This window comes from Vigna umbellata, chromosome 9, assembly GCF_029865625.1.
Source record: "Vigna umbellata cultivar VRB3 chromosome 9, Vumbellata_1.0, whole genome shotgun sequence".
Lineage (NCBI taxonomy): Eukaryota > Viridiplantae > Streptophyta > Magnoliopsida > Fabales > Fabaceae > Vigna > Vigna umbellata.
Window position 1 is genome coordinate 24,347,825 of NC_142173.1, and position 72,089 is coordinate 24,419,913.

At 34.7% G+C, this 72,089-nt stretch overlaps 2 protein-coding genes and 1 long non-coding RNA gene across 7 annotated transcripts; 1 reads left to right on the plus strand and 2 right to left on the minus strand.

The window, feature by feature from the left end:
* Nucleotides 1-34,234: 34,234 nt before the first annotated feature.
* LOC148192995 (protein IWS1 homolog 1-like) lies at nt 34,235-35,906 on the minus strand. The gene is made up of 6 exons (XM_088099333.1): nt 35,868-35,906; nt 35,549-35,769; nt 35,162-35,285; nt 35,016-35,072; nt 34,794-34,904; nt 34,235-34,261 (listed from the first exon to the last, which is right to left on the minus strand). Exons 1-6 carry the CDS (start codon nt 35,904-35,906, stop codon nt 34,235-34,237), a joined length of 579 nt encoding a protein of 192 aa, XP_087955459.1.
* Nucleotides 35,907-36,573: 667 nt separating this feature from the next.
* Nucleotides 36,574-39,505, plus strand: LOC148192996 (uncharacterized). 5 transcript variants are annotated; one of them, XR_015782259.1, is made up of 5 exons: nt 36,574-36,897; nt 37,111-37,146; nt 37,279-37,633; nt 37,922-39,103; nt 39,271-39,505. It is a non-coding gene; the product is annotated as an uncharacterized LOC148192996 (long non-coding RNA). The 5 variants fall into 5 exon arrangements; XR_015782257.1 differs by having other exon boundaries at nt 37,922-38,057; nt 38,182-39,505; XR_015782258.1 differs by having other exon boundaries at nt 37,279-37,470; nt 37,543-37,633; nt 37,922-39,505.
* Nucleotides 39,506-52,573: 13,068 nt separating this feature from the next.
* On the minus strand, nt 52,574-54,674 carry LOC148192997 (anthocyanidin 3-O-glucosyltransferase 5-like). The gene has a single exon (XM_088099740.1). It carries the CDS (start codon nt 54,353-54,355, stop codon nt 52,913-52,915), a length of 1,443 nt encoding a protein of 480 aa, XP_087955866.1. The 5' UTR covers nt 54,356-54,674; the 3' UTR covers nt 52,574-52,912.
* Between the last annotated feature and the right edge of the window lie 17,415 nt (nt 54,675-72,089).

Here is a 72,089-nt window from a genome sequence, read left to right on the forward strand (position 1 = left end):
TAGGGAACGTTCCAAGTGAACTCCTAGAGTCTAATGCTCGGTGAGGAACGTTCTTGTAACTCTCACCTTACCATTTTTCGACTTAGGGAACGTTCCAAGTGAACTCCTAGAATCAAATGCTCAGTGAGGAACGTTGTTGTAACTCTCACCTTAACATTTTTCGACCTAGGGAACGTTCTAAGTGAACTCCTAGAATTTAACGCTCGGTGAGGAACGTTCTTGTAACTCTCACTTTAACATTTTTTGACCTAAGGAACGTTCTTGTAACTCTCACTTTAACATTTTTCGACCTAGGGAACGTTCTAAGTGAACTCCTAGAGTCTAACGCTCGGTGAGGAACGTTCTTGTAACTTTCACCTTAACATTTTTCAACCTAGAGAACATTCTAAGTGAACTCATAGAGTCTAACGCTCCGCGAGAAACGTTCTCAACTCATTAGGAACAAAAATGATTGGAAGAGCGGGAAGCATAAAGAATGAGTAAGAAAATGCAAAATATTGTATATTCATTCAAAAACGTTCGGTACAAGAGTTAAAGGGCAAATAACCATAGGTGTCCTATACAAAAAAGCTAAAAAACTATTAAAGATAAGAATTTTTCCCCTCAGCCTCGTCAATGACTTCAATTAACACTGGTTGAGGCTCGGCGGAGGGGGCGATTGGGGCAACGGCCTCGGGAGCAGGAGTAAGGGGCACAAGTTTACCCTTAACTATGATGATTGTCTGGTTAAAACACAGGACGTGTTCATTAATAACTTCTTCGCCTAAGAACTTGTTTTCTTCATCAAGCCTCTACACCTTTCCCCTCAAAGAGACCCGCTCGGTGAGAAGATTATCCCTCTTGGTGACCAGCTCTTTATTTTTCTTAGCTGAACGCTGAAGATCAAGCTTCAGGTCGTCATTGGATCGTTGCAATTGACGAGTGGTTGTCCGAGCCTCAGCAAGCAAAGTTTTGGCCTTCGCTTTCTCATTAGCAGCGACTTTCTCGACCTTTGCGACCCGAATGGTGAACTCTTCGTTCGACTTAATTTCACGTCAAGCCTCACTTGGAGAGCTTGCAGTTCGGCGGAGGCATCAACCTTCTTCATAGCCTATATTGGAGGCCTCCTCTTCGGTCATTCCCTTGAAAAGTTCCTTTTCCTCAGGGAAAAGGTTGAATTAAATGCGTTGGGCCACCCACAGATTTGGGTCGAGCGACCCAGAGAGTGGAGGAGCTTCAGGAAGAGCCCTTTTATTGCGCTTGGAGGACACCGAGGGCTCCTGAGCAGCCTTTCTTTTACTCTTCTTCTTTTGTGTCTGGGCATAAGAGATGATGATAACCTCAGGGGCTTTCCAAGCAGAAGCAGCATCATCTGGTCGAGCAATGGCAGCAAGCTGGACCTCAAGGTTAATAGGGGGAGTTTGCACAACCACATGCTTGGGAGTAATGGGAAGACGAGAGCAACACCCCTCTCCGTATTTCTTCAGTTTCTCTTACTTGCGGGCCATCATGCAGGCAATGGTGTTGCTCCTTCCTTGATCCATGACGGCTAGATAATGTACTGAACAAAAAGAAAGTTAGATAAGTTACAAATGACTTCTCAGTATAAGGTCTCAAAAGTAACTTACCGAAAACTCTAGTTGAAGATTTTTGGAACCCAAGTAGCCTATGAGCGTACATAAGGAGAACTTGAGGGGTAGCTGACTTAGTTGGCTGACCACTTCCAACTCTTCGAGTGTCATGGAGGACTTGGGTCAAGAAATAAGTTTCTTGGGACTATCGATCCAGTAAAAAGGAAATTTAGGCCGACCATCTGGAAAGTAAAATTGCGAACGATTGGCCTTAAGAAAAACAACCTTGAGAAAGTTTCCCTTAAAATCTTTGTAGGATGTGTTAAACATCGTGAAAATTTGTCTCTCATATATCGAGGTGAGGGAAACCCAACGCTTGTTAGGGGTGGTGTCACCCATAAAAAGTAGAGAAACGAAGCGGGAGTGGGAATTAGGGCGGCGCAGACGACCAAAAATGCTTGCATGAAAGCCCAACCGTTCGGATGAAGTTGGGTGGGGACAACGTTGAGTTTGCGTAGGACGCCCATTTGAAAGCACGAGAAGGGGAAAAGAACCTACAGATCGCGGAATAAGATTGAATAGACATGAGAGAAGTCTGAGGCGTACCCTTCCCGGCCGTGGCACGCCCGCTCAGTCAGTTGGCAGACTACCAGTTCGAAGCAATCCGCGTCGCTGGCCGCTTTCATCAAGCGAACCCTACTGGCCAGCTCTTTTATCGAGCGACCAGTAACAAAGGAGAAAGTATAAAGCTTAACCTCGTGAGGTGCTAAGTCATAACCAGCGACGACAGGCCGAGCTTTGCACCTTCCATCCCACTCACCGATAAAATCAACATTGATCCCTACGTCCTCATCTTCATTGTCCTCGAAAAGAGCAAAGGAGTTTTCGGCAGCCGGTGGGTCAGCCTGGTTGTTGGCGGGAGGACTTCTCTCATCGGTGAGACTCAAAGTGGAAGAGTTAGCAAAGGAAGGAGACTCAATAGCATTGTCAGCATACCCCTGAACATCATCCCGGTTGACCCAGAGCTCGTTGAAGAAGACATTGCTCCAATTTAAAGTCCTGAAAAATGTAAAATGAAACTTATGAGAGAGAGAGTTCCTTTGCATTACAAAACTTAAGAGCACGAAAAAGAGAATGAGAGGCTCCGTAGGGTCTGCCCTGTCTTTGCACTAAAACCTAGGTCAGCCCACAAATGGGCATTTTCCAATTCTGCCCAAAAATGGACACAAACCCTAAATCTATCCAAAAATACTTAAAAAACGAATTTACAATCTAATTTAATCTAAAATGCTGATGTGACGAGTGGAGAATGACGTGACAACTCCCTTGAATGACGTGACAGCTTCATTGATCGCCCAAATTAATACTCCACTAATTCCCCTATAATTAATAATGGCAATAATTAGCCTTAGATAATTCAAATTAATTAAAATAAGAATTTCTGGTCAAATTAAGAACAATTAGTAAAAATGGAGAAATAATGGACATTCAAGAATAATTCCCTAATTAAATCAAGTACAATAAGCTAAGTGAAGTCAAGAAAATATTGACTCATCAACACTGATGCGATGTTGCCGGTAGAAGTGGCGAAACCAACGCTCAAGACGAGATTGGAAGACACTACCAGAAACACTTCAATTACCGAAGGATTTATACCGAGAGCCTTTTGACCGTCGGTATAGGCATGACTTAATGAAATTAGGAATTGGGACTTTCGTCCTCCATTCTCCCAAAATCCCTTTTCACGAAAGTAAGCTTCCCCCTTTCTCTTGTTCACTGCTCCACCCCCCTCTCCCCTCACCGTAATTTGTCTACCTCTCTCGTTCAAAGTTCGAAAGCACCATTGCCATTGTTTCCCACTCGTCCATTACGGTTTTGCCATCGCCATTGACTATTCTCGAGCTCCTCTGCATTCTCCAAAAGCGTGTGTGGTTGAAGGACGGAGGCATTGATGTGACGACTTTCATTGTGGACGATGCTTCTCTTATGGTTTGTTCACGACGATCCTTTGGCGGCGTGAGAAAGTGCGTTGCTAGGTCAATGGGTGGTGTCGCAGCGTGAGCAGAGCTTCGAGTTGGCGAGGGAGGCTAATTTAGGGGTTGCGTGATGATTTGGCTTTGTGCGTGAGAAGGGCTTCGCGAGAGAGGCTATCGGAGGTGATAATACACCTAGGGTTGTCCGTGCCTAGAGGTAAGTTTTTGCTTCAAATTATGTACCTTGTGGTGGCTGCCCTGTTTGTTAATATTAATTTTTTTCCTTATCTGGTGTTTTAATATTTCTGAACTAGAATTGTTGTATGAGTCCGGAACGAGTGGGTATAATAATATTGATTGAATAGTCGTACAATAATGAAAATAAGTGGGAGTGTTTTGATCAATTCTTGTTTAGGTGTTAACTAAAAAAAATTGGGTTGGAAAGTAAACTCAAGAAGATAATGTTATGTTCGGTGGAAATGAAATTAAGTTGTTGATGTTTTGTGTTGATATGAGAGGGTTGTGGAGTTTTGGAAAGGATATATGTGTTGGATGCTCTGTTCAGTTAATAAATCTGATATAGAGAAATAAAGATTAGGAATTCTTGTTGTATGGAATTAATGTATTGGATTGAAAGGGATAGTTTTTGTAAATGTTTCTGGCTAGTCTGGGTTGCCACGATGAGGACCACTTGCAATTGAAGTTGCTCTGCTCCGAACATAGGAAGTGTGAGTTTTGAAAATATCTCCGAATTAGAGAAGATTTTGATGAGTTGGAAAAATGATGAAACCTTTATTGAAATTTATGGGAATGAAAGGTGAATATGCAAAATAGGTAGCACGGTATGTGTGTGGAGGATTGAGTGGAGTGTCAAGCAAAGAGTGAAGGAGCAAGAATGCTTTATGCAGTGGTTGCTGTTGAAAAATGAAGGGTACAAGTCCATACTAGTGTGAATATTTGTCAAACCCACTCACTTTCCTATGTACTTTTGGAAGGAGTTTACACCATTTTCTAGGTAATTTTAAGTTCATATAAGCAGGTACAAAATAATTTCTTCTGAGATATTGCTTCCTTTAAAATTAGGTAAGTTCATTGTGGTTTGAATTCTAAGTCTTGGCATCTCCATTGCAGACTTATAGTTGCAGTAAAACTTTCTCTTAAATTTGTTGTTATATTAGATTGTAAATATTGAATACATTTAGTAAATAAATAAGGAAAATTATTATCATGGAGAACAACTCTACGTGAGAAAAATTCAATAATAGAATAATTTTTGTAATTTAAATTATGTATAAATTTTGAAAACTGATTTTAACTATTTTTTTCTATAGATATTAATAAGAAAAAGTGTCAGGTGTAAGAAAAATTGTGCCAATTATTACCTCACATAAGTTATTATAGAAGTGAGTGATTCATGTGCTCTTTTATATATCACACCTTATATTTGATGAACTTTGTATCTTTATACAAGTGCTTCTCATTCTTTTGTATATTCAATTCTCTCTATTTAGTGTTCATTCTTGTTTTGAAGCTACTATATCAATATAATAGAAATTATATAGATATATTTAAGCACATCTTCCTGTGGAACTATATATATAATTTTGTATGAAATAATGTTATTATAGCCAAATTATAAAATTATGGAACAAAATAAGAGAGAAGTTTTTTTGTTAGAGAGAACACAGAGGTATGAGATGGGGCTGCACATAATATTCTTGATATGGTACGGTCCAATAATGAGTAAAGTGTAGATTTGGTGTTGAACCCTAACAACCTTTTTTTCTGTATTCTCTGCATCACATATCTTCTGAACACGAGAGAGGTTATTAGTGAGTGTACCATCACTAATACACCCAATTGCTGCAACTTTTTAAACCATAAACATTTTCAATACATTCAACTCGCCTTTGTAGCATTCATTGGCTCTGTCATTTCATTCTATTTCAACTTTTGTTTTGTTTTCTCTGTTGTGTTTTGCTCAAACAAAAGTTCCCTTCTAAACATCAATTCGGATTCAAACACATAGGTTGTGTCTCACCATAATTTCTTATTCTTTTTCATTTGATTTCTGAACTTCAAAACATTATGTAAACACCACATTTCTCAATGTGAAGAGTGTAGAAAATAATTGAATATTAACATATTTGGTGCTATGAATTTGACTACTAAAAACCTTAAAATCTCAAGTAAAGATGTAAAAAATTGGAAATTGTAGTAAAGTAGCCTAAGAATATGTAAATATGAAATCCTAACAAGTTTAAAATATGAAATTTGAGGTAAAAAACAACTGAAATTGGAAAAAATACCTAAAACTCGAAATATGACTACCTAAAACTACCAACTAGAATAGGCTAAAATGCTGGACATGTAAACTTAAGTAGACTATTAATTAGAACTATCAAGAAAATATGTACACAAAAACCAATGTAAAACTAATCTCAAATCTTGAAAACTTGCTCTTTATAGGTTGTAGAACAGAGTTGTGCTACTGCAGCATATATTTTCTGTTGTTTTGGTCTTAATGAGGCTAGACAATAAAAGAGGGGCAGTAGTAAGTGAAGATTATGGAATGTGTCAATGAGACCGTAGGTTTCATTTAGTGTTTGTTGAATGAGATAGCCTAAGTATTGTGTAATGCAAATTAAGTGAACATGTTTGCATATGTGTAGCTATGCTAAATGATTGGTGAAACTGAATTAGAAACTCAAGAATCACAAAATGACTATCACACCAATTTTGACAGCAAAGGTAATTTAAAATGGAGTGTGAAAACACTTATGACAACACTTAAAAGGTACTTTTCTTATTTCTCATGCATGGAATGATACTTATACCATCTGATCATTTATAATATGACACTAAATGACTCTTAAAACACTAAAATGCTTAAAATATCACTGAAATCAGAAAAGGACTAATTGAACCTAAAAGATTGCAAATAAGCTTCTAACAACTATTGAAATTATGCATATGAATGTGAGAATTGGATTTCTTGAATTGTGAATGTGGTCAGGAAGTTTTAATACACTAAAATATGGTATTAAGTAATGTTAACATTCTAACAAGTCTAAACTAGTGAAATGAAGCTAGGAAACTTGTCAAAAGCAAAGAATCACCTCAAACTCAAAGTTTGAGTATGTAGAACATAAAAAATTATACTAAAAGAGTGAGAAAGTGGCAATTCACCTAAAGTAGACTAACAATAACTAATGTTAATATCCTAACAACTCTAAAGTAGTGAAATGACACTAGGAAGAAATGACACTAGGAAACTACCCAAAAGCAAACAAGTACCTACAACTCAAATTTTGAGTATTAGAACCTAAAAAAGTCTACTAAAAAGGTGAGAAATTTGCAATTTACCTAAAGTAGACTAATTTTAACTAATGCTAATATCCTAATAAGTCTAAATTAGTCAAGTGAAGGTAGGAAACTACTCAAAAGCAAACAAGTACCTAAAACTCAAAGTTTGAGTAGTTTCAACCTAAAAAGTTGACTTAAAGGGTGACAAATTTCCAATTCACCTAAAGTACAGTAATTTTAAGTAATGTTAACATTATAACAAGTTTAAAGTAGTGAAATGATGGTAGGAAAGTGGTCATAAGCAAAGAATTCCCTAAAACTCAAAATCACACTACTTTAAACCTTAAAAAGTGTAGTAAAAAGTACCTAATTGAGTAAGCAAATAACAATGGTACTAATTTTAATTTTTCATTCTCTTATTGTATCATTCCCTAACATTGCTTTTAATGTTTGAATAGGAAGAATTTTCTACGAGACTTTCACGGGTTAGATCCGAACATGGGTCAGCTCCTACACCGGATGATGCGACTAATGAGGACGACGACATCCGTAGGACACAGTGCTGGGTCGATGTCGTTGGTGGGAAAAAAAGGGACAAGTGTACGGTGCAGGACAACTAGCTGCAAACTATACAACATCAAGAGGAGGTACTTTGAAGCACCAACCATCTTCTTCCACCACTACTGCTGAAGAGACCATCGATCACTTGACACAGCTACTACAACAACGTGACCAGGAAAATAATGAATTGAGAGAAAATTACAGTGACTTGAGAACAAAGTTTACAAACTTCAAGTCCCTGGTCATGAGAGCACTTCCTGCTTCAGACATTCATTCCACTGTCCCTCAACAGCCCACATCAGTCCAGTCCACACCAGTCCAGCCATCTATAGAGCAACAAGATGATGAAGATCATTCTGATGATGACTATATAGATTTTTAGTTTTATTTTGTTAATGAACATAGTTGTTAAAACATTTTTTATGTTACATTAGGATTCTGTTACATTACATTTGCTAGATGAACATGTTGTTTTATGTTTCATGTTTCATTTTGAAATACAAGTTCTTAAATTTCAACAATACAAATGATGTTATTATATTGTTTACTTCATTAATGATTGGATGATTTTGGAATGTATATTATGGAGGTTTGCTGTGATTTGAAAATGTTATACAGGTTTGTCTGTGATGTGAACATGTTATGTAGGTTTGTGTGGTTTGATCATAAATACAAATATCACTTACTTAAGCTTGGTTTCTATCGAAGGCTTTAGCGAGGGCTTTTGCCCTTCGGTAATTACTGAAGGGCTTGCCCTTGGGTAATTACTGAAGGGCAAAAGCCCTCGGTAAATGTTACCGACAAGAGATTTACCGATGTTTGACCGTCGATAAACCGTCGGTAAAAGGTAATTACCGAGGGCTTATGGCTATTTCCGAGGGATAATGGCCTTCGGTAATGCCCTTGTTTTTTGTAGTGAGACATGTAGGTGAATAATGATGACTTAAGGGTGGATTTGGACACCCTTGAGGAAAGAAGAGAAATAGTTGTTGTCCGAGCGGAAGCTCAAAAAAGGCTTGTCGTTCGTCGCTACAACACCAAGATAAAATCAAGGCAGTTTGTTGAAGGAGATCTAGTTTGGCGAAAGACGGGAGATGCTCGAAGAAACCGGACGGATGGTAAGCTGACTGCAAATTAGGAAGGCCCTTTTAGGGTTGTGGAGAACTTAAAGAACAAAGCTTACCATTTGGAATACCCGACAAGCAAAGCCATTCACAACACTTGGAATGTGTCACACCTCAAATTTTATTTCAGTTTAAAGTTTATGATGTAATGCACAATTCAACTATTAATAATATCAGTTATTTCCATCCAAATTTTGTGCAAGTTATATGAAAAAGTCCGACCTAGGGAACGTTCCAAGTGAACTCCTAGAGTCTAACGCTCGGTGAGGAACGTTCTTGTAACTCTCACCTTTACATTTTTCGACCTAGGAAACGTTCCAAGTGAACTCCTAGAGTCTAACGCTCGGTGAGGAACGTTCTTGTAACTCTCACCTTACCATTTTTCGACTTAGGGAACGTTCCAAGTGAACTCCTAGAATCTAATTCAGTGAGGAACGTTCTTGTAACTCTCACCTTAACATTTTTCGACCTAGGGAACGTTCTAAGTGAACTCCTAGAATCTAACGCTCGGTGAGGAACGTTCTTGTAACTCTCACTTTAACATTTTTCGACCTAAGGAACGTTCTAAGTGAACTCCTAGAGTCTAACGCTCGGTGAGGAACGTTCTTGTAACTCTCACCTTAACATTTTTCAACCTAGAGAACATTCTAAGTGAACTCGTAGAGTCTAACGCTCCGCGAGAAACGTTCTCAACTCGTTAGGAACAAAAATGATTGGAAGAATGGGAAGCATAAAGAATGAGTAAGAAAATGCAAAATATTGTATATTCATTCAAAAACGTTCGGTACAAGAGTTAAAGGGCAAATAACCATAGGTGTCCTATACAAAAAAGCTGATAAAAACTATTAAAGATAAGAATTTTTCCCCTCAACCTCGTCAATGACTTCAATTAACACTGGTTGAGGCTCGGCGGAGGGGGCGATTCGGGTAACGACCTCCGGAGCAGGAGTAAGGGGCACAAGTTTACCCTTAACTATGATGATTGTCTGGTTAAAACACAGGACGTGTTCATTAATAACTTCTTCGCCTAAGAACTTGTTTTCTTCATCAAGCCTCTACACCTTTCCCCTCAAAGAGACCCGCTCGATGAGAAGATTATCCCTCTTGGTGACCAGCTCTTTATTTTTCTCAGCCGAACGCTGAAGATCAAGCTTCAGGTCGTCATTGGATCGTTGCAATTGAGTAGTGGTTGTCCGAGCCTCAGTAAGCAAAGTTTTGGCCTTCGCTTTCTCATTAGCAGTGACTTTCTCGACCTCTGCGACCCGAATGGTGAACTCTTCGTTCGACTTAATTTTCACGTCAAGCCTCACTTGGAGAGCTTGCAGTTCGGCGGAGGCATCAACCTTCTTCATATCAGCAGCATAGGCCATGCACCTAGTGGACCGAGCGGCAAACTCATAGCCCATATTGGAGGCCTCCTCTTCGGTCATTCCCTTGAAAAGTTCCTTTTCCTCAAGGAAAAGGTTGAATTAAATGCGTTGGGCCACCCACAGATTTGGGTCGAGCGACCCAGAGAGTGGAGGACCTTCAGTAAGAGCCCTTTTACTGCGCTTGGAGGACACCGAGGACTCCTGAGCAGCCTTTCTTTTATTTTTCTTCTTTTGTGTCTGAGTAGAAGAGATGAGGATAACCTCAGGGGCTTTCCAAGCAGAAGCAGCATCATTTGGTCGAGCAATGGCAGCAAGCTGGACCTCAAGGTTAACAGAGGGAGTTTGCACAACCATAGGCTTGGGAGTAATGGGAAGACGAGAGGAACACCCCTCTCCGTATTTCTTCAGTTCCTCTTACTTGCGGGCCATCATGCAGGCAAAGGTGTTACTCCTTCCTTGATCCATGACGACTAGATAATGTACTGAACAAAAAGAAAGTTAGATAAGTTACAAATGACTTCTCAGTATAAGGTCTCAAAAGTAACTTACCAAAAACTCTAGTATGAAGATTTTTGGAACCCAAGTAGCCTATGAGCGTACAGAAGGAGAACTTGAAGGGTAGGTGACTTAGTTGGCTGACCACTTCCAACTCTTCGAGCGTCATGGAGGACTTGGGCCAAGGAATAAGTTTCTTGGGACTATGATCCAGTAAAAAGGAAATTTAGGCCGACCATCGAAAAGTAAAATTGTGAACGATTGGCCTTAAGAAAAACAACCTTGAGAAAGTTTCCCTTAAAATCTTTGTAGGATGTGTTAAACATCGTGAAAATTTGTCTCTCATATATCGAGGTGAGGGAAACCCAACGCTTGTTAGGGGTGGTGTCACCCATAAAAAGTAGAGAAACGAAGCAAGAGTGGGAACTAGGGCGGCGCAGACGACCAAAAATGCTTGCATGAAAGCCCAACCGTTCGGATGAAGTTGGGTGGGGACAACGTTGAGTTTGCGTAGGACGCCCATTTGAAAGCACGAGAAGGGGAAAAGAACCTACAGATCGCGGAATAAGATTGAATAAACATGAGAGAAGTCTGAGGCGTACCCTTCCCGGCCGTGGCATGCCCGCTCAGTCAGTTGGCAGACTACCAGTTCGAAGCAATCCGCGTCGCTGGCCGCTTTCATCAAGCGAACCCTACTGGCCAGCTCTTTTATCGAGCGACCAGTAACAAAGGAGAAAGTATAAAGCTTAACCTCGTGAGGTGCTAAGTCATAACCAGCGACGACAGGCCGAGCTTTGCACCTTCCATCCCACTCACTGATAAAATCAACATTGATCCCTACGTCCTCATCTTCATTGTCCTCGAGAAGAGCAAAGGAGTTTTCGGCAGCCGGTGGGTCAGCCTGGTTGTTGGCGGGAGGACTTCTCTCATCGGTGAGACTCAAAGTGGAAGAGTTAGCAAAGGAAGGAGACTTAATAGCATTGTCAGCATACCCCTGAACATCCATCCCGGTTGACCCAGAGCTCGTTGGAGAAGACATTGTTTACCTGGAGGTCAAAGAAGGCTTGGAGTTTTTGAAGAGGATTTGGGAAGACAGAGAGGACGGGCGAGAATCGGAGAGCCTGAGGGTAAAAGTGAAAATAAGGGGCTACCCCATTGCTATTTATAAGCGGTAAAAGAGTTTTCATTGGGGCCATATGGAACGTTGAAAGGGAAGAAATATGACGGCTGAAATGTTCTGACGTTTCAGTTTCTATTTTTTCCCGGTCTTTTACGGTCGTGACGCTTCGACTTTTGTCTTCTCCCTCCCTTTCGAAGATTCTGGATGGGTGCATGTTGTCACGTGAACTGGAGCCACTTTTGGTAATGTTTAAGAGTAAAGGCATTACCCGAACGATAGAACGGAATAAACCCTACGCAATACCTAAGGTTTTGTTAGGGCTTGGGGGGCCTATGTTACTATAGGGTTAGACTCGACCGGTCGGGCATGGCTGCGTGCTGGGTACCGGACGATCGGGTTGCGTAAAAGGACTTCGTAGCCGTTCGGTCACAACAACAGTTGGGTATAGTTAAATCGCAATCAATACGGTAACTGCTATTGATGACTGATTAAGACTGACATTAATGACCATTAAAAGGTAAATTAATTGATCAAATTCTTGTAAACTCTGTAAATAATAAAGATTTAATTTCGAGGTAAGCCCCACTTTTTCCATAATTGAATTACTTTATATCTCCGGAGAAAAATTCTGACTAGAGAGTCGGGGTGTCTTCTACAGATCACCTCGCTCGAACTGATTGATCACGAAGGATACAGGAAGTGCACGTTCGTCCAAGACAAGAATACCGCACAGAAGTATTCTCATCTCAGCTGAAATATATATATATATATATATATATATATATATATATATATATATATATATATATATATATATATATATATATTCAATTGGGTATAATATTATTTAAATAAAGTCAGTTTTGTTTTCTTTTTAAATTAATATTAACGTCAAATATGGTGTAAGTGTACTAGTTTTTCTTTTTTTTTACTGGTTTATATTCATTATTTTAAAGTTTAATTGCTTATTTGACTTTTATATTTAGCGGGTTTTTTTTCTGTTTAATATCTGCTTTTAAAAATGCTCTATTTTTTTCTAAAGTAGTATAAATTGTATCAATCGCGTCCCTTTCGTTAAATGTACAGAAACATACGCGCCTATGAAATTAGTATGGTTTGTATTTTTTCTCTATTTTTCCTGCAATGTCCCAACTTTTTTTCTCACTTCTACATCTTTTTTATATCACACTGTCATTTACTTCTATACTATTAAGTAATTCAGTTTTTTTAGGTAACTAGTCTAAGTTGTTTCTTCTTCTTTTTCATGTCCGTTAAAATATTTTAATTATATTTTCAATTATTTTTATCGTTTTTCTTTTTTTTTTCATAGACCTTTATTAGCATGTTATACAATCCACGTCAAATATCTTCATTATATTACTTAGTTTTAAAAAAATCTAAAAACGATAATAGGGATTATTGATTCTTTTAAAAGATGTTATTTAAAATTTAAATTATTTTTTAGATCATGCAGGTGATAAATGCTAACCAAGACAAAAAAAAAAGTTATGAATTACGTAATTAACTGAGAACACAAAAAATATTTCATAATTAATTAAAATTTAAAACATTTAATAAAATATATTAAATACTGAATTAATATATTTAATGCATTGTTCAGTTTTTAATACATTAATATCAAGTAAATGAGATATTATAGAAAAGAGTTAATGGTGGTGATTACATACTATTAGATTATTTAAAAAACGAACTTTCTTATCTTTTCTATTCTGTTTATTCACTGTTTAAATAAACTTCTTAATCCAATTTCGTGATATTACATGTCAGATAAATTTAAATATTCTACACAAAAATTTGACATTGATATTAAAATTGCTATTTATTTTTATAAATTTTACAGTTAACTTAAATGTTAATGTTTAAAATATTGTCCTTTGTAAGATAAAATGTTAAAAAGAAAGTTGTTTAAAGATGTAAGTTGCAGAAGCAAATTCACCTTAGATATTCTAATGAAAGACTTTATCGTAGAACATCGTTTAATTTTTTTAAAATTAACATTTATAAGCCACTATATTAAAAATGACTTAGCAATATTAAATAAAAAATAAATTAAAAAATTTAAATTACTTTTCTTTATCCTTTGTCATTTTTATAATGGAATGATAAAAATACTAATGTAGCAAGTAGATAAAATCTGTGAATATTTAGTATCTATAAATAATAAATAATAGATATTTTAATATTTATTTGTAAAAAAGTTTGATGTAAATATTATATTATTTGTTTTGTATCCGTTGATGAAAAAAATTAAAAATAAAATAAAATTTAGATTTTATTAGATTAAATTTAATTATAATTAAAACTAATATATTTTTAATTTAAATTATATTAAATTTAATATTTTTTTGCAACTTTTTTAAATTGTATTTTAAAATTCTATAACAAAATTTGAATATGCATAAACATGAATATTGGTATGTCTTTTAAAATTTTATAGATAATTTTAATTCGCTATCCAATTATTAACAAAATAATTAACAAGTTGGATTTTTCTTCAAATCAAATAGTTGTAAGTATTATCACATTCGACCCGAAAACTAAAATAAAACATACTAAGGATGTAACATTAGTTAGGGAAAAAACGTTTTTAAGAAGGAAAAAGATTGAGTTTAACTCTTTATAAATTTTTTTACAATTTAATTCATACATACAAAATATTTCATAAAGATATAAAAGAAAAATAAAAAGCCAGGACATTGCAAGAAAAACGTTTCTAGCTACATGTGATTAATATAATTTATATCACTTTAGAAGAAAATAGAACATTTTTAAAAACATGTACTAGACAAAAAAAAATACTGTCTGAATGTAGAGAAGAAGTAAGCAATTAGACCTTCTTTTAATTATCTTCTTTCCTTCCTACGCTCCTATTGTCCCCCTTCTTCTCTAAACTGTTCAATCCCTGTACTGAATTCTATTTCCTCTACAGATTCTCGATGCCAACTTCATGGTAAACGCAACCAATAAAAAAACCAAACATAGTAGCAACGGATTCAAGAAAGAGGAAGAAGGGGTTTGAATGGAAATGTAAGGGGAAAGTAGAGCTGGGTGTTGGAACAAAGTGGTGGCCGCGACAAATAGAAAAGGTTAGTCTAGTCCTTGATCTCACATAAATATGGCTATGAAGAGGGAGATCCAGCCACTGTCGATCGATTTCATTCCAATGACAGTGCAATGGCGCCGGTGGTGGTGCTTAGGCTTGGAGGTGAAGTCACGGTGGTTGTTGGTGGTGATTTAGTGTTTCACGTTTGAAACATTGTGAATGGTAGGTTTAGGTGCAATAACACCAACGATGTCTCTGGTCATGGGTGCAACGGTAGGCATCAATGGTGCATTAAGGTTCGCCAAAACGAGAAACCATTGTTCGTTTCGTAATTGGTGTTTGAATGTTGGGAGATTGGAGGGTTTCTAGAAATAAAGGGAAAAGAGAAGAGGCGGAAGAACAAATAATGAAAAATAAATTAATAAAACAAAACAAAAACATTAAAAAAACTTAAAAGAAAAAAGTAATATATTGACATATGGCACATTCTAAACAACTTTTATCCCAATTCAACATTATAGAGAAACTAAAGTGAATTATTGATATAAAATCAGGAAAAGTAAATATTTAGAAAGGTGATAAGCGTAAACATCATTAATTCAAATAACAAAAAACTAAGTATTATAGAAGTAAAGTGTGTACAGATAGTTAAACCTCCTAATTATGAGTTATGAGTTGGTCGTCATGTGTTTGATTGTTGTTATATACATAATATATGTTTTATTCTTTTTATTTTATCAGAACGTGTATTGTGTTATTATTTGTAAAAAATTTGTGTGCGTATGACAAAATAAATATGATAGTCTGTTTGATTTAGAGTGGTTGTTTGGAACTTGAGGGTGGTGAGTTGATGACGACGCGAGGTCCTTGATAGGTCATGAAGCTCGATGATTGGATGCAGCGAAATATGCAAGCTAAGATTGATTTGGAGTGGCTGGAATAATATGTGAATGGTGAGTGACGAACTCTTCGAGACAGGCAAGAACCTATGGAAGGGGGCTAGAGGAAGCTTCAAAATGTTTAGCCTAGTTGACTTCTGAAAAAGCGAAATTTGGAGTAATCTCTACAACAATTTCACTCATCAAAACAAGTTTTTTACACCATGAAAAGGCATTCAATTTATAGGGACGAGAATCCCTTATACAATGCCTTCATGTGTTGTACTATGTTCATAATGCACAAATCGAAAGCCACATGGAATGCCACATTTTAATTACAATTGTGTCACATGAATAAGTGAGGAAAAGACAACAATGGTGCTTGTTGGGACACTTTTGTCGGGAGACGGCTCTAGGCACTGAGCGTCTGTCATGAGAAGGAGGTGCAAGAAAGCTGTTGAAGGCTTGGTACTAGGTGCCCTGAGGTTTCAAATGAGCGGCCACTCATTGGACGACTTTTACACGTTGTTGGGCGGTCACAAAGAGCCTTGATGGGTTGACTTGATTTTACATGCTCTTTGTTGATTGGTGTTGACTTCCTTATTGATCCTTGTTTAGTTATTTTCCTTGTGATTGGTCCATTGATTGGACTCAAGTCATCATGAGTTCGATTATATCTCATCATAGGAGCAAGAAAGTTGACAATTAGAATCAATTAGAAATTATAATAGTTTAACTTATAAAATTTCCTGAAAATAATGGATTTCATGAAGGCTTCGACGAATGAACCTAGACACTCTAAATTTAGGGTTAGGTATGCCAACCATTTATTATTTGTTAAGATAGAAATCTTAGAAATTAGAAAAAAGAGACAAAAAATTGAGTGTGTCGTGAAGGAAAGGGATTGATTGTGTGAAGGTTCGTGAGAGCTCAAAAGTGTAATAGAAGGACATTATCTATTCAAGGAAAAGGATTAGTGGAAATCAAGGCAAGAGAAGTTATTCTTTTTGTTGTTTTTTTGATATTACATGCATTTATCAATGTCCATGATTATTTTCTAGTTGTTCTTATAATTGAGGGGTACATTGTTTTAGGATGTATTGTATAATGTCAAGTATGTTTCTTTTTGGGATTGTTTTGTTGCTTCTATTCTTGTCCACTTTATATGTCTTGGGGTGTGTATAGGGTGCAAAAGATTTATGATTGAATGATGGCCACGGTTTGTGATAGCCGTCACTTTTACGAAACATTTTTTTTGGGTTCTTGGTGCATGGTTGTATTTCACGTTGGTTCCTTCCTTTATTTACTATGCCAGCATCATATTTTGCAGTGTATGCTTGTTTCACTTTGTTTCCCTTCTAAGTTTGATGTTCGGTCCAAGAAAAGGGTATGAAATATATTTTCTCTATTTATGTTTCACGTCATATCTTCTTGTATTATGTGTATATGCCGTGTTTTTTTAAAAGCTACCATGACATTTTTAGTTCATTCCGAGTTGTGTAAATTTCTACCATGATATATTATGTTATGTTGAGTTATTTCAAAAGTCACCATGATGTTGAGTCTATACCTATTTATTTCAAAATCTACCATGATTTTTACAATTTATTTCAATTTTTTTTAAGATTAATGAGAATTGAATTTCTAAATCCCAGAATCAATTCCTCTTTTAAAGTCAAGGCTAGAGAATCCTAAGGATCCTCTTCTAGCCATCTTCCAAGCACACTTCATTACTCTCATTTTTCCATTTTTCCATTGTGCTCCATGATATTCTCTCTCCTTCACTAAAGACATTGACTCAAGAATCCACTTCAACTTTGTCGATAATTTAATTTATGTAGATATCCATTAGTAAGTTTGTCATTAAAATGAACAATATATTTTTGGCCAAATTTGATGACATGTGTCATAATAAACTCAAGTATTGAAGGACTTATTAAACAGGCGAGAAGGAGGAGGAGCAAGAAGGAAAAGAAGAAGAAAAGAGAAAGAGGGAAATAAATATGAAGAATACTCACAAATATATGATTATCAATAATTACAAAATGGATATATAAAGTTACGAGAAAACACTAGAAGGGGGGTTGAATAGTGTTTTCATAACCCTTTTTCATTTTCGACGGGCTAAGCATGATGTACGTAACACTCATGAGTTAGCTGAACTTTAACTATAAAAGTAATTCCATGAAGATCCTTTACAGAACTAGCTCATTATTCTCCAATAGATGTATAAGTAGTAACATATTAAGGATGTAAACGCTAACTAAAGATTTAATGCTAACTTAAGCATCTAGAAGGATTGTCTTCATCAAGAGATAATTGTTTACAGAGAGGACTAACACAATTTTTTTTATATTAGTTCACTTTTTATAGCCACATCCAGTTCTACTTTAAGTTAACTCAGAGAGTTTCATTAAATGTTCAATGAAGTACAATTGAGTGTTTTAAACCACTTCTAGTGTTCCTAGTCCTATTTGTTGATAGGGGGAGCTATGTGAAAGTTAAACCCATATATCCCATATATGTTTTTGATTATGACAACAACAAAAAATGTTTTTATAGTTTCTTGCACACATATAACAAAGCTATTGTTTATATTTGTAACTGTGCTTGAACTATATGTGATACATATTAATGGTCCTTATACATGTGATTATATCAGTATTTGTTTAACAATGACAAAACTGCAAGTTTTAACCAATTACATTACATGTATAATCGATTAAAACTCGTGTCTTTGCCTATACTTGTTTACCATGTACATTGATGAGTTTTGGATTAAAAAAGTTTTCAAATGTGTTTAAGTATTATACTTAACTGATTACACTCTTTTCTTAATCGGTTAAAATGCGCATTAATTGATTTTTTTTTTCTTATTAAGTCATAACTACCTTAACCATCATAATTTTAGATGCTATGACTTGCATTCATTGCTTAATCGATTACATGTTATGCTTAATCTGTTAAATGCGTTATATGTAATTCTGTTATAAAAGTGTTAATTGCTTAAACGATTACATTAACAACATAATCGATTAAATTGCGTCAGTACTGTCATATCTATAAATAGACGCATAGCTATTTGCATTAAACAACTTTTTGAATCATAATTTTCATATCTGATAAATTTTGTTAAGTGCTTAATTGCAGGAGCGTCTGTTCTCCAAGAATCAAGAAGAATTTCATTTGGAAAGAATTCAAATCAAGGATTCTTGAAGAGTTGTTGTACTTTAAAAGTTTGATCAATCTGTACTATGAGGTGTTCTATTGGAAGATCATAATCGTTCGGAATCATCTGTGATTATGGTTCCCTGTTGCTACTAGCCAGGAAGAGAACTTGTGAAGTTCTGGTTACTTTGAGTGTGGTATCTCAAAGGGGTTGTGGAAAGAGGATTGTTCTTTCTTTGTGTTTACCATAGTAGATTTGGAGTTAGAGAGGAGAGTACATTGAGAGGGTGTCTTTGTGTTTCTTGTTGTAGAACTCGATCTATATAGTGGAAAACTTTCAATCTCAGGATGATTGAAAGTAGACTGGATGTAGGCATTGATGCTGAACCAGTATAATCTGTGGTGTTGATCTTTCTATCCTTTCACTCTTTTTATTTCCTTACATTCTTTATTTGTTTGTATTTCAAGAAAGGTTCAAAGATTTTGAAAATGTTTTTAAAAGAACAATTTTTATTAAACAAAACCAATTCATCCCCCCTCTTGGTTGAGAAACTTGGTCAATTTGTTTCTACATTTGGCACTAGAGCTGGGAATTTGAATTTTACTCAAATTCTAATCGATTAAGTTTTCAGTGTAATCGATTATTTTGATCTTGGTGGCCTCTTGATACGCTGTCGTTGAAGATATCAAATTAATACTACTTTTCAAGGAAACTTCAGTATTGCCAAGTGAGTAGTCAAGAAAGTAGATAGGGTTAAAGTAACCCTGAGTCGTCTCTCAACGAATTCGGAATTGCTTCTCAATATTTGAATCTTAAGAATGCAATGCAATGCTCAAGAATAAAAGTGAGAAACTATGCTAATGAAATTAGTGTTTGAAGAATGTTTGAAGAACAAATAGGAAACTTAGAAACAATTATGATGAAATAGGCTAATTCCACTGTTTTTCCAAGATAGATTCATCATCGGTTATCCACAGATAATTGTTCAATTGATTATTGTTCAAGTTTCAAATTAATTAAAGTACATTCTTAATTAATTTGAGGGCGATCATGCATTTAACCAAAGTAGATTCTCAATCAAATGCAAGACCTTTCTAGATTATTCACAATGAATTCAACCAAAGAACATTCTCAATCAAATTCTATTGTGTTTAATCATGTTTATTCTAAAATTTCCTAACCAAATTAAAAGCTAATTAATCAAAGTAAATTCTCAATTAATTATAGTTGAAATTATTACCACCAACCACATTCTCAATTGCTAGTAAAAATCCGTTTAATCATATGAAAGTTTCTAAATTTAATCAAAGTAGATTCTCAACCAAACCTAGAAACCCTTAAACTCATATGATTAATATGCATGTAGATTCAAACACATTATGATGCAAAAATCATTGCTTTTAATATGATTGAGAGATAAAAGACATAGAAAGAGAGCAACTCAAATCAATAATCAAAAGAAACAATTGCATTAATTCAACTTAACCTCATAATCCATGATGAAATTACAGTAGAATAGCCCTAGAAGCTTAGCCCCCCATGAATGGAGTAGAATACATGATGAAATAAAATGAGAGGAGTGGTGGATGATGACTTCCAGTGGAGGAGTCTGAGAATGAATGAGTTATGTCTCCCTTGGGTCTCTTTATATAGGCTTGATTGGGCTTAGACTCTGAATCTTCTGTTAATAAGATCTTTTATCTTATATATAATATCTTTCAAATATTCAACAGATTTGATCAGTTTTTGAGAATATTTGATAATATCTTTTCTAGATTCAAAAAGATTTGACAAATATTATCTTTTGATTTTTATTGATATAGTTAAATAAGGTAATTATTTAACAATATCAAATAAAATATCTTATGATATATTTTCTCCAAAATATCTTTTAAAATAAACCTTCTTAAAATTACATTTGAACCCTTTTTTATTTTATTTAAAATTACACAGAAGTCCAGAATTTTCCTCTAATTGCACTTTAGCCATTTCTTTCTTTTCAAAATTGCATAGGATCCCTGAGTTGACCAGATTGGACCTACTTTGACCATTCAATTTCTTGCTTTAAATGAATAAAATTCCAACTTCAGCTGCACAAATAAACTAGAACATCCAAAATAATTTATGCAACTAAGAATCGCATTTTAAGCATCTTTAACTCTCAAACCCAATAAATTCAATTGTCACAAATTCACTTTAAATCAATCATTTAAGCACAAGAATCTCTTCAAAAATTTGAATTTTAAAACATAAATATGGGCATAAATATGCACTCATCACCTCTGTTTCTCAAAATTTTGGAGAAGGTGCTTCCACAAATAGACCTCCTATGTTTGCAGGAGAAAACTATCCTTTTTGGAAAATCAAGATGAAAATTTTCTTGGAATGAGTGGATAAAGGTGTTTGGGATGTTGTGACAAATGGTCATTATGAGCTTACAAAGATTGTTGATGGCAAAACTGTGTCAAAGTACTTATTAGAGTTGAATCTTAAAGAAAGCAAAAGGGCTCATTAAGATGTTAAAGCTAAAAATGTTATTTCATCTGCTCTAACAATTGATGAGTTTTCAGGATATCTAAATGCACAAGTGCAAAGGAGATGTGGAATGTTCTTGAAGTCACTCATGGTGGGACTGATGAAGTCAAAAGGGCCAAGAAGAACTCTCTTGTCCAAGAATATGAAATGTTCCGAATGAATTCAGGAGAAAACATCTATGATGTTCGGAAGAGGTTCACACACATTGTTAACCACCTTGTGGCTCTCGGCAAGACATTTGATAAGTAGGAGATTAGCATCAGGATTTTTAAAAGCTTGAATAAAAGTTGGCAACCAAAGGTGACTATCATTTCTGAATCCAGACATTTGACCACTATGAATATGGAAACATTGTTTGGTAAGCTTAGGGAACATGAGTTGGAATTGGGAAGAATGAGGGAAGAAGAAGGAACTGAACAGAAGCATTCCATTGCCCTCAAGATTTCTAGCAAGAACGCTCCAACAAAGCATAATACTGATGTAGATTCAAATGGAGATTTACCAGGAAAATAAGTATTGAATATGATGGTAAAGAAATTCTCCACATTTATGAAATCCAGAAACAATGTATCTGAATTTGCAAGTAATGCCAAAAGAAGCAAAAGAAGGAGCAAAGCTGCTACTCCTACTTGTTATGAATGTGGCAAAGAAGGCCATATTAAATCAGAATGCCCTATCTTGAAGCTGAAGCAGAAGAATGATGAAAGATCTTATCAAAACAGAAGGAAGAACAAGTATATGAAAGCTTACATTGCTTGGGAGGAATGTGACTTAGGATGCTCTTCTAGCGATGAAGATGATCAAAGTCTAGAGGAAGAGACAAATTTGTGTCTTATGGCTGGATTAGTAAATTCTGGAAGCAGTGAAAGAAGTTTCGATGATGAACCATTCAAGTTAGATATGATCAACTACTGGATGTCTTTCAAGAACTACACGTAGAAGCCATAAAACTCCAATACAAGGTTAATTGATTAAATAGTTAGAAAAGGGATTTTGATTACAAAATTAATAACCTTGTTGAAGAAAATGCATGCTTGAAAAATGATCTTAATGATGCTTTACAGTCAGTTGAAAGTGTTAAATCTAATGTTAAAATTGTTGAGAAAGACTGTACAGATTGTCCTTCTCATTTAGAGAAGATAGAATACTTGTCTAGCACGCTTTCTAAATTTACTCTTGGTAAATCTAATTTAGAAGTTGTTCTAGGACGTCAAAGAAGGTTAATCAATAAGCAAGGAATAGGTTACAGTGCTAAAAGTGAAAGAATTAACTCAAAGAAATTTACTGATTTATGTAAACCTTCTATTGTTACTTGTTTCTATTGTAATACTATTGGTCACACTATTAAATCCTGTTATTACAAGAAAGTTGTGTTCCAAAGGGAATGTTTCAATTGATTCCCAAGAAACCAACTATTGTTACTAACATGAAAGGTCCCAAGTTCATTTGGGTACCTACTACCAAACCATATTTTGCAGGTAAATAAACAGAACTGGTGGCAGACTACGACTAAAGGAAGGATCAAAAGAAAAATCATTACTTCTTGGGGACTACATGTGGTAACATGGTTTTAATTTTGTTTATCATACATCATTCATTATCTATGACATTCATATTGATGTGTATGATTGATCTATGCTTGGTTGTGGTGAAATTTGTTGAAAATCTATTTTTGCGAATTTTAATCGATTAAGGAACTAATATAATCGATTAAGGTTTGTCATTGTTTACTGTGTTTGACTATCTTTAAGTGATCAGTGAATTTAATCGGTTAGATAATTAAGGGAATCGATTATGATTGATTACTAGGCTTTTTAAATTTTCAAATTTTCAAATGGGCCTTCAACATGGACCAGATGATTAAAATTTTAAAGATGAGATTCTGGATAATGAAGATGAAGCTCCTGTTGGTTTATCATCTGCACCTTTTAGACCTAAATCCAAATTTGAAAAGCACATGATTAGACAAATGCATTCTCTGTCTATCCTCTACAAATCTCAATTTTGACAAGATTAACAAAGATGTTGTTGCGATCAAAGGAAAGCTATAGATTGAGGATTCATATGATGACAATGAGGAGAATGAAAAGGATAATGAGAATGAGGAGGAAAGTGTCCCAAATGAAACTGACGAAGATATTTTAATTAGGGACTTGTTCTAATTTGATACTGTTTTGGTTTATCTCCTTTGTGGATTACTGTACATTTGGCCATAAGGCCTTGTGGATAGGGGGAGCAATGTGAATGCTAAACCCAATCCCTCACGTGTTTGGTTTTTGATGATGACAACACATATATGTTACCAGGACAACAAAAAAAATGTGTCTTTATGTTTTATACATATGTTACTGAACTGATTGGTCTACATACTCATTATGGTCATACACATGTTTACATCTGTTGTATTCATTCTCATGTTGTCATATGTTAAAACCATTTGCACTGAGCAAATATGTATGAAGTAATCGATTACAGTAGTTATGTAATCAATTAAGTTCGTAAGATAGCTTATGCTTAAAACTATGGCAAACTACACAAGTTTCAATCGATTACATTAATTGTAAAATTGATTAAAACTCGTGCGTTTGCAAATACCTATTTGAAATGTGCAGTGATGTGTTTTTGAGAAGAAAAAGTTTTCAAAATTGACTAAGTGTATAACTTAACCGATTACACTGTTTACTTAATCAGTTAAGTCTGGTATACTTTGAAAATTGTTTCCAAGCTAAGTCCTAACTGTAATAACAGTCATATTTTAAAATGTTTTGACTTACTGTTAACATGCAATCGATTACATTATTTACTTAATCAGTTAAATATGTTGTAATGTAATTCTGATATAATTATGTTATAAGTGTAACCGATTACATTAGTTTTGTAATCGATTAATAGCGTTAGACATAAAGAAATCTATATATTGACGCATATCTGTTTACGCTAACAACTTTTGATGATTTAGTGAGTTCAGAAAGAGTTATTACAGACACACAAGTTCTCGAAGAATCAAGACGCAAGAGATTTGAAAATTTTGAAGGATTCTTGAAGGATAGCATTGAACGTTTGTTGGCTGATCAACCTCTACACAATTAAGGTGTATTCTTTCCTGATTAGACTTTATTTTGCAATCAAGAGATTGTAGTTTCCATGTGCGTGTTGCCAGGAAGAAGAACATGAGGTTCTTGGTACTTTGAGAAGGGTCTCAAAGGGTTACTACAGTGAAGAGGATTGTTCTTCTATAGGGTGTGTTTGTGCTATTTTAGATTGGTGAGTTAGAGAGGAGATTTACATTTGAGAGTTGGTCTCTGTAAAGCCTTATTGTAAAAACGCAAATCTTTATAGTGGAAAGTCTTTCAATCTAAGGTTGATTGAAAGAGACTAAATGTAGGGATTGAGGTCAAACTAGGATAAAAAGATTGTGTTTGTGCACTCTTTACTACATTTATTTTCATAATTTTACTGTGCACTTTAAAGATCATCTAAAGTTTCCAAAAAGATTTAAGAAGAAAGTGTTTTTATTGAATACCAATTCACTCCCTTCTTGGTAAGAGAAATGAGCCATAACTATTCTTACAAGCCTTAATCATTTGAACTTTGTTACTTTCATATTTCTGGGATGAATGAAATATTATATTTTTGTTCATATCCTATTCTGATTGCTTAAATGAATGATTGATTGATTGAAAGAATATGGTTGAATGAATCTGATAGATGAATGCAATCTATTTTATCATCATATACTTTATTGCATATTCATACTTATTTGATATTTCAAATTGCATCACAACTACTGTGTATTACTGGACTAGCTAACACTCAACAATGTTGAGAAAGTTGTGGTTTGCAGGTCTATTACAGAACTTGACAGGTTGAAATGATCATAACACTTGTTTGTAATTGATTGACAGTTATTCAACAGAGTTAATCGGTTATCTTCTTAGTGAAATCGATTAAAAATCGTGTACATGGTTTTATACTCATTTCTGCTGATTTATATATGCTAAACATGCTATAAATGTTTTCTTATTCATCTAAAACATATTTTATAGATTAAATGTTGCATACTATTCAAAATTGTTTTGAAAGTCATTACAAATGCATCATTTTTTAAAAGTGCACTTTATGTTGCAGAATCATTTATACTAATATATTCATTATGCTATTGTATGAAAAGATATCATGGATTCATTATACTCTGTTCTTCATATCTGCCGCATAACAATATTGAGTTTTTTGAAAATTGCATACGATAGCATAATTACGTCAAGCATTGTTTTACTCTGATACAAATTATTAAATTTATTACTACTTGATACATTATCTTGAACTCATTATACACTTTGATATTCATACTCTGATACATTGATTATACTGTTATATTGTGTTTATATAATCTTTTGAGCTTTGATTCTGGTATTAAATTATTGCTCAAACTGATTGAAAGTGCTACACTGCATTATGATAGGGAGTGCATCTTATTCTACAATGGTTTGTAAGAACTTCTTGATGTATCGCTTATTTCTTCGAAATGCACTTTATTTTCTTGTTACTTTTATTGCTTTTGTTTCTAATGCCCAAAGGGGAAGAAGTAACTCGAAAAATAGTTTGTGATTGTGCATCATCAAAAAAGGGGGAGATTGTTGATAGGGGGTGTTATGTGAAAGTTAAACCCATATATCCAATATATGTTTTTGATGATGACAACAATAGAAATGTTTTTATAGTTTCATGCACACATATAACAAAGCTGTTGTTTATAATTGTAATTGTGCTTGAACTATATGTTATGTTATTCACTATGCTTATACATGTGATTATATCTGTGACATGCATATTCATTGATTAAGATTGATAAAACTCTTTGCACATTACATATCTGTATGAATTAATTGATTAAAGTGTTTATGTAATTTGTTACATTAATCAGATATCAGTATTTGCTTAACATTGGCAAAACTGCAAGTTTTAACCGATTACATTATATGTATAATCGATTAAAACTCGTGCATTTGCCTATACTTGTGTACTGTGTGCATTGATGAGTTTTGGATTGAAAAAGTTTTCAAATTTTTTAAGTATTATACTTAACCGATTACACTCTTTTCTTAATCTGTTAAAATGCGCATTAATTGAAAATTGTTTTCTTATTAAGTCATAACTACCTTAACGGTCATATTGTTAAATTCTATGACTTCAATTCATTGCTTAATCGATTACATGATATGCTTAATGTGTTAAATGCGTTATATGTAATTCTGTTATAACAATGTTAATTGCTTAACTAATTACATTAATAACGTAATCGATTAAATTGCGTTAGTACTACATATCTATAAATAAACGTATAGCTCTTTGCATTAAACAACTTTTTGAATCATAACTTTCATATCTGATAAAGTTTGTTAAGTGCTTAATTGCAGAAGGGTCTGCTCTCCAAGAATCAAGAAGAATTTCGTTTGGAAAGAAATCAAATCAAGGATTCTTGAAGAGTTGTTGTACTTTCAAAGTCTGATCAATCTGCATTGTGAGGTATTCTACTGGAAGATCAAAACTGTTTGAAATCATCTGTGATTGTGGTTCCCTGTTGCTGTTGGCCAGGAAGAGAACTTGTGGAGTTCTGGTTACTTTGAATGTGGTATCTTAAAGGGGTTGCAGAAAGAGGATTGTTCTTTCTGTGTGTTTACTATAGTAGATTTGGAGTTAGAGAGGAGAGTACATTGAGAGGGTGTCTCTGTATTTCTTGTTGTAGAACTCGATCAATATAGTGGAAAACTTTCAATCTTAGGTTGATTGAAAGTAGACTAGATGTAGCATTGAGGCCGACGTAGTATAATCTGTGGTGTTGACTTTATATCCTTTCACTCTTTTTATTTCCTTACATATTTTATTTTCTTGCATTTCAAGAAAGGTTCAAAGATTTTGAAAAGGTTTTTAAAAGAAACAATTTTTATTAAGTAACCGTTCTTACTTCTCATTAGTTGAGTTTGACTCACTCCTGATTGTGTAGTATTCACCACTCCTAGTATCCCTAGACGTTTGCAATATCGCTTGTGATACATCGTTTAATTGAGTATTACCCACTCCTAGTTGTGAAGTATTCTTTACCACTTATGGTATTCCTTATCAATGAATAACCTTCCGTTACCCTAAACTAGTTGAGTATTCTCACCAGTCCTGGTTTCTCAGTCAAAAAGTAGTTGTTAATTACCCTTGACTAGATGAGTATTCACACCACTCTTGGTATCCTCATTCAACGAATATCCTCTTGTTACCCTAGACTAGATGAGTATTCCCACCACTTCTTGTATCCCTAGACGCTCCTTGTATAAACTAATACTGGCTAGTTGAGTTTCACTCACTCTTGGTTGTGCAATATTCTTCACCACTCTTGGTATCCTTGATCAGTGAATAACCTCCAGTTACCCTAGACCAGTTTGAGTATTCGTACCACTCGTGTACTAGACAATTCCATGATCACCCGATACACTGCCTAGATTTCCTTAACTCTCTAGAGCTAAGTTGCAAGTGTTTTGATTCTCTCCAGAAATATTATACAGCGTAGTCTAAACACTTGCAGGTGTTTCTCTCCTCACTCTTTTCTCTCATCTTACAAAAGTAAGGAAATAATACAATGAAGCTTAGGAGTATTGCTTGACTTTTATTTTCTCTCTTCTCTTTCCTTACAGAGGTAAGTAGATATTACAATAAGGCTTGAGAGAATTTCTCAGTGTTTCACTCGATTACTCTCTTCTTTCCTCAAGTGGATGTTTTAATGAAGCTTGAGAGTGTCTTTCTTTTCTTGATCTCTTCTCTCTTTTTTTCCTTGATTAAAGGAGTTTTGCTTTAATAGCTCGAAGAGATTTCCTTGCTCAAATGATGATGATATGTCTTCATATTCATCTCTTCTTCATCATCATCATCTTCTTCTTGTCGTCTATTTATACACCTTGAGGATATAGTCGTTATAACGATGCTTGTCTTAAGATCTGATAATATGACCGTTTGACAAAGCTTGTCTTGAGATATGATAATATGACCGTTTGACGAAGCTTGTCTTGAGATATGTTCTTTTCTGGCCATTGGTGTAGATGTCTATCATAGGATGGAGTCTTTTGTCAGAGTAGACGTGGTTTTCAAAGCTTTTATCAAAAGCATGTTTGACTTCTTATTTGAACGGCTTTTGATAAACTAATTAGTTCTTCTTTAATCTTCTTCTTTCCAACGTTCATTTTTATTCTTATAAGATGAGGTAGATGAATGTTTGTAGCAACTGTCCTGCATAAGATAGAATAGAAGTTTGTACAACATGTATGTCTTATTTCCTGTCAACTTTAATGTTTTCAAAAGCTTTCAGTGTTTGTTCAGGTTTCTATGTTTAACAATGTTTTGTTTAATGCAGTTGATATTGTTTAGTCTATAAGACACTACAAAAATATTTAATTTTAGGAGAGGTTATTTTGCGGGGGTTTTAAAAACCCCGAATGTTTCCGGCGGTTATTTAATGAAACCGCCGGTAGTCTCTTAAAATTATTATCCCGCACCTTATTTCCTTTTAATTCCCTAAATGTGCCCTAATTTTCTCCCTCCTTCCCCGCTGCCTTCATTAAAATTTTCCCCAAACCCCGTCCCCGCACCACAATCTTCCTTGCTTCTTGTTCGTGGAGCATCTCTTCCAGCTGCATTCATCAAATTTTCCCCCAAACCCTTTCCCCGCACCACAATCTTCCCCTGCTTCGTGTTCGTGGAGTGTCTTCCCCTGCTTGGGTTGAGCGTCGAGGTTGAGGTGGCAAGGTCGAGGCGGCGAGGTCGAGGCAGCGAAGTCGAGACGGAAAGGTGGAGGCGGTGGCGTCGAGGACTCTGCTGAAGGCGATTTTTATCAAACTGAAAGGCGGAGATGGCGGATTGTTTCGTCGTGGCTAAGGAGAAATGTGCTGGCTTCCCAGGGAGAATTGGTTCCCTTTAGGGTTGCGAGGATTAGGGTTGCGAAAGGGGTTTTGAGTTCCAAGGGTGTTGGGAAGCTGATTGGTTGGGGATTGGTGCCTGTGAGTGGGAGGAACATGTGGTTGATGAATCAAATGGGTCTGATTGGTGGTGATTTGGGAAAAAAATGTTTCTATCAGAGCATTCTAGCAAGGTTCATCAACAGATACCAATATACGGTGAAGTTGAGAAACAATATATTCATGATCCACTACTTTCTCAGGTAAACAAAATAGGGTTTGGGTGAAGCTAGCTAAGATTTCCATGATATAGATTACTGCAAGAAAATATTTGGTATGGGAAATGTATTTAACCCTGAAATTGACGTTGTTTTAAATTGCAAATAGATGATTGAACTTAGTTTGATAGTTGTTTAAACTGTTAGATATATTGAGATATTTTTGATCAATTTACAACTTCTGTTATTGATTTAGTTGGTTAATGTTGACAAAAACACTGCTGAAAAACAATGAGTATTCGAACTATGAAGATCAAAACCAAGCTGAACTAGGAAAGGAAAATCAGAGACCTACATTCTGCATTTAATTCCTAACATACACAAAGTACAAGAGGACTGTGGCGGCATTCTACAATCTCATCGCTCATTCGTTACCCCTTCTCATAAAAGCTGCTAATATTATATGGGCTCAAGAGAGAAGACAAGCAGAATATACACAACATGGAGCTTTAAGAGTCAGGTTGCTCTGATTTCACTCTTGCACCTGATGATGATGCACAACTTCCATTCTGAAGATGAGTAAATAATAAGTTTCAAAAGTTCAAGGCAGTAGATTGATATTTTCTAATTTGGCTGACATTCACACACCATGCTTTCGATTGAGAAATAGTACTGACAAAATTGTTCTGTGCATCGGCTCCTTAAAAGCTTCACACACAATCATTGTTTTCGTTGCAGCATCCATCAATAGGACTTGGTCAACACTTTCTTTCTTGTTTTGTAGCTGAATCCTACCATTAAGTACAACTCATGAGATTTCAAGAAGCAGGAATGAATAACAAAAATCAATTGCTTACTTTTATTGAGAGAATTGAAGTAAAAGAAGGTGTAAATTATGAGGAACCAAGTAGATTAAGGATGGTAATATTTATTAATTTGCTTATTGTCTTATATATGCAGATTGAAGCTTTGACAGCAAAAAATCAACGACTAAATGGAAAGCTGGAAAATGCTCTGGGCAAAATAGAAGTGGTATGTTACAACGTTATTATCGTAGGCTCCCTTCATCTTGACTTAAAATTATGCACCAAAAAGTATTGCTATTTGATACTTAAATTTGCTAAAAGTCTTGCTGATTCAGAATTTTGTAGTTTCATTTAGGTAAAGATGAGTAAAGGGTTAGGGAGAATGTTGTTTTTGTATTTGGTTGGAAGGTAGAAAGCAAGCATGGAAGCTAATGAAAAAGTATAGTTGGCATGATTTATATACTTATTTGTTGTTGGATGATAAGATCTGATTACTTTAGAAATTTTTTTATTAAATATATAAAAAGAAAACACTTAGTTGATGTAACGATTATGATGAAAGAAAAATTTTCAAGGAAAGAATAAATTTTAAATCCTTACCAAATTATATGCTAATAGTAACCACTTTTTTAGTGCAAAACTTAATTTGATGTGTAATATAATAAACCTCACATCCTATCATGTAGTGAGTTATTTCTTCTAAATTATTATAAGAACTAATGGGCATAATAAAAACAATAATAAATATGTTATTGAACTTCTAAAGAAACTGATATAATTAGAACATTTTTTTCCAAAATTGAGATAGATAAAAAGATAGAAGAAATACTTTTCTAATATATATCTACTTTCAAAATTACTTCCTCTATTAAGTGATAAATAAATATTTACAATATTTTCTATTCTTTTTTTTTCTACTCACAATAAACACATTAATAGAAATATAAACTTAAAAAATAATAAGTAGTGTAACTTTAGAAATAATATTAAAACTGATATCAAAGTGCCACCCATAAACTGTTCGGTAATCTTCATGTTTTAATTAAATGAAAGATGTTCTCCAATTACTGTTTCCTTTCTGTGTTTATGCAATGATGTTTATTTCTTTTCCACCATTAGACTTATGCACAATTCCAATGTGGTTTCTGGGAAAATGATGATATATGTTCAAACTGCACTTCATGTTTGCAAGGTGAGATGATAGAGCTGATAGTGGTTTTCTTTTATAATAATTAGTTAGCATTGCAATACTGTAGACTTTTACCCATAATTTCAGCAATAAGCACTTTGTTGATTATTACGATTAATGAACTCTACAATGTGGTTTGAATGGTGAAACTCTTTCTTCCAAAATCATTACAATCATGCATTGAGAATGATGTTTATGTAAATATTTTAGTTCTTTGTTCTATTATTTTTTTACTTTAATAATTTCAGGGTTCCGGCCACACACCTCCACAGTTGAAACCTGATGAATGTTTTGACATGATGGATATCTAAGATGGCTTTGCTGGAAATTAAAATTCAAGGTTATTGTCTAAACATATTTGATATTATAATATTATGATTTTTTGGATGATAATATAATATTATGGTTATTGTCTAAACATATTTGATTGTTAAGTATTATAGTCCTCGATTTCAAAAGAAAACTAATTCCAGTGTTGCTTCCCATCAATAATTGGATGAGGGAATGATCCTTCGAGTGAAACTTTGAGGATGCCGAAACAAATAACGAGAAGTTGGAGCTTTCGGTGCAAGGTTTGATTTTTCACTGGGCATTTGTTTTCTTGATTACGTACAATGTTTTAGGGTACTAAATTTTGATGCTTAATATTTGTTTATATTGTTTTAAGGTTACCTACAAGGATACTAGTGGGTCATCAAAGGAGAAAAAGAGATAATGTCAATCATAATAAAAGGGCTCACTCAACAACTCTGCTGGATTTTACACTTTAGAGCATTTTAATGGGAATTTTTAAGTAATTATGTGAGGTTCCTATTGTATCGTAGGTTTTAAAGAGGACTTTATTAGTTTATATGTTAGTTTATTAGAAGGTGTAATTAGGTATAAATGTAAATCATTATTTGAACAATTTGTTGTATTAAAACATGTTTACTATTTATTTTATAATATTCAATTTTAATTTTTCAAATTATTTGATTGATATATTAAAGAGTTTTTATCAAAATTAGAAATAATAGAAAAAAAATCTGAATTGCATATTCCCGGCGGTTTTAGGAAAACCCCGACTAATACCGGCGGTTTTGAAAAACTCCTAATAATACCGGCGGTTTTCACAAAACCCCCACTAATACCGGCGATTTTCACAGAACCCCCGCTAATATTGGCGGTTTTCACAGAACCCCCGCTAATACCGGCGGTTTGCACAAAACCCCCGCATTAAAACCGCCGGAAATTACTTAGCGACACAACTTTTCCAACGGTTTTTCTAACTGCGGGTAACGTATTTTTCGGGGGTTAAAACCGCCGGAAACGAAAAAAATAACCCCCAGTAAAATTGTAAATTTTTGTAGTGAGAGACTCCTTCTTGGTTGGTGTTTAGTTGTTATTTTCATGATTTGTTTAGATATAGGTATTGTGTCACGATTTCCCAAGATAAAAACATTATGTGAATGTCTTTCTTGTTATTGACACCTATTAATGGTATACTGAATGTCTTTCTTGTTCTTAATTTTTATTGGGATATACTGCCTCGGTTCAATAGGAACCGAGGTGAAAAGTTCTTCGAAAAAAAAATATAAAAAAAATTGTACTGCTTTAGTTACCGGTGAACCGAGGCAAAATCCTACTTCTTTTTTCCTCGGTTCACAACCGAGGCAAAAAGCCTACCCCTTTTTGTCTCGTTTGTATATGTCTCGGTTGCGGAACTGCTGCCTATAGGCGAAAATAACCGTTGTCGTTTCTCTCGACTGCACTAGTGTATGAACGTGTAGTATATCATCAATAACAAACAACAATAAAAAACAACAATAACTAATAACAAACAAGTTCAATCAAACAACAACAACAAACAAGTTCAATCAAACAACAACAACAAACAGGTTCAACAAAAAAACAAGGGTTAAATATGTTTTTAGTCCTTAAACTATTGACCATTTCTGGTTTTCGTCCCTCTTCCAAAGTAAGGTACAATTTAGTCCTCAATCTTTAAAAACTGTTCGTTTTAGTCGAAAAAACGAACGTTTTGAGGACTAAAACGAGGACTAAAAACAAAATTTTGAGGACTAAAACGAACGTTTTTCTAAAGAATGAGGACCAAATTGTACCTTACTTTGGAAGAGGGACGAAAACCAGAAACGACCAATAGTTTAGGGACTAAAAACATATTTAACCCAAAAAACAACAAGTTCAACAAATAAGTTCTTCAAAACGAAAACGAAAACTAACCTTCAAAAGGTGGGTTCGTCGAAATAAAGTGTTGTCACCAGTGAGAGAGAAAACCGAATGCGCCTATGAAGGACAAGAATACGAAAATAATTGGTCAAAACAAACGAAAATCATACCTAAAGTACTTAACTAACATGCATTTGTAACAAATGAAAGAAAAATTACATGTGATGATCGTCTTCGTTCTAGAAAAGTTTGAGCAGAGAAGAGGTACCACGCGTTAAGATAAAGTGAATGAATTTTCAATCTCCCACTCAAATTTTTATTCAATTCACTAACCTTTTAACGTCTAACGCTAGGACATTCGACGTTTTATATCCTTTTGACGTCTAATTCTAGGGAATTCGATGTCATACGTAAATACATTTCCATCTTCGTGCCAAGCATTTTCGCAAAATTTACCAGTTATAACAAATTGACGTCAAATTACAATTTTAAACGACATATAATAAATGAAATTATTTACAAAAATACGACGTCTAATAAATGCAATTATTTACAAAAATACTACCGGTCATTTTTAATGTTAGCTATTCAGTGGTTGAACGTCAAACGCGTGATGTTATACGCTGTTTTTGCACGATTCAAGGTTTAATTAATATTATATTCTTTGAGGAATGTTTTTAAATTATATATTAGATATTGAAATTCAACCTCATTTTCTTCTTATATTTCTCTTCATTTCTGATTTCATTACTATCATCTTTTCTATTATTTTATTTCTTCCACTGTATATCACGATTCTGTTTTCAAGACAAATGTTTCAATCACAAAAATCTTAATATTGATGTGTAGACGTATTTTTGAAAAATTAAAAATAATAGAAACCAAAATAAATCATTTGAATATATTTTGTCATCATTCATGTATTTAACTTTTAAAATTTGTTACAAGATCATTAATATAAAAAATATTTTTAATATGATAACAATATTAAGTGTTATTTATCCTGGGTTTTGCATCTTGAAACTGCTGCTTTTTAGATGTCTTCAACTTCTTCAATTTTTTATTTATCCGTTGCTGAATTGAAAAAGCACTCTTCACTTCCGTTCTCATTTCTGATCTTTTAAACGAAATTGTATTTTGTTTATGATATAAGGATCGACACTGCAAGTAAGAGATAAGATTTACATAAACATAACTTCTCTTGTAAAGAAAGAAACAAATAAATAAAAGAAAGAGATTAATTATGCAAAAAAAGTTAGGGCATCCAGAATTTTTCATTTTTAATAAATAGAATAAATAAATAAAAAAACATATATACATAAAGTATACGATATAGTAAAAATTAAATATTGTATTACTTACCCACTTGTAAATTAGTTCATTGGCTAGTTTTCTGTTTACATTAATTTCTTCATCGGATTGTGATAAAAACAAGACTGCCTGTTAACACAAGAAAATGTTCAAATTATGAATATAGGTTACAAATAATTGAGCGAATCTTTTAGGCTCTATGAAGAAAACAAATTACTCAAATGATTAGACAAATCATACATTTCCAATGCCACTATTCTTTAGATGTTCCCTTCTATCATGGTGCTCTAGGTCTATCTGCAACACCAAAAATGTAAAATGAGATTCTAAATAATCTTGACAAAAATAATAACCTAAAATATTATACTGCTACAAATGCAATATACATCATTCAAAATCTTCAAAATTTTTGTGCGTATAGTTAGATTTGGCAAGCTTCCATCGGGAAGTGGTTCAAGCCAATTCTTTAATACAGTTAGCAATCCATGGTCTAAAAACTCTTGTTGTTTCCTGCAAAATAATTGGCGAAAAAAATTATTAGAATTATTTCTACTCACTTCAATAAACATATTAGAAAGTACGATTTAATCGCTAAGTCTTTTTATTAGGAAACAACTCAAACCTACGTTTATAATTTTCATATTGACTGTATTTATATAAATCATAAATATTTTTGTAAAGAGAGTATTTTACACGCTCAAGGATCCGTAATAAACTATAAACTACATACTAAAAATTAAAAATTAAAAATTAAAGATTAATTAATCACATACTCTAAAAGAACGTCGTGAAAAAGACACAAGTTTTTAAGCTTATTAATGACAGGTTTTCTCTGTCTGTTAAGATCAGCATCCTCCTGAAGAGCAACATCAAACTCAATCATGATGTTCACGACTGGTAAAGTTTTTTCAGCAGGGTTTCTCTCATTTCTTTTCCTTTTTCTTCCTATTTGGAAAAGATCCTTAATTTCTTTATGCTTTTGGTCTTGTTCTGCCTAGAAATTTCATTTAACATACAAAAATGCATAAGAACAACCTTTAAAAGAAGCATTAATCCTAAAATCAACTCCAAATCAAATCAAGGATAAATTACCTCATAATTTCTCTTAGTAATCATATTCTTCATCTCCATGCGTGAATTAATGTATGAACAAAAATTTAATATGCAGCTGATTGAAGTGAAAGAATTTTTTATTGAAGTGAAACTTTTCTATGCCTCATACCTCATTATATAGGATTTTGAAACATAAAATATTTAGATAATAATATTGTAAATATCTTTAAATAATCATACTAAATCAAAATAAAATGTAAGTTTTAAGCTTAATTAATATGGTATAATAATTTTGAGAAAATATTAATATTATCAATATCACAATATTTAAATATTCATGTTTAAATAAATAAGATGATTTTAAAAACGATATTAATTTTTTTATTAATATTAAAATATTTGTGCGATAGGATAGGACAATTTTAAAAGATTAGAAAGATAAGGTAATTTTGAAAATATTATATTTGTAAATATAAGATTATATTGAAAAGATATCAATATCATGTTCTAATAGATAAATTCACTACAAAAATACTTAATTATAGTAGGGGTTTTTTTTTCCGCGGTTTTCAAAACTGCCTCTAATTTCGTGCGGTTGTAAAACATAACCGTCCCTAAATTTTAATTTCTCCTTTTAATTTTTTTTTCAATGATTTAGTGAACATAACCGTAATTACGTTTTCTATTTAAATTTTTTAACTTAATTTTTGGCGATTTTTTCGCATACATCCAGTAGACACTCACATATTTCACAAACCTTAATTTTTCCTCGTTTGCTGCGCCACTGTTTTCTTTTCTTCATCTTTTGGCTTCTCTCCTTCTTCTCCACTACTTCACATTCACGTTTCCATCTTCACAGTCCTTCGTCACTTCACAATCCCTAATTTCCTTCTCTTTTCCTGTTTCAAATCCCTAATTCAAAAAACCTAGAGCTCGTCGATCTTACGATTGGTGTTTTTGAGGAGTTTGCGAGTGAGTCGCACAAGGTGGAATCAGTCGTTGACTGAGCCACCTCCTTCTTTACGGCCTCCTCGACACTTGGTTTACCTCCTCGACGGTGTTTTAATATGTAAGCTTGTTAAGTTTTGTTAGATATTACTAACTTTAAAGATGCATACGGTGGTTTGGTGGTGTTTGCTTGGCTCATTACTTTGAATCAAAATTGTCGTTGTTAGATATTAATGATTTCTCTGTGAAGGTAATTTTTCATTGCTTCTTATTTTATTTGCTTTAGCTGGTCATTTACATATATTCTTACTTTATATGTTTTTCCCTTGAATAGTTGCAGAATAAATTTGGATATTCTTGAAAGATACCGGTGAGTTCACCTTGCTCAGTTCTCTGTCATTCTTGACATGATGAGATTGTAACTTGCTAACTTCATTTTATATTTATGTACTTTTTAGTTCATAGTGATATTTTCTTGACTTATTTGCTTCTGTTTTCGTAGTCTTTGAAGAGGTCAATATTGAAGGCAGATGAGTTGGGTGATAACTTCAGGCATTGGTGCATTGTCCTTACCAATTTTTCATTTTTGGCTCATTGTGCTAATTCATTTGAGCTTGATCCTGTAAACAGAAGTTTTGTTCCCAAAGCTTAAAGGAGCTGGCCTTGTTTGCTATGTACCTCCTTCTGGTAATAGGTAACTAAACTCAATTATGTTATTGCTATTCTTTAAGAGAAGATAGCTATGAGTTTTTGTACTTGGTGTCAGCTGCTTCTGGAAATGGAATCATGAGATTTTGTGAATCTGAAGGCATCAAGATATTAGCTTCTCAAATGAGTGCTTTGCATCGTACTGGAAAGTAAGGGACTGAGTGAAACCATTGGCAGTTAGTGTATTTTAATTTTGTGTATTAGGTTAATACACTAACACAATATGTACAACAGTTAGGATGGAATGTATTGGTAAACAAGGTTGTACTATTCATGTATCTGTGTTTGAGTTCTGTAACTGATATTAACAAGATATTGGTCCAGAATAATTAGGCACGAGTTTAAAACTAGTTCTTATTTGTAAAAACCACATTTTTAGTGTGTATATAACACATCTACTAACATGGGAATTATAAACATATGCTCCAAATTTGCAGGTTCACATTTGATGGAATTATCTTTCAAACTTCTGCAATTGATTCTGGGTAGGATGTCCTTTGAAATATTCCAGAATAATGACTTATTTGACATTTCAGTTATTGTAAGTGTGCTTCTATAATATTTCTATTTGTGGTAAGTGTGCTTCTATAATATTTCTATTTAGTACTTAATTTTGTTTTCATTTTTATTAACTATTCTTGCATCATGGTAAATAAACATATATAACGTCTTTGCACAATTCCTTTGAAATTTGAAGCTCTCCACTTGCCGAATGCCATTCAAACCTCAGAAGTTCCAAGGGAAGAATCCAACAGATAAGAGGAATGTACTGTTTTATTAGCTGTTGCGAACTGTAAAAGTGATAACTGATTTAGTTGTTTGGTTCATTTCTGGTATGTCTCTCATTCGCTCTACTGTCAATTCAATTGAATGGTAGCTGTTTCAAGATCTAATTCGCAATGCGAGAAAACCTTTCCATCTTTCATTAGTGCTTTATTTTCATCTCAGAAAAAAGGTTCTCATTTTCTGAAAGTTTCTCCTTCCCGATTTAATTTTTTTATGACGATAGAGCTCCTTTCCTAGGGTGCTCTGCTACTGCTGTACAAAATTCTTCATCACTGATTCTTGAGTTCTTTCTTCGCTGTTTGATACTGGTGAATCCAAATCGGATTCTGGGACCTTCTAGCCCTTTCTACGTGGATCTAGAAGAAACATTAGTGCATTATTGGTTTCTTCTTGGTGTGGTCATGGATAGAAAGGAAATATTTAAACTTAAAGAAAATAAGGCAAAGGAAGAGTTCTACAAGTTAGAAAACTGTTAAATAATAGAAATAATAGCTTTCATGTAATTAATTACTTGATTGTGTATAAGACTTCCTTGTATTTGGCCACATTTATAAGAGGAGGCGTGTTTGGCTTTCTTCTCTTCCTACACGCCTCCTGAATCTACATAAGGAGTGTTTAGGCCATTTTGTAGACACTTATTATACTTTGGGAGATAAAAGTATAATAATATCTGTAGTGCAAGCACAAAATACAAAGCTAGACTTTATAGCTTAGACTTAATGATGACAAACATAACTCTTATTGAACATTCATGGTGGACGAATGGTGCTGCATCCCATTTCAAGTCCTCCCTTAGAATTTGAGCCTCCAAAAAAAAGGGGATGCCTTATATGGTGAGTTTCCTGTTTTTGTTACTGAAACTTTTGTTTTAAGTTTCTTGATCATGTTTTTTGTTTGCATCTTCACAAAATAATGTTACACGTTTTTATTTATAATGGTCTTATGATCAGTCCAATATTCTAACTTGCTTTTCCATTTTTGTTATGTTGACTTGATTCAGCCATGGAGCTAGCTTTGTCTTTGGAGAAGTTGACATTTGAGAAACTTCTATATGGTCACAGTGATACTAAAGAACATGGCAGAACATGGCAGAAGTGCATAAGCTTCCAGATGAACATTTTGCATTTAGTGAACATGTTTCTCTTAATGTATATTTGAAAAATGTTATTATTTATATTGAACAATTACTTGTATCAAAACATTTTATAGTTTATTTTATCTAATATTTACATTTCAAATTATTTTATTATGTGTTTTTGTTTATTATAGCTTTTTTTATCATAATAAACTAAATAATATAAAAAGAATTAACCAATATGACATGCATTTTTGGTGGTTTTGGAATCCTTGTAACCGCAAAACTCTTGTCATTCTCGGCGGTTTTCGTAAAATTCCTGATATTTTCGGCGTTTTCCTTAAAACTCCTGTTATTTCCGGCGGTTTTCGGAAAACCCCTGCCATTCCCGGCGGTTTTCGGAAAACTCCTGCCATTCCCGGCGGTTTTCAGAAAACCCCTGCCATTCCCGGCGGTTTTCGCAAAACCTCTGCTATTCCCGGCGATTTTGAAAAAAACCGCCGGTAATTATTTACCGACGCAGCTTTTCCCAGGGGTTCTTACAACCGCGGGAATTGTATTTTCTGGGGGTTAAAACCCCCAGTAATGTTAAAAATAACCCCTACTAAAATTCTATATTTTTGTAGTGATTAAAATATATTAGTCGTATACAAATGCAAAAAAATTAAATTGTATAGATATGTCATTCTCTTTTTTTCATTTATTGTTAATAGAAAAATCCATAAAAAAATTATATATATATATATATATATAATATCGTTTATTAATAAACAATTTTAAAATATATTAAATCGTATATTATACTAAATATAAGACAATTTTGAAAATATAAGATGATAGTAAATAAATATCTTGTTTAATTAGTTAAATTAAAGTTAAAAAGACTTTTAACTACTCAGTTTATTTTAATTGTTACTCTGATTTTCTAGTTTTTTTTAATATCAATTTGACTCAGAATTATAAAAATTAATGTAATTAGTTTAAAAACATTTTTAAAGTTTAAATATATATTTAAGTTATATATACTTATATATATTTAAATTTATTTGCTGAATTCAAATACATATTTAAATCTACATTTTTTTTGTACTCCTTCTTAATTTTAGGTCTTTAAAATTGAATATAGATTTTAAATCGTAGTACAATATTTGCAGCCTAAATATATGTGTTTTTTGGGACAACATTTTTATTTAAAAAGTTGGATTCAATGTTTAATTAATATTATATTCTTTGAGGAATGTTTTTAAATTATATATTAGATATTTGAAATTCAACCTCATTTTCTTCTTATATTTCTCTTCATTTCTGATTTCATTACTATCATCTTTTCTATTATTTTATTTCTTCCACTGTATATCATGATTCTGTTTTTAAGACCAAGGTTTCAATTACAAAAATCTTAATGTTGATGTGTAGACGTACTTTTTTAAAAATTAAAAATAACAGAAACCAAAATAAATTATTTGAATATATTTTGTCATCATTCATGTATTTAACTATTAAAATTTGTTACAAAATGATTAATATAAAAAATATTTTTAATATGATAAGAATATTAACTATTATTTATCCTGGGTTTTGCATCTTGAAACTGCTCCTTTCTAGATATCTTCAACTTCTGCAATTTTTTATTTATCCGTTGCTGAATTGAAAGAACACTCTTCACTTGCGTTCTCATTTCCGATGTTTTAAACGAAATTGTATTTTTATTATGATATAAGGATCGACACGCTAAAACCCGTCAAAATGATATTTTAGAAGTGATGATAGTTTAAAAATAGTGAGACTTGGTTATTCTAATATAAATGATTTAATTATAAATAATTTTGTTATAAACGAGTTTTACTATTTTAAGACGTGTCATCTCTCTAGAAACCAGCTTTTTAGAGTTCTCTATCTTCCCTCTAAGAGTTGTGACACTTATCTCTTTGACGATCAAGATGTGTCTAATCGATCACGGCGACGAGGTCTACTTTTCTTTCCAATCAATGTCTGTCATAGAGCAAGTAAGTTTCGGCTCCTTTTTCCCTTCCATTCCAAATCAGTTTAGAAGAATCTGGTAGTATTGCATGTGTAATCATGTCTCTCCTACTCGTTCTTGGTTCAACTAGAGTTCTAATGACTTTGTATATTTTCAATTTGGTGTTTTGTAGGTTCGTCTAGGCATTCCTTGCGATATAAGTAATCGACGAAGTGTTCTTTGAGTTTGGGCTATTTCTTGTGAGGTAAGGGAAGCTAGACCTTGTCTTAGTTGTGTTTGTAGTATAAATTTGATATTTCTATGATTTATAGACGTTTTAGTGAAATTGGGTAAATGTTATGTATGTTAAATTGATGTTTTGATACTATGGTGCTATGTACTATTGGTGTGATGAAATGGTGATGTTGGATATTGTTATAATTGTGTATGATAATGATGTTTCATTGTTTAAAATTGAATTCAAATGGTTGTTGAAAGTATTGGTTAAGTCACTTAGGTTTCAAGCTTAAAAAGAGGGAATTTTGGTTAGTGAAATTAAGAAATAGGTATGAAAGTGTTATGGTAACTGATTTGATACAGTCATGAGGTAAATTGAGACTTGTTTGGAGGGCTAGATGGTTGAAAATTGTTATGTAGTTGAGGGAGGGTTTTAAGTTGAAGTTATCAAGTGTTTTTGGTGTAAAAAGGGGGTTTTAAGTAGTGATATTTTTGAGTAATGAGTATAAACTGTTTCGGAAGGTTAGATGTCTATTACTATACCTATTAGGACTTGTTTAGGAGCTAAAACCAGTAAAATTTGTTATGAAAGTGTTTATGGTTTCATAAGTTGAGTTTTTAGTCCATTTTAGAGGTTTTAAGGGTTGTAAATGGAAGGTGGGAGAGTTGGGATGAAACTAAGGTAGTTGAGTGTGCTAGTATGTGTATTTATACTTGTTTATGCACGATGTAAACTAGTATGGAGGTTAGAAAGTGTAGAATGGAGTTTGGGTAGCTTATAGAAGTGAAATTGGGTTTCAATGGGTCATTTTAAGTTACAGTAGTGTTTTCAGAGTTTTCTTAGGGTCTGGATGGTCCTCCTAGAGGCCTTTAGAAGTTGGGGATAAAGTGTTTAAAGTGAGAAAATTAAGTTTGGTATCTACTAGCGCCTGAGCACCCAGATTGGGCGTTGAACGCCCGTTTCTAGTGGCGCCAGCGCTGAGCACTAGTTCTTGGGCGTTCGGGCACCACTAGACTGCACTGCAATAGTTTTGAAGAGTTTTCAGGGTTCTAGATATAATTTTTTGACATTCTTAATGTCATTTTGGGGGTTTTGGATCCTCCTGGGATTGTTAGTGAGAGTTTCAAAGCTATTTTTTTTACCTAAGTCTGAGTTAAAGGAATTTTGTGTTATTTAGTGGTTCTTCTTAGGCTGGTCTTGTATATTAATGTATATGAAATGGTTGGAAGCAAAGAAGAAGGAAAATGCGATCTAACCGAATTCGAAATTGCGAGAATTAAAAGAATTTTAAAATACTTCCTAGCTGTTTATTTGAGAAACCACATAAAATGTATTTCAAAAAATAAAAATGAGGAAAATGTAGTCTAACCAAATTAGAAATTGCGGGAATTAAAAGAATTTTAGAATACTTCCCGGCTGTTTATTTGAGAAACCATGGGAAAATGTATTAAAAAAAATAAAAATTCATAACTTAGTTGCAGAGATTTAATAAAAATGCCAAAAATTTTATGGAGGTTTCAAAAACAGTCGGAAATAAACTTTTCCTAAATTATATTATTTTTGTAGTGTTGGTTTAGATGTTGGACCTTGGAGCAACAGTATATAATTTAGGGTATAGAGAATCCAGAATATCAAATTGTGAGAAAAGTCTCTGTGCTCCATGGGGTTGTTTAAGGCTATTTAAAGCCTCACAGATTCAACATGATGGGAGCCAGCATTGTGTTGGTTTTCCTTTTCTTCTTCCTTTTTCTCTAATGTTGTTTGATTTATAAAATGTAATACATTGCCGTCAAACTCTTAATTATTCTAATATATGAAGGCAACATAGTCTATCCCTCTTATACATGCACATTTTTGCTCACGTTAACAAAATTTCAAGACCATTCCATGATGTTCCCCTCATACACAGTGACCCATCTCCTTTTTCTGCATTTCTTTCACACAGCTTCATGTCTCTCCACAACTCCATTCTTTCTCTCATGCATCTCTGTTGCATGGGCTTCGATTCAAGTTCAATTCCACAATAGCACCTTTACAAAATTTGTAAATTTTGTTTAGGTTTATAAGTAATTTCTAATTATAAATTTTCTTTTTCACCTTATCTAAAAGGGATAATTGTTTTAATGTTAGAGTTTAAGATATTTATTAAAAAGAAAGTGATTATCTATCTAAATGATGCCATTTCTGTAAGGACTAACGCACCAAATAAAGAGAACCAAAAAAAATTGCTACACATCTAACAAAGTTGGTACTGCAGTGTTTTGAAATATCAGGTAGATTAGATAATGTTGATGAAGAATGAAGACCTATATAGCCATTAGAGGGTTGGTAATGGTTAAAATAGGGTTTAACCACCTATGCCCTAAATAGGTTCAGAAGGAAGACCTGTCAAATCCTTCAAAAAGAACATTGTCTGATTCAATGACTTGACAACCTGTTCACTCTTGCAAAATCTTCAACAACAAAATATAAAAATATACAAAAAAAATTTATTATTATTATTATTATCAATTCGTTCGTGGAAATTTTATTTAAAAAAATTATTGTGTGAAAAAAAATCAAGTTATTTAAGCCTTTATATTTTATATATTATATAGATTTTTTTTTATGAGTGTAAGTACTTATATAGATTCCAGCAAAGTCTTCATACAGTCAACATTATGTCGTCTTCTGTTGTTTCCTCTCTGCTATTGATAATTTTCCATTTCTCTCAAATATAATTTCTTGTTAAAAGATGTTCGGTGTAAATAGTATTGTTTAAATTGTTACATACCTTGAAAATGATTTAAGAAAGCCTCTGATTGATTAAATATGGAATGCAGGTTGCTGAAGCTGAAGAAAAAAACTGCTGGTGGTTTATTACTTACTGAAGCAACCAAGGAAAACCTTCTATTGGAACAGTATGTACTCTTATAATAATTTGGAGGAATAGCTTAATGTGATGAATCGCAATCAATTGAAGTGTTTTTCTCTTGCCTAAAACATTACTTGCACAATTTACCAAATTTATAGAAGATAAAGCAGTATCCACCGTATTTATTGGTGATGATGGACATGGTTCCACCGGCCACTGAAAGCGGAGGAGCATTCAATTCCTCAATCCAGCAAGAACATAATACTTATCAACAAATACAAGTCGTACATCTTGAGGTACAAAACCAATTATACTCACTGTCTGAAGACCAAGGATAAACAAAAGCATGGATTAAAGGTTGACACAACTATGAAATTATGCCCAACTACCCCAAACTGATACTCACATTGTCTGGAACCAAGATGTGGAAATAGGAGAGGGCAAAGGGATACACTAGTGCACTAAAGAGAAACTATATCGGTTATTTTCGTTTATACATAACGGTTCATGAATCGAAGTATATAAAAGCGAGGCAATAGATGTTGACAAAATGGATTTGAAACATTCAGAATCATTCTCTGGCAAGACATACTACCTCGGTTGGTTAGAGAATCGAGGTAGTAGGCCTATTTCGAAAAAGCTATCAGGGTTTTTTTCCTCAGTTGATCAGAGAACTGAGGTAGTAGGCCTATTTCAAAAAAGCTGTCAGGGTTTTTTTTCTCAGTTGATTAGAGAACCGAGGCAATAGACCTATTTTGAAAAAACTATCAAGTGAAAAGTCTAATTTAGTAGGGTTTTTTGCCTCAGTTGGTCAGAGAACCGAGGCAATATATCCCTTTAGGCATCGTTCGCACTTAACCGAGGCATATACTATCACCAGAATTATAAAATTGTCACCGCATTTTTATATGCTTCGATTTTTTTGAAACCGAAGCATAATGTGCGAGTTAAAAAGCTATTTATTTACTAGTGATACCTTCATAATGAGTAGCTTTAATGGGAAAACAAAGCTTAGTAGTACAACGGTGGATCTGAACACACTAGTGCAGTCGAGGGAAACGACAGCGGTTATTTTTGCCTATAGGCAACGGTTCCGCAACCGAGGCATATACAGACGAGGCAAAAAGGGGTAGACTTTTTTCCTCGGTTGTGAATCGAGACAAAAAGAGGTATGATTTTGCCTCGGTTCACCGGTAACCAAAGTAGTACAATTTTTTTTATATTATTTTTTTCGAAGAACTTTTCGCCTCGGTTCCTATTGAACCTAGGCAATATCTCCCAATACAAATTAAGAACAATTTTTGCTTGTTGATCTTCCAACAATCAAGAATTAAGCCAACTAAATGACTCAAAACCTAATAACAATGACTTAAAGCCTAATAACAGGACTTTTTAACTACAACTCTCCTTCTTTGTTAGGGGGCAAAGGCTTCCCCGTTTCAGTGTCTATAACTTTTGCAGAAAACGTTAGAATCAGCTTCCCACATGAATCTGGATGAGCTTTAGCATCTTTATCTGAGACAAAAAATGTTGCTCCACCACTACTTTCTGTTAGTCCATAACCTTGCCTTAGTTCAACCCATGGAAACATTTTCCTGAACTCCAGTGCCACTTCCTTGCTCAAAGGTGCAACACTTGTCCCCATTCTTCTTACGCTGGACAAGTCACACCTAGCTTTCCTTGAATACTTCACTAGCGCAAGGATCACATGGTGGCACTGCTGGCACGTTGTTAACCTTGTGCTTCTGGATTGCATCAAGCATATCTTGGAAGTCAAACTTCTACATCAAAACTGTTGTTATACTAGCACACAACAATCCTAATTCAAAGAATGCAAATCCATAGATGTGAAACATTGGAATAAAGGCCAAGAAAATATCATCTTGGGATCCACTAACATCAGCAGACCAGAAAATCAATCTCATTATGGAAATGAGATTTGCATGAGTTAAAACCACACCTTTGCTTATTCCCATGGTCCCCGAAGAGTAAAATATAGCAGCAGTGTCTGACTGTGCCACAAGAACTTGCGGCAACTCGATTGAATCATAACAACCTTTTATTAACTCTTTAACTCGGTATCAGAGGTGTTGGCGGAGGCGACCCACTCGCCGTTGGAGGAGAAACGTACGACGGTGGCCAGATAGGCATGTTCCCTGTAGACAGAGACGTGAAGGGGATTCTCGAGGCTCACGATGACCACCGATCTGGCGTTGGTGTAGACGATGGAGTTGGACTTGGCGTCGCCAAAGATCAGAATCCTACGGTCGCGCTCTGTCGTGGGCATACACGCGTACGTCTCCTTCAACTCGTGGCTCATCTCCACTTCTGAAAGAGATTACTTTGTGGCTTTGGTCATAGTGAAAAGCAGAGGACGTTGTCACAACCGACCAAGATCTATTTCAACTGATGCAATATAGGGTTCATAGCGGCCCGAGGCTCATGCATCTAATTCGAGAAGAGTTCGCGATTTCTAAGTTTTGTTGTAGGTACCATTGCAAGGAGACGAACTCACGAGGTTGAACAACGACTCAATTTAGGGTTCCATGGAATTTGGGATTTTCTGATTTCTGGGTTTGTAGGTGATGAAGATGAATGGTGGCACGGTCTGCTTACGTCGCTGTGCAGATTTCTTTGATCGAGTTGCGATGTAGATGGAGGTTGTAAGGCTGATGGCGGAGCTTCGTTAAGACGACCATGGAAGATTCTCTGTCGTGATGAAGATGGTGAGGACGCGATTCTGGTGGCGTGTTGATGGAGGATAGCGGCAACGCTAGGTGGCTGACGGCAAGGTGGCTAGGGTTTCGCCTAGTGATGGTGGAGGTTGTAGGGGAAGAAGAAGATCGCGCTAGGAGAAGAAAAAAAATGTGTAAACTTTTTCTCAGGTTTTAGTAATTTGAACCAGTGAAAGAGCTACTAACTCGGTTCATCTACTAACCGATGCCTGAAGTGATAAAAAAATTCAAATTAACCTATATGCCTCGGTTAGAAGGCAGACCCAAAACATAAATGCCCAATGACATCGATTCGTAAAATAACCGAGGCAGTAGAGTGCATAGACTTCGGTTCCCACTGAACCGAGATGTATAAGTTCGCCTTAATTACAAAATTGTCACCGCGTTTAAATATGCTTCGGTTTTGGAAAACCGAAGCGTATTAAGCGCGTTGAAAAACTATTTTTTTACTAGAGACAAGTACACCATCAATCATAAGGCCACATGCCAAAGTACAAACATTAGATTCGAAACCAATTGAATCAATCACATAACAATATTATATATATATATATATATATACATACATATATATACATACATACATACATATATATATATATATATATATACATACATATATATACATACATACATACATATATATATATATATATATATATATATATATATATGTATGTATACATATATATATATATATAGGTTTAATGTCTCGGTAGGTCCCTATTTTTGTCCTGAATCTCAAATAGGTCCCTTTCTTTTTCGACGTCTCAATTAGCTCCTTATTTTTGTAAAATTGAATCAAATAGGGGCTTTCCGTCAAATTGAGAAGACGTCGTTAAAGAGAGTGTTGTGTTGCATGTTGACAGTGTCTTTTTAAATGTGTGTGAAGTGTATTTTTTAATTGTTGAATTAAAAAATGGAGTGCAAAGAGGGAAAATAAAATTTAAATATGGGCAAAGTGGTCATCTTAGGTCCAAAAACACTGCTAGAACCAAACATTGCTCCTGAAATTCCTTCATTCATCTTCTCTAGTAACCAAATCACGCTTCCATGGCAGCCACCGTAGACAGAACTACAAATTGCAGGAACGCAATTGCGAGTTTGTCCAACATTTTCACCACTGCGAGAGAAAATCAGAACCTGCGAAATTGATGTATGTGAACTGATGCAAAATTGACAAAAAAAAGTTGAATATGCGAAAATTCCCAAATCAACAGCCACTGTGAAGCATCTTCACCTGACCACCTCGTCAATGTCGTCGTAGAGACCACCCAAACACACCAGCGCCTCTTCGCGAGTTACTCACTAGGCCGCCACCAATCGTGATTCGATCTCCATTATCTTCGCAACCTAAAACGCAGAAAAACCAGAAACGGCAGAGGAACCCTAAAACACAGAAAAAAAATCCCCAAATTAGCGAACCCTAGTCGCGCAAGCACGATCGAGACTCAGGAGGCGAAACTCAAGAGCGTGATTCCCTTCGTTTTCCACCATCATCGCGATAGATAATTAGAATTGTGAAGCACCTACAAAAATCAAAATGCAACCACAAGAGAAATTTTTCTCTCGTGTAGAGAGATCTCCATGGCAATTGGCAGCATCACACTTCGCGACGCAGGCAGAGGAGGCAGAAGCAAGCCTTCCAAATCCCAATTCTAAACCCTAATTTGGGTGAGAAAGGGGGTTCCACGTGGCAAGCCCCCATTGGATACTTAATTTAATTTGATTTCCCAACTTTGCCCTTACTTATATTATGTTTCCACTCTGTAAACTTCATTTTTTAATTCAAAAATAAAATAAATATAATTGAGACACGTTTTTAATGTCGCATCATTTAAAAAGACACTGTCAGCATGCCACGTAACACCCTTCTTAACGGCGTCTTCTCAATTTGACGGAAAGCCCCTATTTGATTAAATTTTACAAAAATAAGAACCCAATTGAGACGCCAAAAAAGAAAGGAACCTATTTGAGATTCCGGACAAAAATAGGGACCTACTGAAACATTAAACCTATATATATATATATATATATGTGTGTGTGTGTGTGTGTGTGTGTGTGTGTGTATATATATATATATATTTGTGTGTGTGTGTGTATATATATATATATGTGTGTATATATATATGTGTGTATATATATATATATGTGTGTGTATATATATATATGTGTGTATATATATATATATATGTGTGTGTATATGTATATATATATATGTGTATATATATATATGTGTGTGTGTGTGTGTATATATATATATATATATATATATATATATATATATATATATATATATATGTGTGTGTATGTATGTATGTATGTATATGTATGTATACCTGAATTCCTGAATATTGTACAACCTTCTCCACACTCTACAGAAAAACTCTTCACACTAGTGCAGAATTGGCTTTTAACGTCCCCCCATAGACGTCCGTCCACAAAAGCCCCAACGTATATAATTGACCGGTGGCATATTCGTAAATAAGAAAAACTCGAGACGTCCGTCCTTGGTCGAGCCGGACGTTTATAATATTATAGACGTCCGTGGGAGGGGGACAGACGTCTAGTAGGCTGAACAAGTGAACGTTTCAGTCCCCCTGGTCAGCCCTTAGAACGTCCGTCCTGAGGCAAGACGGACGTTTATAATATTATTAACGTCCGTCTTGGGGGGACGGACGTCTAGTAGGCTAAACAAGTGAACGTTTCAGTCCCCATGGTCAGCCGTTAGAACGTCCGTCCTAAGGCAAGAAGGACGTTTATAATATTATGAACGTCCGTCTGGGGGTAACGGTCGTCTAGTAGGCTGAACAAGTGAACGTTTCAGTCCCCATGGTCAAACGTTAGAACGTCCGTCCTGGGGCGAGACGGACGTTTATAATATTATAGACGTCCGTCCTGGGAGGGCGCGGACGTTTATAATATTATAGACGTCCGTCCTGGGAGGGTGCAGACGTTCACTAGGCTGAACACTGAACATTTCAACTCCCCATGTGTCAGCCACTTGAACGTCCATCCTGGGAGGGCGCGGACATTTATAATATTATAGACGTCCGTCCTGGGAGGGCGCGGACGTTCACTAGGCTGAACACTGAATGTTTCAACTCCCCATGTGTCAGCCACTTGAACGTTCATCCTGGGAGGGCGCGGACGTTTATAATATTATAGACGTTTGTCTTGGGAGGGCGCAGACGTTCACTAGGCTGCACACTGAACGTTTCAACTCCCCATGTGTCAGCCACTTGAACGTCTGTCTTGGGAGGGCGCGGACGTTTATAATATTATAAACGTCCGTCCTGGGAGGGCGCGGACGTTCACTAGGCTGAACACTGAACGTTTCAACTGCCAATGTGTCAGCCACTTGAACGTCCGTCCTGGGAGGGCGCGAACGTTTATAATATTATAGACGTCCGTCCTGGGAGGGTGCGGACGTTCACTAGGCTGAACACTGAACGTTTCAACTCCCCATGTGTCAGCCACTTGAACGTCCGTCCTGGGAGGGCGCGGACGTTTATAATATTATAGACGTCCGTCATGGGAGGGCGCAGACTTTCACAAGGTTGAACACTGAACGTTTCAACTCCCCATGTGTCAGCCACTTGAACGTCCGTCTTGGGAGGGCGCGGACGTTTATAATATTATAGACGTCCGTCCTGGGAGGGCGCGGACGTTTATAAGATTATAGACGTCCGTCCTGGGAGGGGGCGGACGTCTATAACAGTATTAATATTGTAAACGCGAACCCGCGAGCAGTTACGCTCGTCTTCTCCCCGCGAACGCTGTCTGCTCCATTGATTTTCCAGGTGCGTTTTCTCTTTTTTGGATCGTTTAAATTAATTTTCAATCCGATTACATTGCTCTGTGATGAAATACCTTTGATTTGAATCGATTAAAAATCGTTTTCGGTACTTTTTTGCAGTCTCTTGCGTGTTCTTGGGCGGATTCTTTGACTGTTTTTGGGCTACGTTTTATGCCGTTCCCTCCTCGATTTCCCTCCCTTTGACTGTTTCTGGGCTACTTTCTTAGGCCGTTCCGGCAGTGCACAAACGGACGTCCAACCCCCCAGCCCCTACCACTAACAATACAGCCAAGTAGACGTCAAGGGTCGAGGTGTCGGACGTCTATATGGACGTCTATGTAGACGTCCGGCCTGACACAACGGACGTCTATATAAACGTCCGGCCTGACATAGCGGACGTCTATATAAACGTCCGGCCTGACACAACGGACGTTTGTATAAATGTCCGGCCTGGCACAACGGACGTCTACATAGACGTCCGTTGGAGGTCAGACGTCAAAAGGCCCACAGAACGGACGTCTATAGCCCGTTTTGCACTAGTGTCACACTCTACACAAAAACATTAGTGCAAAAATGACATTTTATAATAGGTAAAATAGACCTTCTATGAGTGTTCTGGCGTTATAGTTGTGGCAGTCATAGAAAATTCACGCTTTCTGTAATGTAATGGGAAAATCTGACATATTACGTTACCTATCATTGAAGGTCCAACCTATTGTGACATATTTTTAATTAACTGTCATAATATATTCAAATTACTATGACGTATTTTTGTTTCTTTGTCATATGATCATCAATTCTATGACGTATTTCTTTTACCTGTCATAACATATCTAGGATTCTATGACATATATTAGTTCAGTTGTCATAATAATGTTGTTTATAATTAACCTACAATGTCATGTACGTCATAGAATGTTTTTTTAAAGGTTTTCCCTATTTTACCATCTATTTATTCAATTTATTAGCAAATCAACAAATTCAGCCGAATAAATAATCTGTAAAAACCATTTCATACATTAAATTTTTCAATAATATTTAAAACATTAATTGCACATATACATTACAAATATTATCTAAAAGATCGTAAAATTACATTACATTGTACATAAACCTACACATACAATACTAAATTGTCAATGACGATATCCTACTATAAGAGCTCATAGGTTGCAACTATTTAGTGTATACACACACGTGAACAATATCATGTACTGAAAAACAGTTAGAGAGGCTTTGGCTGCATAAGCATGAAAGATATTATTTTAAGAGCTGAGGAGTAAAATTCAAAGGAACTTCCAAAAGTGGATGATTTTCTTTCTGTTTTTCCTAATGGTTTTTGTCCCGACTCAGATTCCTGTGCATTCATTGTACAGAGATATATTTTATAAACTATATTCTTAAAAAAAAAAGTCATATGTTTTTTTATCTGCATATATTACATTATCATTTGGTATAACAAGAAAATATAAAGCATTATATAATTACGAAAAGAGAAAATTCACAGTAACAAATAAGTTTAATTACATACTATCTAAATAACAAAAAGTGCAATATATTTTTGCCCATAATTATGGAAAAGGAAAACAACAACAACAAAAACTAAAAAAGTGAGCTAGTTTATTTTTCAAATTTAATTAAATAATAAAAAAAATAGCAAATTTCAATTGATGATTAACACACTCTAGTAAAATTATTTTTATAATAGTAATGAGGTTAAAAAGAAGAAGAGAATATATACTGAGATTGGCTATAAACCATAACCCTTAAGCTGCAGGAACCTTCGATCATACTTCGACTAGAGTGAAATCACACAAAACATCACTTCTTTCAACTATAACAATCTCTGACGTTCTTTGCATGAGATTCCAATCGAGACATTTAAGCAAGACAAGGAGTAAAAAGGACTTCGTCAACAGAAGCCATTAATTATCATATTTTCAACTACTTTCATTAAGAGAATGGCCCCATAAACATCTCTTCAACCTGAAATTATATTCGCGAGATGAGACAGCGCAACGAGGGACGACCCACCCTTCGACAAAGCCTTCATTGCACTTTGCTGCATCTCTTTCACTCTTTCTCTCACGCGATTGCCCTTCACACTTTCCACTCCCTCAATAACCTCCCTCACCATTTCTGCTATCTCCTCCCTACGCACCACCTTCTTCGTCGGCAACACCCTGGGCCCAACCGCCACGCCCAGCTCCTCCGCCAACAGCGCCGCATTAATCTTTTGCTCGGCGTACAACGGCCATGCGATCAACGGAACACCGTTTGTTAGACTTTCCAGGGTGGAGCCCCACCCACAGTGTGAAAGAAAACCTCCAATAGAACGATGACTTAGTATAGTCACTTGTTGGGCCCACTCGGGAACCAGCAGGCCCACTTCTCGAGTCCTCGAAACAAACCCTTCCGGCAAATGCTTCGCCACCTCATCAATCCCGCTACTCCCAGTGGTGAAAAACGCCGCATCAGCAACTCCTTCAATGGGCGAGCGCACCACCCAAACAAATCTCTGTTCACTCAGTTCCAATCCCCATGCCAGCTCCTTCATTTGCTCAGAAGACACCGTTCCTCCGCTGCCAAACGACACGTAAACCACCGACTGAGTCGGTTGTTGGTCGAGCCACGTCACCAGCGACTCAGTTGAAGAATTGGTTACTAACTCGGGCTCTCTCACGAGAGGTCCCACAGCGTACACGGGAATCTTCATATTTAGCGCTTCACTTAACGAACCTCCCTCCCTCAGCGCTTCAAGCTCTTCACGTTGAAGGTCCTCCCACGTGTTCACCAAAACGCCGTCGCTTTGTAGGATCCCTTTTCCCATTTTCAGATACTCTGTATACTGTCTGTCGTTCCGGTCCAGCATGGGGTCGACCAAGTTCTCCGGTCGAACCGGTTTGCAGCCCGGAATTTTGATCGGTTCCGTTTGGTCCACGTATTGTCCCTCTACCAGTTCATCCAGAACCGGCGAATAGAGAACCAACGCGAGCATCCAAGCGTGTGAAGCACAGTAGACGTAGCCAAGAATATCGAGTTCTCTTGCTATGGGTATTGTCTCGGTGCTGAAAACATCAACGATGACTGCGGAAGGGCGAGGGGTAATTTCGGAAAGAATTGACCGGATGGCGAGTTTGGCTTCACTCATCACGACGCAGAGGCGAGTGAACACGGCATCGTTTTGGGAAATGAGGGCATTGATGTCTGGTGAAGGAATATCAATGAGGTGGCAGAGAGATGGTGTGAGGAGTGAGTTGAGGATCTGCGCTTCGGCTGGTGAAGTTTGGGAAGTGACGGCGATAACTGTGACTTTGAAGTTGTGGACAAGGACAAAGCGCTTGGCAAGCTCAATGACAGGGATGAGATGGCCCAGACCTGGACTTGAAACGAGAACCACGTGGGTGAGTTTTGGGGTCTCCATGAAGCTGCTACGACAAGAAACTGTTTAAGGTGTACTGAATCGAAAAACTACAATATGAAGATGATGAAGCAAGCGAAGTAGAAGTTATTTGCTGGGTTAAAGTTATGTGAATTTGGTGATATCATTTAGAGAATGCATTAGAAAACTTGGTATATGAGACGTGGTGGAGAGCTCAGTGAACTATTATAGGTGGGCTGATTCAATATATCTTGTTTTTTCGTCTTTTCGACTTTAGTTCAAAACAATAAATTTCGACATTATTGAAAACGGAGTTTTGAAGTTGTGTGGAGGAGATTTGTGGAGTCGGCTGCGGATGACGTTATATGGACAATTGGACTTGGAAGAACGTCCACGATCCACGTAATTGTCATTCGAGTGGGAGTATTATATATTAGGAATAAGATAGGTTAACAATTTTTCTTTTTAATAATTTTTTTACAATAAATAGATTATGCGTTACTATTTCATTGGTTCGTATCACTACGGTGTAAAAAAGTTATAAAAAAAACTTGTTAAAAAAACTTTTTCTTATATTTTTGAGAAATGGTTGATATGTACATTTTTTTTATCTTATTATCTTTGTTTTTAAATAAAAAAATCATTATTTTATAATCATTTTAATTTTAGGGTTAAATATGTTTCTCCTTAAGCAAACCTTAATTTATGGTCTTCTAAAACTAACAGAGTTAAAAACAACTGATGTGACTAACAGTAGTGTACCACATCATATTTTTTTTTGATACTGAGTCAACGTCTCCTTCTTTGCATCTTCACGCTCAGCTTTTCTCTCTCCTTCCATCTTCCACTCTTCTTCTTCCTCATCAAACCCCTGTCGATGTCGCTGTCACACACCTCTCCTCTTTGGCCACCACCACACACATCGCAGCTGCATCGCCCATTCTGGCTCCACTGCAGCATATATATATATATATATATATATATATATATATATATATATATATATATATATATATATATATATATATATATATATATATATATGTATATATATATATTTATTTATTTATTTATTGGTTTTTTTTTTACAACCAACATTATAAATATGTTTTCTTAGTTTTAGGTTTGTGAAAAACAGTATTAAATAAGATTAGTTTATTTTACATCATGTGAGAGTTTAATATTTTTGTAATTAACGTGAATTTTTGGGTAAAGGCATCGAAACTGTGATTTTGGTTTATCATAATAGTTGGGTTATCTTTTGAGTTACTAAACAATTAAAAATTGAAAGATGAAAATATTAAATAAAAGGTTAAATTTAAATATTGAATTAGTTGCACTAAGGTATATATATATATATATATATATATATATATATATATATATATATATATATATATATAACTATTGACATTAAATTTCATTCAAAATATTGTATATTTAGGAGTTGCCGGTAATAAATTTCAATGTGTGATTCTGGAAATTTTAATAATTAGCATATATATATAAATGTGGTTAACTATTTTAATTAATAGATAAAATTGTTTCTTATTTATATTTAAAGGATATTTATTTTAAAAGATACTTTTGGATATTGTTATATATTAGATATATTTAAAAATTTTAAAAATATCCCGAGATATTATTAGATATAAATAAATATTATTAAATAATAATAATAAAATATACTATTTGGGGACATATCAAAATCAATTAAAATAAAGATAGTTTTATTTTAATATATATTATGAAAATATTGAGCTTTTGTAAAGGTTCAAAAAATAAACCCAGTATGCCTCCTATTTATATTAGGTTAAAATACAAACCCTAGGTATCATAAAAAAGAGACAAAAAAAAACCCTATTGTAATTGTGAGAGAGGTGTGAGAGGAAGGCACTATTTAATCTGTTAGGGAGAAGCTCAGGAGTCAAACGGTCAGGAGGGCTTAGAAGATTTATAACACTTTGTTGGATTAGAGATAAGAGGAGCTAAACTTCATTATCTATGTTTGAGTAATTATGTGTCAATGCATAAATGTTTTGTTTGTGTGTGTAGTAAAGGTGAGTGTATGTATCATGTGTAGAGCGTCGTTTGTTTTAGTCAAATGTCATTGTGTTGCTTGTGTTTTATTGAGTTATGTTTATCCTTGTATTAAAAGATTATTATGAATGATTTTTAAGGTTTTGGGTTTTTAGATGTTGCATGAACATGCGACATAATTTTGTATTTTATGTTGTGGTGGTATTTTATAGGAAGATGTAGTATTTTTATATGATGCTTTGGTATTGTATATGAAGTCATAATATTTTATAAGTTGTCGTCCTATTTTGTAGGATGTCGTAGTAGTTTTTGTTACGAATGAGGAGCATTGGTAAAATTGAAGATAAATGATTTTGATGATGCTGAAAGACGATAAATTATTATAGTTGTTTTAAAAGCACTTTGTAGATTATAAATGTATTAGGAAAAACCTTAAACATGTAATACTTAAAGATAATTTTATTTTAATATATATTATGAAAATATTGAGATTTTGTAAAGGTTCAGAAAAATAAACCCAATATGCCTCCTATTTATATTAGGTTAAAATACAAACCTTAGGTATCATGAAAAAGAGACAAAAAAAATCCTATTGTAATTGTGAGAGAGGTGTGAGAGGAAAGCACTATTTTCTGTTAGGGAGAAGCCCAGGAGTCAAACGGTCAGGAGGGCTTAGAAGATTTATAACACTTTGTTGGATTAGAGGTAAGAGGAGCTAAACTTCATTATCTATGTTTGAGTAATCATGTGTCAATGCATAAATGTTTTGTTTATGTTGTAGTAAAGGTGATGGTATGTATCATGTGTAGAGCGTCGTTTGTTTTAGTCAAATGTCATTGTGTTGCTTGTGTTTTATTGAGTTATGTTTATCCTTGTATTAAAAAATTATTATAAATGATTTTTAAGGTTTTGGGTTTTTAGATGTTGCATGAACATGCAACATAATTTTGAATTTTATGTTGTGGTGGTATTTTATAGGAAGACGTAGTATTTTTATATGATGCTTTGGTATTGTATATGAAGTCATAATATTTTATAAGTTGTCGTCCTATTTTGTAGGATGTCGTAGTAGTTTTTGTTACCAATGAGGAGCATTAGTAAAATTGAAGATAAATGATTTTGATGATGCTGAGAGACGATAGATTATTATAGTTGTTTTAAAAGCACTTTGTAGATTATAAATGTATTAGGAAAAGCCTTAAACATGTAATACTTAGAAAAATTCATATTTCGAGAACTGCTACGCATTTAATCGATTATTAGAAGCTATAATCGATTATCCTAAGCCTTTCTGGAAAACCTCGTTGCTATGGAATAATCGATTATTACTCTAAATAATCGATTATCACTAGTTTTGATGAGAACTGCCAAAGTCTCTGGAATAATCGATTATTCCTCAGGATAATCGATTAGTACTCTTTGAAAAACCCTGTAACAGACTCGAATAATCAATTATCACTAACAATAATCGATTATCTGTGGCAGTTATAATTCATCTCTACGAACTTAGACCAGTTGGCTATATAGGTTAGTTTCAAAACTCTTAGAAAACAACTCTGAGCTTTTGAGAATACAGTGTGATCTGAGGAAGTTCCATAACCTAGTTCATTGCACTGCCTAGTCTCGTGAAAAGGAGAAGCTCACACTTTGTGGGTCAAAGGTCGGAGCTATTCTCTTCGAGTTGGCAACACTACTGTTCTTCTAGTTCGTTGGTTGAAGGAAGAACTGTTCTACACTGTTCCGGTTCGTTAGTCGAAGGAAAGTGTAGATTGCTTGCTTCCAGTTTGTTGGTCGAAGGAAGGTTTTATCTCTCTATTTTTATTCACTTTTATTGTAATTTGTTGAAACTGATTTTAGTGAAATCGTTAATCACCTTTTATAGTGATTAACAACTGGACGTAAATTCTTTTGAATCGAACCAGGATAAAAATCCAGTGTGTCAATTTTTTTACTCCCTATTGATGGAATCCTCCTTGACGTAGTCCTTCTTTTGTATTTTTTACTTTTCCTAGCTTAGCTCTTAAGGAGCATGGGTTACTATAAATACCCAACTCCTCTCTTGTATTAGCACTTTTGAGATTAATGAGAATTAGTATTTCTGAAATTAGAAATTATTCTCTCTTGAAAGTCAGGCTAGAGAGTCCAAAGACTCCCTCTAGCCACCTTCCAAGCACACTCTCTCTCCCTTTCATTTCCCAACTTTCACGGTGCTTCTCTCTCACGTTACCATTGTTCCAATCCGTTTCATGCTAGTGGCTTCCGCGCTCTACAGCCACGCGTCAACCTTTCTTTTGCACACATCATCGCCACATTTCATTCTCGCGTCTTCTTCTACCACGGAACAGTGCTTCGTTCTATGGCCTCCCCTAGGTTTTCCTTTTTCTTTCATCATTTTCTCTGATTTTAGCCGATTAAAATCACTCTTGATCCGTTCCAAACCTTTTCCACCGTTCAATCTTGATTTTGAACCGATTAATCGGTTCATTTTGAGTTTTCCCTCTCTTCTAGGGTTTCATTCGAGTCTCTCAGGTTTCCACAGATTAAATCCTAAATTCTAGGGTTCCATATGTTCAACCTCAGTTTTTCCTTCGCTCTCTAACTTCTACTCTATTCCGCTGCGTCTTCATCTCTCTGGAGGAAGCTTCGAGGAGTCCGCGTCGCGTCTTCGATCTCTCCTCGGGCATTCGTCCATCACCTATACACTTTTCTGTTTTGTGCACATCAACTGTTTGATAAATTTTCTCTAAGAAAATTGTTTTTTTCTAAAACGGACCATCAAAACTTGATTTGTGACCGTAACACGCTTTCCGAATATTTTATTCCGCTGCGCGACTCTATAACGGTACCGATTGTTCCGACATTTGGTATCAGAGCTTGCTTTGATATTTTTTCAAACTTTTGCGAAAATGGCCAGTCATCAAAATCAAGTATATGGTGAGGGTGCATCCATCAACAGAGCACCTCTTTTTACTAGTGATAACTATGCCTTCTGGAAAGTCAGAATGGAAATTTTTATGGGGTCTATTGACAGAGGCATTTGGGAAGCTGTGCTAAATGGTCCCTATATTCCTAGAAGAACAGTTGATGGTGTAGAAGTAGAAAAACCATACTTTAACTGGACTCTTGAGGAAAATAGAAGAGCCCAATTTGATATTAAGGCTCGTAATATTATTTCATCTGTTGTAGCACTTGATGAATTTTATAGAATTTCAGTGTGTAAGACAGCACATGAAATGTGGGAGGTCCTCAAAGTCACACATGAGGGTACAAACGACGTGAAACGTGCAAGGAAAAATACACTCATCCAGGAGTATGAGATGTTCAGAATGCAACCTGGAGAAACAATTTTTGACGTCCAGAAGCGTTTCACTCACATTGTGAACAACCTAACAGGTTTAGGTAAGACTTTTGACACTAATGAATTGAATGTGAAAATATTGAAATCATTAGACAGGTCTTGGCAACCAAAGGTGACTGCCATCTCGGAGTCTCAAAACCTCACTCAGATGTGAACGACGATTCTCTTTGGAAAGCTTCGTGAGCATGAGCTTGAGCTGAGAAGATTAACTGCAGAAGAGGATCAAGGCAAAAGAAAGACGCTTGCCTTCAAGTCTGAAATTTCAAAAGGAAAAAGTTCTAGGAGAATTGAGAACGATAATTCTGATGACGACGAGGAAAACATGAGTCTTATGATTAAGAAGTTTGCTAAATTTATGAAAGCAAAGGGAAAAGACAAATACCGTGGAGAAAGGAAAGAAAATCAAGGATCTCCATCAAACATTAAATGTTATGGATGTGGAGAAAGAGGTCATGTGAAGACTGACTGTCCTAAAAATAGGAAAAGTGAAGAAAGAAAGAAAGAAAGTTTCCAAAGAAGAAGAAAGCTTACATAGCATGGGAAGAGAATGCTTCTAGTTCTTCAAGCTCAAGCGATTGAGATGAAGAAGCAAATTTGTGCTTAATGGCAGACTTAGAAAATGCAGGAAGCCAAGTAAGTGATTCTAGCTTAGAGTCAAGTAATGAGTTTGATTTACAAAAGGCATTTCTTGATTTGTTAAATAAATATGAAAAACTTGATCTTGCTCATAAAAAGCTAAAGAAAGAGCATAATGAATTGAAATTGAGGTATGAAAAAGTACTAGATGACGAAGTTGTTTTGAAGAACAAAGTTAGTAATCTGGAAACTAAATTATCTGAATATGATGTTGTTGTACAACCTGTTGAATGTCTATCGTGTAAGAGTCATATGTTTGATATTGACATTCTTGAGAATTTACTTGCAAAGGCAACCAAGTCTAATTCACATGTCAAAACAAACTTTACAAGAAGCAATGCTGGAAATATAAACATACATCAACACAAAAAGTCTAAAGTAAAAAGAACTCATAGAGTTTGGGTAGAAAAAGGGACTTTTGTGAAAAATAAAGTATGTGAGGTTTGTTGTTTTTACTGCATGAAATATGGTCGCACCTCAAACAAGTGCAACATTAAACATTTTGGTGTTCCAAATGGTAAATATGTATGGGTTAAAATTGTGAAAGGATGTGTGTCTGCATAAACTAACCCCAAGGACCCATAATAAGATTGGGGACCTAAATTCTTGCTCAATTTTGTTTTGTAGGAACCTACTAAGTCAAAGAAGTCATTGTGGTATCTTGCCAGTGGTTGTTCAAGACACATGACCGGTGATAGGAAAAAGTTTATATCTTTTGAGAAGAAGAAGCAAGGATTTGTGACCTATGGGGATAACAACAAAGGTAGAATCATTGGAACTGGAGACATTGGAGGAGGAAACACATTGATAATAAAGGATGTGTTATGTGTTGAAGGTCTCAAACACAATCTCCTAAGCATAAGACAACTATGCGACAAGGATCTCAAGGTAACCTTTGAAAGTGATAAATGCACTGTATATTTTAAAATTCTACTGAGATTTCTTTGCAAGGTGTTAGGCATAATAATATTTACTTGATTGATATTGAAAGTGCATATAGTCATAATATAACATGTTTAGTTGCTAAAGAAGAAAATCCTTGGCTATGGCATAAAAGAGCTGCAGATATTCATATGCAACATTTGAATAAATTGATTTCAAAAGATCTTGTGATTGGTTTGCCTAATTTAAAATTTGAGAAAGACAAAATCTGCTCTGCATGTCAAAAGGGAAAGCAAACCATAATTTCAAGATCAAAACCTTTAGAACTTTTGCATATGGACTTGTTTGGTCCATCTAGAATTAAAAGTTTTGGTGGAAACTACTATGCTCTTGTGATTGTTGATGATTACACTAGATTTACTTGGACATTTTTCTTAACCTTGAAAAGTGAAGCTTTTAAAGCATTCAAATCTTTTGCAAAACGTGTTCAAAATGAAAATGAATTGAAAATCAAAACTTTGAGAAGTGATCACGGTGGTGAATTTGAAAATGAATCTTTTGAAAAGTTTTGTGAAGAAAATGGAATTGCTCATAATTTTTATGCTCCAAGAACTCCCCAACAAAATGGTGTTGTTGAAAGGAAAAATCAGTCATTAGAAGAACTAGCTAGGACTCTTTTAAATGAATCTAATGTGCCAAAATACTTTTGGGCTGATGTAGTTAGTACTGCTTGTTACATGTTGAACAGAATGCTAATTAGGCCTATTCTTAAGCTAACTCCCTATGAACTGTTTAACGGTAGAAAACCAAATGTATCTCATTTGAAAATCTTTTGATGCAAATGTTTTGTTTTGAATAATGGTAAAGATAATCTAGGCAAGTTTGATGCTAAATCTCATGAGGCAATCTTCTTAGGATATTCTTTAACTAGCAAAGCATATAGGGTGTTTAATAGAAGAACCTTGAAAATTGAAGAATCAATGCATGTTGTCTTTGATGAAATTGTGGACCTGGAGGTGAACCCTCTTGAGTCAAATAAACCAATTGCAGGTGATGAGGATTATTTGAAGGAAGCTCTTGAAGAGATGTATGTAAATGAAAACTATCCTCCAGAAACTCAAAATGAACATCAAGTAGTTGATCCTAAAAGCTATCAACAACCAAGAGGACTTTCTTTGGACAACATCATCGGAGATATATTAAAAGGGGTAACTACTAGACACAATCTTAATAATTTCTGCTTAACAGTAGCTTTTGTGTCTCAGGTAGAACCTAAGAACATAAAGGAAGCTCTTCAAGATGATAAATGGTGTGCTGCTATGCAAGAAGAACTGAATCAATTTGAAAGGAATGATGTTTGGGAACTCATTCCTAGACAAGATGATTATCAAATCATTGGAACAAAGTGGGTGTTTAGAAACAAGCTTGATGAAGATGGAAACATCACAAAGAACAAAGCCAGGTTAGTTGCAAAGGGCTACTGTCAAGAGGAAGGTATCGACTATGATGAAACTTATGCCCCAATAGCCAGGTTAGAAGAAATTAGATTGTTACTTGCTTATGCATATTCGATGAAGTTTAAATTGTACCAAATGGATGTTAAAAGTTGATTTTTGAATGGTTTTATTAAAGAAGAGGTATACGTTAGTCAACCTCCTGGTTTTGAGGATTTCAAATATCCTGATCATGTTTATAAGTTGAAAAAGGCCTTGTATGGTCTTAAACAGACACCTAGGTCTTGGTATGAAAGACTTAGTACTTTCTTGATTGAAAATGACTTCTCCCGAGGAAAGGTTGATTCAACCTTGTTTATTAAGAAACTAGGAAAACATATCTTGATTGTTCAAGTATACATAGATGATATCATTTTTGGGTCTACAAAGGATTCATTGTGTGAGGGATTTGCACAAATAATGTAAGGTGAATTTGAGATGTCTATGATGGGTGAGCTTAACTTCTTCTTAGGACTGCAAATAAAGCAAATAGATGGGGGAACTTTTGTCTCCCAAACTAGATATTATAGAGAAGTGCGTAAGAAGTTTGGTATGGATACTTGTAAAGAGGCCAACACACCTATGGCAACGTCTTGCTATTTAGATAAGGATGAATCTGTTGAAGGAGTAAATGAAACCATGTTTAGAGGAATGATAGGATCCCTACTTGTATCTAACTGCTAGTAGACCAGACATTATGCAAAGTGTGTGTGTGTGTGTGTGCTAGGTACCAAGCTAATCCTAAAGAATCTCATCTAGTTGTTGTCAAACAGATTTTGAAATACCTTAAAGGAACCACATCTTTTGGACTTTGGTATCCTTCTGATGCTTTACCTAGTTTAATAGGTTATTCTGATGCAGATTATGGTGGCTGTAAAATTGATAAGAAAAGTACTAGTGGAACGTGTCATTTTCTGGGCTGTTCTTTAGTATTTTGGCATTCAAAGAAACAAGCTTGTGTAGCCTTGTCTACCACTGAAGCTGAATACATTGTTGCTGGAAATTGTGCCCAAATCTTATGGATGAAACAACAACTGGAGGATTTTGATATCTTCCTTGATCACATTCTTCTAAAATGTGATAATACTAGTGCTATCAACCTAACTAAGAACCCCATGATGCACTCAAGAACTAAGCACATTGAAATTAGACATCATTTTTTACGAGAGCACATTCAAAAGGGAGATTGCCAAATTGAATACATTGACACTTTACATCAATTGGCTGATATCTTCACTAAAGCACTACCTAAAGATAGATTCTATGAGCTTAGAAGAGAGTTAAGGGTGTTAGATATGTCCTAAACTCCAGATTTATGAAATTTTCTCAATTCTCGTAAGATCAATGCTTTTAATCGATTATCATAGGATAATAATCGATTATTTTTGGCTTTGGCAAAAGCCTCTATACGCAGATAATCGATTATACTATAGAACAATCGATTATTCATATTCAAACCCAAACTGAAAATTCATGAGAAGATAATCAATTATCTTCATACATAATCGATTATCACACAATTTTTGGAATGTGACTTATGAGTAGATAATCGATTATCACTTACAATAATCGATTATTACGCGATCTGCTTCAAAAATATAGCCGTTACAGTGAATTCTAACGGTTGGAAACGGTCATAAACGGCTAGTTTCTCCATTTTTCTTATAAATAGCCCCCTATAATCGATTATTACTCACTTCTTTGCACCCAGAAAACTGCTGCACCCAAATCTGAACCAAATCTCTTCATCTTTCTTCTTTCCTTCCAAAGTTTCTTTTTGCCTACTTCTCTCATGGCTGATTCAAGACGAACCCGAAGGAGGACTATTGGTGCTTCTTCCTCTCGTTCCCGAAATGTTCGTCCTGCTTCCATCGAAGGTTGGATTTCAGATGAGGAGCAACATGGTGACTATATCCATTTCTGGCAAGAATGACGAATCATGGCGGTAAAGTTCATCCGCCTCGACTTTTATCGTTTTTATGGCTTTCAATTTCCAGATCTGTTTCATGCTCAAGGACTTACTCTTCTCGTGGAGCAAAAGGGGTGCATCTACCCTGATCTCATCCGTGTCTGCTACTTCAATATGCGTTATCGTGACGGCATCATCACAACAAAAGTGAAAGGTGTCCCGTTAATTCTGGATGATGACATATGGACGCATGTCGCACAACTCACACTATGGGATGATGCTGTCAAAATCCATCTTGGAGTTCCGGACTTCAATCGTCTCCTCGCCTTTCAATCCTTTTTGCGCCATCCTGAACAACAAATCAATCGTCGACAGCTGCTTATGGGTGGATTCAAGGTTGAAGAAAGGTTATTCACTACCTCATTGTATGGGTCCTATGTCCTCGTGCCACTAACCATGCTCAATGCTCAGAGCAAGATCTTCTACTATTATATGGGCTTTTAAATCACATCCACATTGATTGGCCAGCTCTCATCTCCGACACAATGGTAAAGGCCAAGAAATATCCTTCTTATCATTTTCCATATGCACTTCTCATATGTCAAATTTTAGAATACAAAGGTGTAAGTGTGGACGGCGAACTCACTACCGCCATTCAAGCAATTGGCATTGAAATTGGTGAGACAACATTTCGCCAAATGGGTTTTGTTGCTCGTGGTCGTGTGATCATTCACAAGGATGATGATCACCACGCAGAGGCCAATGACGATATGGACGCCCATATGGCTGATCCAGTCCCAGTTGCTACCTCTGCTGATGGTGGTCCTTCTCTCATGCCTTCAAATTCATCCCTGACTATGAAGGAGCATTTTGCAAACCTGTCAAAACAACTGGAGGATATGCGTCTCTTTCAACATACTCACTTTGAACAAATATATGAGTGGCAACAAAATCATGAAGAATTTGTGATCGACCAGTTCAATGACCTTGATACTCGCATTGGAAACATTGAAAATCACTTTAATCTCCAACCTCCAAAGAGACCACCAAGTCCTGAATTTTAGATTTAGGATTTTATTTTAGTGTGCTTTCATGTTTGTTTGATTTGAATTCCTAGGATGTTTTATCATGTTCATGTCTTGCTTTATGTGTCCTTGTAATCTTTAATGTTTTCATGAATAAAATGATCTATTATTTTAGTACATACACTGTTTAATTGAAGGGAAGCTCATATTAAGGGGGAGCATTATAACTCTTTTTGCTTATGATAAAAAAGGGGGAGAAATATGTGCAGTTACTATTAACTCTTATAGTTGTTTGTCAGCTTGTATCTTTTGCACATAACCCAAAGTTGCTTTTAAAAAGTGATTTTTGATCATCATCAAAAAGGGGGAGATTGTTACCAATGAGGAGCATTGGTAAAATTGAAGATAAATGATTTTGCTGATGCTGAAAGACGATAGATTATTATAGTTGTTTTAAAAGCACTTTGTAGATAATAAATGTATTAGGAAAAGCCTTAAACATGTAATACTTAAAAAAATTCGTATTTCTAGAACTGCTACGCATTTAATCGATTATCCTGAGCCCTTCTGGAAAACCTCGTTGCTCTGGAATAATCGATTATTACTCTAAATAATCGAATATCACTAGTTTTGATGAGAACTGCCAAAGTCTCTGGATAATCGATTATTACTTTTGAAAAACCCTGTAACAGACTCGAATAATCGATTATCACTAACAATAATCGACTATTTGTGGCAGTTATAATTCATCTCTGCGAACTTAGACCAGTTGGCTATATAGGTTAGTTTCAAAACTCTTAGAAAACAACTCTGAGCTTTTGAGAATACAGTGTGATCTGAGGAAGTTCCATAAGCTAGTTCATTGCACTGCCTAGTCTCGTGAAAAGGGGAAGCTCGCGCTTTGTGGGTCAAAGGTCAGAGCTATTCTCTTCGAGTTGGCAACGCTACTGTTCTTCCAGTTTGTTGGTCAAAGGAAGAACTGTTCTGCACTGTTCCGGTTCGTTAGTCGAAGGAAAGTGTAGATTGCTTGCTTCCAGTTCGTTGGTCGAAGGAAGGTTTTATCTCTCTGTTTTTATTCACTTTTATTGTAATTTGTTGAAACTGATTTTAGTGAAATCGTTAATAACTTTTTATAGTGATTAACAACTGGACATAGATTCTTTTGAATCGAACCAGGATAAAAATCCAGTGTGTCAACTTTTTTACTCCCTATACTCTTTTCTGTTTTGTGCACATCAACTGTTTGATAAATTTTCTCTAAGAAAATTGTTTTTTTCTAAAACGGACCATCAAAACTTGATTTGTGACCGTAACACGCTTTCCGAATATTTTATTCCGCTGCGCGAGTCTATAACGGTACCGATTGTTCCGACAATTTTATATGATGATTTGGTGTTGCATATGAAGTCGTAGTATTGTTATATAGTGTCGTGGAATTGTATAGGAAACCGTAGTAATTTTATTTCATGCTTTGGTGGTGTATATGAAGTTGTAGTATTTTATATGTTGTCGTGGTATTTTATAGGAAGTCGTAGTATTTTTATATGATGTTTCGGTGTTGTATATGAAGTCGTAGTATTTTATAGGGCGTCGTGGTGTTTTATAGGAATACATAGTATTTTTCTATGATGTTGTGATGTTTCCCAAATGCATGGTGGTGTTAAATATTTGGTGTACATTTTTGAAGTGTTCCTAGGAAATCGGTGATGATTGCAATATTATGAGCCTATGTACTATGATGTGTGTTAGTTGTAGGGACAATTATATGATGAGTTGTAATGGTTAAATGCATGATCCTTAATGTTGTTCTTGCATGGTGTAGTTGCAAAGTTGATTAGATTGGGTATCGAGTGGAGCATGAGTTGGTTGCGTTGTTGTTATTCATAAAAGCTTGTTTGATAAGTCATGCTAGAGGGTGACTAGTAATCCTATGTTTTCTTAGTACTCAATGGCGGATGACGCAAGGAAGTCCTACGTTGGTGCATACGCCTTGTTTTGGTGAACAGGAAAGTCCCCGTTGGTGCATGGGCTCGGTTTTTGTGAATCAAAAAGTCATGCGTTGGTGCGTGAGCCCAATTTTGGTGAATCGGAAAGCCATGCGTTGGTGTATAGGCCCTGTTTAGGGGAACAGGTCGTGTGTGCTGGAGTACGGAAGAAGACATATGGTGATAATACGTTATTGTGTTGTGGATTTGATTTAAGTAGGAGTGTTATAGGCTTATACTTTAATTGATAATTGTATTATTATAATTATATCATTATCTGTGATTTTGATGTTGATTTTGTTAGCTCACGCTTGTATTTGTGGTGGTGGTTTTCACTTGCGATGATTGTATTTATACGTGAGCCGATGATATTGTTACCAATGAGGAGCATTGATAAAATTGAAGATAAATGATTTTGATGATGCTGAAAGACGATAGATTGTTATAGTTGTTTTAAAAGCACTTTGTAGATTATAAATGTATTAGGAAAAGCCTTAAACATGTAATACTTAGAAAAATTCATATTTCTAGAACTGCTACGCATTTAATCGATTATTAGAAGCTATAATCGATTATCCTGAGCCCTTCTGAAAAACCTCGTTGCTCTGGAATAATCGATTATTACTCCAAATAATCGATTATCACTAGTTCTGATGAGAACTGCCAAAGTCTCTGGAATAATCGATTATTCCTAAGGATAATCGATTATTACTTTTTGAAAAACCCTGTAACGGACTCAAATAATCGATATTCACTAACAATAATCGATTATTTGTGGCAGTTATAATTCATCTTTGCGAACTTAGACCAGTTGGCTATATAAGTTAGTTCCAAAACTCTTAGAAAGCAACTTTGAGCTTTTGAGAATACAGTGTGATCTGAGGAAGTTCCATAAGCTAGTTCATTGCATTGCCTAGTCTCGTAAAAAGGAGAAGCTCGCGCTTTGTGGGTCAAAGGTCGGAGCGATTCTCTTCGAGTTGGCAACGCTACTATTCTTCTAGTTCGTTGGTCGAAGGAAGAATTGTTCTGCACTGTTCCGGTTCTTAAGTTGAAGGAAAGTGTAGATTGCTTGCTTCCAGTTTGTTGGTCGAAGGAAGGTTTTATCTCTCTGTTTTTATTCACTTTTATTGTAATTTGTTGAAACTGATTTTAGTGAAATCGTTAATAACTTTTTATAGTGATTAACAACTGGACGTAGATTCTTTTGAATCGAACCAAGATAAAAATCAAGTGTGTCAATTTTTTTTTACTCCCTATACTCTTTTCTGTTTTATGCACATCAACTGTTTGATAAATTTTCTCTAAGAAAATTGTTTTTCTAAAACGGACCATCAAAACTTGATTTGTGACCGTAACACGCTTTCCGAATATTTTATTTCGCTGCGCGACTCTATAACGGTACCGATTGTTCCGACATATATTATAGAGTATGTTGCTGATGATGTTCATGCGTAGAATGATAGACAAGTGGGGAATTAATTTTGGTATTTTCAAAATGATTTTTTATATTTAAACAAATTATGTTGAAGATTTTTATTATATTATTTCAAGTTGTAATTGGATTAATTGTTATTCCGCATGTTTTCATTTATTTTCACGATAACATAAAGTTTAAAATTTTTATTATATTGTAGTGGTACCATAGTATTATTTTTCCTATTTTTCCTAAATAATGGACGTTATTTTACTTACACGTGACATCCTAAATCAAGGTGTTACATATTATACAACTATTTTATTTACATTTATTATTATTATCATATGAATATAATATGTCTTTAAGTAAAAGGGTTGGTAAGTAATTATTTAAAAATAGGGTTTTCCTTTCTATTTTAATTAAAAAGTTATAAGTATATTTCTACTTTTATTTTTGTTTTTATATGTTTTAAATTTTGAAAACTAATTCAATTTAGAAAGTTTAGCTAGTACTTTATAAACGATATGTTAAAGACATGATTTACATATCACTTCTTAGTTTATTTCATTCTTTTAACTTTTTTGGAAATTCTTTTTGGTCCATTGTCACAACAGTGTAATGTATTTGTGTCAAGTGTGATTCTCTTGTATTCAATAGAGTCTCGGTATGTTTTTTCTATTAAATTCAGTCTCATTTTTTCATGATGGAACAATGTAGCTTGTATCAAATTTATTATTGGTATAGATCTTATACTAATATTTTTATTAAAATTCACATTTTAACATATTAAATTAAAATAATTAAAGCAATTACATATCAAATTACTTTATTGTTATAATAATAATATTAATATTAATAATTAAAATTTATTCTATATTTTATTATAGTGTAAGTCATACAATACGTTTGTACTTATCGTATAAATATTGTTATATTTATTAAATAAATTAAGTTTCATTTAAAAAAGAACAAATATTTAAAACTATTATATTATTAATGTATTTTTTATAAGATTAAAAGTAATTAATTTAAATGAAATATGATAATATAATGTTTGAAAATAATTTTAGAAATATTTAATAAAAAATAATTTTAATATAAATATGAATATAATATTTATACAAATAATAAATTTTGTCCTAGTTGAAAGAAAAATTTCTTCGTTTAAAAAACATTAAAACTCCATTAAATTAAAAACTCATATATATATATATATATATATATATATATATATATATATATATATATATATATATATAACTAGTACAGTGGGTCGGACGTCTATATAGACATCTGACCATGGGACAACCGACGTTTAATCATCTGGAACGTATGTTGACTCTGTAGTTCATTAGACGTCCGCATGTGCATTGACAGACATCAATAGACGTTAGACACTACCATAACAAACGTCTATTGAGTGTTTTTTTTTAACCTGGGTACATGGCACTAGAGGCCAAATACTCTCAAATCCTAATATTCTACTCGTCCTGTGTTCAATCTAGGTAATTTTGTCATGAGTTTTGCAAGAGGATCATCCTCCACTTTAGCCATCTCATCATCTTCATCTATCATAGACTCATGCATCGACTGCTTTTGAGGACATATGAACTGAAGATAAAAGTGTCAAAGTTATGAATAAATATTTTTAAATTTAACATAGAAATACTAATAATAAAAATATTATACCTGTAATGTAGCAATGTGTGACATGATCAATGCTCTAGACCAGACTATAAATGTTCCTATGGCCTCCCCCACAAACTAAATTTCTGAAGTGGGTACATGCACCTGAGCTTGGGATCCCGAACCTCGTCAATCGTCACATGCATGTTGATACGCGGGCCCAAGCCCCAATTAGTTTAGTGTAGTATTTCTTTTACTTTTATTAAAAGCATGTGTAAAAGGTGTTAGGCATGTGCTGAATAGGAGGGACTTTTAGTCCTATATATAGACATGCCACCACCTCTTGTAAGGTACTTTTGAGCATAATGAATTGTTATTCTGTTGAGAACACTCCAGATCAATTCTACCTTGAAAGTCAAAGCTAGAGAATCCCAAAGGATCTCCTCTAGCCACCTTCCATTCACACCATCCATTCTCTCATTTTCCATTATCAGATTCTCTCTCCTCCGTAGCATCCATCTCACGCCACTCTCATCAATTGAAAGCTTCCTCGGGGCTTGCTTCATATCTAATGCCACGCGTGCCTTATTCCCTCACGAGATTTCATCAGCGAAGCCTCCGAATCCTTTTCCTCATGAGATTCGTCACCTCCGAATCTCAAACTTCTCACGTCTGATAGATCCCTCCGAACCACATCTTCATCTCTGCTTCACGACCATTCTCCACCGATTAGATCCTTTCTCACCGCCTAAAACACTTCTCCACCGTTCCAAATCCGCTTCCGCACCAAACCCTAGGTTTTCCACCGAACAAACCTCCAATCCTAGTTCTTCCGCTGCCTCATCTGTTTCTCCTTGGCAGAATCTGAGGATTCCCGGTCAAATCTGCTTCTTCCGTTGTTTTCCGGTTCTTCAGCTCGATCAAGTCCAGATTTCACGACGTCTCCGGATTCAGCTCAAGCCGTCAGCTATCAAGTGGTATTCAGAGCCTAGGTTAGGCGCGTCCGCTTGAGCTAAGTATCTCGTTTCTCTCTGATCTGAGTTACTCTTCGTCGATTCTCAAAATTTCTGTCTCGATCTGTTCTCTGTTCTTGAGATTCAATTTGTGCGTTTGCTTGTTTTCAAGTTTTTTGGTGTTGTTGATTATCATTCGTGCAATGTCTTGAGTATTTTTACTTCGTCTTATTCATTCGTGTTGAATCTCTTCAATATTCGTGTTGTTCATTATGATTCCTTCTCTGTCTTGTGTTGATTCATGTATCATGTGGTTTTGGTCTTGATCTGTTCATTAGGTTTCTGCTTGAGTCATTTCTTGTATGCTAACCTTGTTTTGGGTTGTGTCTTTCATCATCTTAATCGGTCCAAATTTTGTTTGAGTCATTTTATTTGAGCATCAATTCTGTTTT

Bases quoted from the DNA above. Each gene is read 5' to 3' on its own strand.
- LOC148192995 (XM_088099333.1), bottom strand. From the start codon at position 35,906: ATGGAGATGAAGAATATGATTACTAAGAGAAATTATGAG. The intron at 34,905-35,015 runs GTATGATTTGTC...TTGTGTTAACAG, and splicing joins AGAATAGTGGCATTGGAAAT to GCAGTCTTGTTTTTATCACA. The intron at 34,262-34,793 runs GTATACTTTATG...TCTTGAAAACAG, and splicing joins TATTTAATTTTTACTATATC to AATCGTGATATACAGTGGAA.
- LOC148192997 (XM_088099740.1), bottom strand. From the start codon at position 54,355: ATGGAGACCCCAAAACTCACCCACGTGGTTCTCGTTTCAAGTCCAGGT.